General features: G+C 37.4%; 2 protein-coding genes across 3 annotated transcripts; both read left to right on the top strand.

Annotated features, from left to right (window-relative positions):
• Nucleotides 1-3,501: 3,501 nt before the first annotated feature.
• LOC139143829 (eukaryotic translation initiation factor eIF1-like) lies at nt 3,502-6,824 on the top strand. The gene is made up of 4 exons (XM_070714409.1): nt 3,502-3,695; nt 5,211-5,274; nt 5,554-5,647; nt 5,801-6,824. The coding sequence occupies exons 1-4, from the start codon at nt 3,668-3,670 to the stop codon at nt 5,945-5,947; spliced, it is 333 nt and encodes a 110-aa protein (XP_070570510.1). The 5' UTR covers nt 3,502-3,667; the 3' UTR covers nt 5,948-6,824.
• Nucleotides 6,825-13,321: 6,497 nt separating this feature from the next.
• LOC139143828 (la-related protein 4-like) lies at nt 13,322-55,118 on the top strand. Of its 2 annotated transcripts, XM_070714407.1 has the most exons (13): nt 13,322-13,524; nt 14,159-14,295; nt 34,090-34,270; nt 38,911-39,163; nt 40,104-40,240; nt 42,031-42,134; nt 42,541-42,705; nt 43,119-43,370; nt 43,984-44,078; nt 45,784-46,053; nt 47,436-47,670; nt 48,129-48,362; nt 48,896-55,118. In XM_070714407.1, exons 2-13 carry the CDS (start codon nt 14,245-14,247, stop codon nt 49,229-49,231), a joined length of 2,313 nt encoding a protein of 770 aa, XP_070570508.1. In that variant the 5' UTR covers nt 13,322-13,524; nt 14,159-14,244; the 3' UTR covers nt 49,232-55,118. The 2 variants fall into 2 exon arrangements, with proteins under 2 accessions (XP_070570508.1, XP_070570509.1); XM_070714408.1 differs by lacking the exons at nt 13,322-13,524; nt 14,159-14,295 and adding an exon at nt 20,706-20,763 and having other exon boundaries at nt 48,896-51,745.
• The last annotated feature ends 2,148 nt before the right edge of the window (nt 55,119-57,266 follow it).

Here is a 57,266-nt window from a genome sequence, read left to right as displayed (position 1 = left end):
AATGCCACTTTAACTTTATTGTCAGGGTACAAGTTAATATTTTTCGATCTTGCAATTCAAAGTTACCGTTGTAAGTTATTTCAGTTATTGTCAAATCATACCCACCTTAGTGGATCTAAGGATTTCGTATATGTCATCACTTTGCCGTGGCGTATTTTAGGTCGGTGTGACCAGAACGGTACATCGATGGCTAGTGAGCGTGTTAAAGAGTGACGGGCTAAAGGGGAGGAATATCTCTCTTTGGTGCAGAAGGGTTGGGAAACTGCCATGATTTATTAATTGGTTAAATAACTTTTTAAACTAAAGAGACTAGTAAAAGGTGTTTAAATGATGCAACATTGAAGTTCGTATTTATTCTTTACAACAAGGTACTACCGTACAGTTTAGTCATAAGCATGTGTATTGTACATGATAATGCACACGTATACTGTGGTTGAGCCGCAACGTTGAAAATTCATTCGCTTACTTTTCAAAAACCTTTAGAAGACGCAAAACACCGTGACGCACCTCGGGACAGATATTCGGACTCTCAAACTTTTTAAATTCTTTTATGATATGCCACATGTGGGGGGGGGGTTACTTTGAAGCCCTTTGTGTAAGAGAAACTTTCACCGTCTTAGTTTTTTTTGAAAATCGAAAATTTTATTTTTGCTCCAGAGAGTTAACGCAGAGATGGTGGCCATTTCGAATTTCAAATTTAGGTAAATCTTGGGTAATTTGTTTCTGTAGTTCCAAAATTTGCACGGTGACCCCCGAATTTTATTCTGATTTTGAAAGTAAATGGTTGAAAGATTCCCTGAGGAAAGTTTGAGCAAAAGTTTAAGTCTTTTACTTCGAGGCGCATACTACCTTAATTTGGCTTTGCGAAGTGTTAATGTGCAGCAGGTGTTGGTTGAGGGCTCCTTCCATTTGAGAAGAATTCAGATGTTCACGTTGATACGCGCCTGATTTGATTTTCTTAACAGGTGTGAGGGTTATATCACAGCGATGACCGAGTAAACCTTTGTGCTCAGTCACCGCCCCTCGTGGGTGGAGGGACTGTGATTCACAACATAAAAAAATACTTATGAATGCGACTAATATTTGTTCATCGAGGAGAAAAACACCTATCATGTGAGAACAAGCAGCTGTATGCGGGGAGTGCACGCAACTGCTGACATTGCATATCTTCGATAGTACCACATAATTCGGAATGAAGAGCGCATCGTCTTTCACCTTTTCTGCCTTTAAACATGCCTTCAGGATTTTTTTTTCTCTTTTATTGGGATGTGATCCATACAAAATCCGACAAAATTTGGCAATATCATAGGTGATTTTTAAAAGTTTAGGTTCTGAGATTTTATGTACGGTAGGTCGGAACAAATAAAGCTCATTTTTTTTCATTTTGCCTTAATAAAGGTATATATTTATATTGGAAACGTTTTTCTGCATTCCATTATATGCGAGTTAACTCTTGAGCAAGAAGTACGCCCTCTAAAATCGTTCAAGTTGTTTTAAATAAGTTAATTGGAGAAAGCGGGCAGTGATGCTTCGGGTTTATAAAAAGAATCACTATTGTTTGATGTAAAGCGTGTTAAATGATGTTTTACGGAATTTTCACCCTGTTTATTTTAAGAGACGGGCGATTAAAAATTGCTCCGTGTTGTATAAACCGGTATGGAATGATAGGTGTCACTTTTTCTACGAGAAGTTTTAACCCTTTGAGCGCCAAAGTCAATTTTTGTCACCTCTTAAAAATATACTACAGTCAATTTTTTTCTGATTTTCGCCAAAATTTTGATAAAAAACTGTAGCCGATGAAATGTGATATCCATTAGGTCCAAAATTATGAAAAAACTTACAGAAAAGTTCACAAAAATTGGTAAAATACTGCATTAAAATTTTGGTGGGAAAAATTACAGCAGTCAAAGGGTTAATATATTAAAATAAGAAACATAAAATGGCATTGGCCATGACTTGAATTAACGAATTAGACATTTCATTATATGCGTACCATCAAACAAATATATTTTCTTATTACCCTTCTTCCCAAAGCACATTCAAAGACAAAATACAATACATCAAATACACATTGTGTGCAATATGATGTGTTATTGTTGACTTTTTCATTCTATATCGGACTCGCATTCAGCTCTACAATGTCATAGTAATAACTGTCTATTATTTACGTTTGCACTCTATATCGGACTTGCATTCAGGTGTTCCAATATCATAGAAAGTACTGTTACTGTCTATGTCAACATATGCATTGGACATTGACCACATATGTATTAGCAGTATTGACGACTTGCGCTCTGGCAATAAAAGAGTTGAACAGCAACAACTCCAACGTAACTTTTGAAGTAGAAAAAGCAGCTTACAAAACAAAGAGTTCATTTCACAGACAGAACTGACAATGCTGGGAAATGTATCAAACGTGTTTGAAGTAAATATTTTGTCACTACCGATTTTGGAGATTCGCGTGATTCTAAGGCCAATTCAACCCTCCATTGCTGATCACGATAATTCGGGAAAAAAGGTCAGGCCACGGGTTGCGGTGTACACATGATCTTGACAGTTTGACATTGGGCCTTGAGGTCATGGCAACTTTTTGTCTGTATACTTGTAATTAGATTAAGCCAACTTGCCATGTTGCCACAATGTTGGCCGGTAGCCTTGAAACGAAATTTAGAAAAGTGTACCCTCACAAAAAAGTTAATGTGTTGAACTCTTTCGAATCATCCACCAGTTTAATTATTAGAGATAGCTTTTACTGGATAAGACCAGGTCATCTATTCTGTTGTTGTTTTTTGACAGATCAAATTTATGTCAGTCTTTTGGTATATTAAGCATCGAACCCCCCCCCCAAAAAAAAACAAAACAAAAACAAAAACAAAAAAAACCTCGTTATACTAGTTACTTCGAAAGATGTAATCCCCCGGTTCAGAACTTACACCAAAGTTTGGTTTTTTTTCAATGTCCTTTGATTTCCCGATTAAAACTTTCCTGAATGAAAATTTCAACCATTAGCTCATACCAAGTCAACAACAACAAAATAATCAGGGGTCACCGTGCAAAGTTCGGACCTAGCGAAACAAATTTCTCAACATTTTGGGATATTTGAAATTATAAATGGCCGCAATCCCATGATAACTCTATGGGGTAAAATAAAATTTTGAATTTAATAAGACGGTGAAACTTTTACTTTCTCCAAGAGCTTAAAAAATGAGCCCCTTCAAGCGGTAGATCAGAAAAGAATTGTAGAAATTCAGTCTGGGAATATCTGTCCCCAAGCTGCATTCTACCTTAAGAGGCAAAATTTTGCCTAATTATGTCCTCTAAAAGAGATCGTTTCATCCAACAAGTGTGAATCACTTTTCCATGAAGTGTATCATTGTTGCCGTCAGTGTCCATGACTCATAAAATGTGTGACGACAAACTTCAAGGATTTCAATAGAATGCTAGGTCGCGACCTAGAAATCTTTTACGTCATTAACAGCGCCTCTAACGTTCAATTTTTTTCTATTTATCATTGCGCAACTCGCCATTGGACTCATTCATTTCGCCATTTTCTGTAGTCTTGTGTCGCCGACTTACGCTTTCGCAATCCACAGTAATCCTTACCGTATTCGAGCTCTGATACTTTATTTTTTGTTCCTCAAGGAAGCCAGAAGTCACCTCAAATCGCATGTCGATCCAAAATCTCCAAACGTTTGGTAAGTTGAACGATATTTCCGTGTAAATTTTACTAACTTCAAAGGGCGGATGCAAAATGGCGGCCGTTGCGTTCGTGTAGATTGTCGAAAGATACGCCCTTGGATGTGTTCCAAACGAGTGGGTCAAGGCGGTTTTCACGTACTTAGTTTCTCTATTTAAACATTAAAATGTCGGAATCAAGCCTTCTAATAATGTTTATACACGAGTATAGAAGAAATTTTAACTGTGATACAAAGGGTGATTTGCGAGAAGGGTTTTTATCTTGAGGGGAAAGATAAACATACAAAGATCCATTTTTCAAGGGCGATATATTCAACGGTCAGCGTCGAATTTCTTACAATGTCCTTTTTTTCGGAACCCGCTTTATCGTGAATATCTATTTGAAAATTTACTCTTTCCTCCAAGGTCGGTGAGAGTTTTGATAAAAGTAGGACTAGCGTGTTGACGGGCGAAAAGGGAAGTGTAGTCTTTTTCCTGTACAATGCTGCAAAAACAACAGATATGGCGGTTTCAGAAGCCAATCGGGCGGTATTTACAGTCTACGGTGTCAAGTCATGACGCAGTCCCTTTATACAACAGACGGAAGTGGATATTTGGGTCGTCGGCGCATCATTTTCGTAGACAGGAGTACCTGTCATTTAATATTATTGAAACTAAGAAAATACACAACTGTTTTGTTGGTCGTTTATATTGCTTTCCGTTTCGAAAACCTTCATGTCATTGTGTCACGCGACTAACGAACGACAAGAGACGCGCTGCTCGAGATACCGAAATTGTTCTGTATTTTACCCCAACGAGTTGTACTTCTTCTTCGCCCAGGGCTTTTCTATCTACCGGTGAACCATTTCTTAATAGGGCTAGAACCGTCAATATAAAAATAAGCTCAAGGTCGGAAGCTCTGTTGATCTCTTCTGAACTGTGTTCGCGGCCGCCTAAACAAAATGGCGCTCTACAAAATTGACTTCCTTTACGTAAACACTTGCAGTGGCTTCATTTTGTGTGGAACAAATTAAAATTTAACCTCTTCAGTATTGACTTGATGTAATGATAGATATGAATTTTATCAAAATGCGTGGAAAGGAAAGAAGTCACTTTTAAGCCATTAATGAATCAAGGGTTTCCTTGGTGTGCCCGTGAGAAAAGGTTGTCACAAATAGACATGTGAACTGCTGACCTTGTTTAAAATCCACACCTTCTCAATTAGTAACCATTTGAACATGGCAAGTTGAATAAGCTTAATTGGTAGCCAAATGAACTTGAAAATGAAACCACCTCACACAAGTTTTGAAAAATACATTATTACATGTGACATTCCATCAATTTGTAGTCAAATATATGTAAACTACACACAGATGTCAGAGGCTAAAAAGTTAAAGGCAATGTCAATTCACCAAGAGGAAGGGTGTATTAACGTGTCAGTTGATTTTTCCCCTCATCATGAGGTGGTTTTTTTTCAACTGGCTCACATCCCCTCTTCACGTTCATTTTTAACAGTTTACTCTGTTTGTTTGTAGATGCCTTCGCTGATGCATCCAAAGGAGAGGACGAGGGCTTACAGGAAGGGATCATCCACATAAGGCAAGTCAGAGATTGTCTATTATAATACTTCTTACAGCCGAAGAGATATATACTACTTTCCTACACCAAAAACTATATTTGCTGAACACTTTGGTATTTGCTTCAAATGTAAGATGTATGAGAGGTCTCTCCTTGTGCATTCCTTCTATTGACCTGACCCCGGATAAAATATTTTGCTCTGCAGCAGCAATGTATATTGAGAATCCTAGCTAACAGAATGAAGGTACAATGACGTTTGTGCATTGTTAGTTTTAACAACCCTTTACATTGTGATTTCAGAATCCAACAACGTAACGGGAGAAAATCCCTAACTACAGTTCAGGGCATATCAGCTGACTACGACAAGAAAAAACTGGTGCGAGCTTGCAAAAAGGTAAGGCCAACTCCAAATCAAATTATTAGTGTGCCCCCTAAGCTAGTCACGAGTAGTTGTATGACAACCATATGCTTGTGCTTCCAGTTTTGCAAATATCACATGTTGAAATGCCTGTTAGTTTGATTTTGTTTGATTTAACTTTATTTTCAGGAATTTGCCTGCAATGGTACAGTAGTTGACCACCCAGAATACGGTGAAGTTCTTCAGCTGCAGGGAGACCAGAGGCAGAACATAAAAGCCTTCTTGCTGAATGTTGGAATCGCCAAGGCTGACCAGCTGAAACTTCACGGTTTCTAAATCAAATGGTGGCAGCCAGAGCCAATGAGAGTCTGTGAAATTAGAAAAAATTAACACTCATCAACGAGTATCTGAAAGTAGTTCTTCAACTAGGATAGGGGCTTTTTTGTCAACATAGATACACAATCCGGTTTGTTTCAAAGAAGACTGATTTTTTGCCATTTTTAATCCACCACCATCCCTTTGTATTTGTAAAGTTGTAAATGTTGGTGTACATGTAAGTTGTAGTGTAAGGATGGACACAGTACTAGAAATACCTAGGCTTTGGAACATCTCAATGAATGTCCATTATTTCAAATCTGTTTTCAGGCGACAGACATGCACCCTCAGACATGTGCTTGTTCCAAGGTGATTACAAAGTTGCACAGAGGAGTAAATTATTTTAAGTGTGATATTTTGTACCTAACAACAAACCAGATGACAATTCTATTTCAGTATAAATAAGAAAAAAACTTTTTTTTTGAAAAGTTTTCTGTAATTACTTTGATAAAGTGAACATGTTTGCAAATTCAATTACAAGGGAAATACCAAGAGTCTGATGTCCTGATATATGCAAAGAGTGTTCCGATAGGTGTACATGTATACATACAACGATTTAATTGGCGTCTCGTCTTTTAAGAAATGCCTCCATGGACAGAAAGCCACCTACACTTCAAATGCAAGGGTCCGGGCATGGTTTTTGTACAATTCTAACCCTTAAAATTCCTTAAAATTTTAGTTCTGTTTGTAGTAATTCTAATCAGATTAACTGTAGTTCTTGTTAGTGTAATGTTCAAAATCTCTGAATAGTTAGATAAATTTTAGTTTTTCACATCTCTTTGTATCATTTTACATATAGTTATGTTTAATTGCAATAAAGTTTCCTTTGTGTTCTGTATTTGAGGCGTTCTCGTTCTTCTGTTCGTTTCAATTTTGTTCACACATCAGGTTGTTGGCAGAGGTACAGAGAACAATCTCGCTTTGCAGACCTTGCTTGCTTTAGTGCAATTTAACAAGCGAGGCAAAGTGTGCCGCTGGGGCAAGGACCGAAGTGACTCTGGTCAGGTAATCGTGACTTGGTGGAGAAGTCTTGCTCTCCCCACTGTTTACAGTGTATCTTTCTATGATTGTTATGCATGAGCAAAGCAACAAGGTCTGGATGGTGAGACTACAGAGAGCAGTGGATGTACAACCTTGCCAATCCAATGTACACAAAACTTCACTCTGGCCATCAAGCAGTCACTCCTGTATGAGGGCGCAACACCGAGGAGTGCACCACCTTGCCCCCCTCCTTTCAACTTTCTTAGCAAGCCTGAGGCCTCATTAACATGTGTGGTATGCTTTCATTTGCCTTAGTTTTGCAATATTTGAAAGGTACCAAACAAACGGGGTAAATTCTGGATGTTAAGGAAAAAATTCCAAGAGAAAATTTGTTCCAACAGACTGGCTTAATGATGCCATAGACTCAGATGTTTCAAAAACCATTCACTAACAGATGGCCACTTTGTCAAATGTCTTCAGACACTGTTTGAATTTTCTTGTGGTCAGATTTTGAAGTCTTTTCATCATGTTCATGGACTTCGTCAAAATTTATATTTTCTACTTTGCCTCAAAATCATTCACGTGATTGCTTTCATGTTTGGCTGTGTTTCTTGAGCCAAAGTACAGTCAGATTGTTCATTCTCTGGCAATACGTGTCTTCAACTACTTTTATTTAAAGAATATTTTTATCCATTATCAGTATGTTTCAGCACAGTTACGCAGGAACAATGCTTGGTGAGGGCATGCATGTACTGGCTCTGGCAAGAGTGTGTACAGTTAGGTAAACGAACACTTGCCAGGTATGTGACAAAGTAAATGTACAAGGTGCACTGTTGAGGTGACCTTTGACCTTTTTCAACATACAAAAAGCTCTGGCTCATGAGAATGAGTCTGGGGAGCACCCCAGGACCTATTTAACCTTTCAAAACTAAATTGTACCAAATAAATACTGTTTGAAGTACCACAAAAAGTTTGATATTGGACAAAAAATAGTGATAATTTCCACCATATCTAAAAACATTTTTGTCAATTTTGTGGTGCTGATAATTCAAGGTGCCAGTCCATATTTCTATGCAAAGTTGTCAGAAGCTGTTGTTGGACACGTTTTGAGGCTTTAATTGGGATATAGAATTTTAGAACTGCCAAATGCAAGTTAATGCTGGTGCCACCGAAGCCAGCAAGAATACTACTTCCTGCAGTAGCAACTAGACGATGGCTAATACGTGTATCGATCAATGAAAGCCAGGTTCAAAATGGTGGTGCCAGCTGCTCTCTTTGATCACAGTGGGTGTCTGAATTTTGCTTTTCACTAATTTATCTACAACATGGTCATCCAGAAAGAGTACTGCACATTTTTTCCAATATGTGATCCTTTATATTCAAGAAAATCTGATTATTGTGGTTTTAAGCTGTTGACGCGTACCTGTGCCATGTCAGATGCGACTCACCAAAGTTGTACTAAGATGCAGTAATATCCTTGTATGTTGTCGTGCAACATAAATTACAAAATGTCAGGATTTTGATGGCATAAAAACCATATTTTTACAATTTATGATACAGGACGATTTAAAGTCCCATCCTTATATTCGCTACACTGGTTCTCCAGCCACATATGTTGAGCAGACGTGATAAATATATTCATGTTATATTGTTTACTTTTTAGCTGTATTAATTTAATAATAAGTGCATCCACATCGTCACTTCAACTGGCCAGATTGTTTGTTGCCATCATTTTAACAATTTGTAGCCAGCTAGTCTTGTCCCATAAACCAAAGTCTGGCTTCTTGTTGTTGACTACAGTAAAATGTATTTCCAACTGCTCGTGTCAACTGCAGATTGCTAATGATCACAAAAAGTCTCTATACAGTGTGTTGAAAACGCATTCAGCCTCACAGGTATATAACCATGGTAGAATGAATTACGTTGTATAAAGCAATGGATTTTTCTGAGGTTTGTCTGTTGGTCTACAATAATAATTTGTTGAGGAAGAGAAAATAATTTACCTCAATTGCATCCACATGCAGTCGTGTGAAGCACTCATTTTATGCATGGAATTTTAAAGTTTCAGTCGGGTTTACGTACATGTAAATTTTAATCCTGGAATCTCAACGGTTTTATTGAAATTGTTGATCTCTTTATGTGAAATTCCCTGGTGAAAGCCAGAACACAGAATAACTTTTAATACTAATGGAATGAGAACTTCTCAGATTACTGCCGTCACATTATTTTCTAATACCACTACATACTTTGGCAGTTTGCATTTAGAAATGTTCCAGCAAGCCAATTTACAGCATGGGAGTTGGTGAACTTGATTCATCAAAACTGTGTGAAGATTCACGGTTTGATTCTCTTGCTTAGGTTAGCATTTACTACCCCTCTCTCTATAAACCGAAGAAGGAGGGTTTCTGCCAAAATAAAAACCCTTTGCTAACAAAGATCGAAGATTGCAATTTTGCTCTACATTTCTTTGTCATATACTTTCTCGCTGCTTATGCTATATGAACCTGAAAGTTTAAAACTTTCACGCAAACTTTCCTCAAGGAAACAACAATCAATTCTCCTTCGCATTCAAGAATTAAAATCAGGGGTCACTGTGCAAATTTTTTGAAGAATAGAAACAACCTAAGATTTGCTGGTATTTGAAAGTCATCACTATTGAATCACAATTGGATTGAATTTTCATTTTTCACATAAACATTACAGGTAGAGTTTGTTTCACTCCACTAGCCTTAAACGAATTTATTCAAAAGAGCAGACAAAAAAATATTTTATAGAAATGGATGTCAAAAAGACTGCCTATGAGGTGTGTCATTAGAGCTGTACCTTTGTGATGTTCAGCTTGTAACCTAGCCCCAAATAATAATTCTGACCGGGTTCTGAACCGAACATGTTCTACTTCAGGGAGAATTTTATAAGGAGGCACTTCAAAGTAGCATCTTGGCCGAAAAAAATTGAATACAGAATCATTTGACTGAATGTCATAAAAAGGTCAATCAATGCACAGCAGTTGAGTGTGGTCAAAATTCATCAAAAGCCGGTATGTTCTGACAAATTTATGATACCAACACAAATCATATTGAGACGCCACTGCCATCCCAATGGAAGAATTTACCAATACAAGCCACCATTTTGGCCCTTGTTTTGTGTGCCCCATAGGCTCTCTTGTAGACATGTTACCCAAGAAATCAGTGAAATGATTGAAAAGCTGTTTTTGACAGTAGTACCATATTTTTCACCCCAGACCAAAAGCACCTTTGACCCATCAGAGTTTTTACATCAGTACAGCGCTAATTGTTGAACACCTTGTACGCATTTTACAAGCTTGAACTGCCTTTCTAGGGTACACCTGTACTGAATTCAGAGCAAAGGTGCCTGAACCCCCAGGGTTTATTCAAACTCAGTGACTCACCAGACAGTTAATGGTGGTGATTGATTTTCAATACTTTTGAATGTCTTTGAAATCTCAGTCTTTTCAAAGTTATGTAGATACTATACATAGTTCAGTGCAAGTTAATAGTACACTTCTGTTGGTTTGCATATAGACACTCTTTCAAAGTTTATTGGCACTTAGGTGTTTTTCACTGTAATACAGTAACTGCAGGAGTCCCATATCAGATATTCAAGTTTCTTAAAGATGCTTTTTATGCTTGACCTGCAGTGGTCTCACAAGATTGTTTCTGATTGGTTAATTACTTCTTTATATTTCTTTGTGCGACCGCGTTCTGTCAGTGATTTTGTAAAACAGGTTCAAAATTCGATAACCAATGAGATTGACTGATTTGATTTGGTCAACATGTTTCTTACAGTATTCGTGATTTTTTGTACACGCAAACAATATATGTAAATTTCAACAATAAGGTTGGTACAGGTACCAAAACTGACGGTGAGGTTTAATTTCATTAAGGGGGCGATGCACCCAACACAGCGTATTTGCTCAAAAATCACTTTTTTCTGCAAATATTCATTCAATTTTAATGAATTTGTTAACCCAAGATTAAAAAATTGGTTGGGTTCACCTTTAAGCTTGTCAAGCAGTTGTAAGTGATGTGATAAAGAAGTGTTCATTTGTGCAAATATATGCAAATCACCCGATTTCCTGGCTTCTTTCTTCTTTCAATTTAGAGATTTCCAAAGAATTTAACTCCAGTCTGGCTGGGTCAAATTTTCTGAAATTTTCACATTCTTTATTTTCTGTAAATGCTATATAAAAACAACTATTTTGTTTGGTAATAATGTTCTTACATTTTGTATTAGAGGCATTTTAATTTTGCCAATCATGATTTTAATAACTTTTTTGAGAGTCAGTCTTTCAACCCATACCATTTTAGCATTAGGATAGATAATGCAAAATAAAATAGTTGTTTTTTTTATACTTGTACTCTTCTTTCAATTGAAACATTACATTTCAGAAAATAGTGTCAAATTTTTGACTTAAATTAATTTTCATAATTAATACCAAAATTGAGGTTTTTTGCCCCAAGTATAAACCCACTTCATCCTTTGAATAAACTACTGCTACCATACTAAACTTTAGAGTCTCTCCTGTTTTTAAAATATTTAGTATGAGGGGGTTTCCTTGTCATCTTTGATGAGAAATATTGCTTTGAAAAAAAACTGTGTTGGCAACATGCAGCTCCACCTTATGACAGGTGTTGAGAAAATTTACCAAATGTAGTATATATGAATGGTAAAATGAGAATAATGCAAACTGTCCATTATGTATGCAACTGTTTATTTTCATCTTGAGGTATAAAGGTAAAACACCCCACACAGTCGCAAAGGGGAGAACTATTTTATTTAAGGGGTGGGGTTTTGGGAAGGGTATGGCAGCAATGGGTTTTTCTTTTCCATGACTGTGACAGCGGCAATTTTTTTTTATATTTCCTGTCCTGCATCAAGTTATTTTTCCCATAGTATGCAGAAGCAATTAAAATCTACTTGATATTTTTTCTCCTTCACTATCCGACTTTTTCCCAACAATCTTCCACCTCCCTACCAAAAATCATATAGTTCTTCCCTACATATTATTTTTATCATAATAAATATCAGTATTTTCATAATAAGCAACATAATGTGCATCTAGGAAGAAAATTACTATAAGAATTTTGAAGATGCACCTAGCATTTACACACTTTTTCCAGAACAATATACAAAACTTTTTGACAGAAGGCATGTTTTTGATGAATTTTTGGGAAGTATTTTTCTTCTATCATTATAGACAAGAATTAAGTCGTATTGACAAGAAACTTTTGCAAAGAAGGAGTTGAAAAGTTAAAAAAGTTTCCAAGAGTGGTATTAAATAGGACATTTTTGATGAAAGTGGCGTTTCTTTGTAGAGGAGAAAGGATTGTCCCTTGATTTGTGCTGCCTCTCATTAAATTCACACATTTCCCATTCGTGTCACCGTTGCAATGACTACCGTCATGATTTTTTTGGTGAGGTTCCCTGCAACTAACTTTTGTCTTCCCCATCGGAAAGATCTATCATATGTCCTACTTCCTACTTTTTCTCAGTCGGCCTCACTGAGTAAAAAAATGTCCCCGTCCCTCTAGTGATAAAAGATAAGAAAACAGCAGCCTATTCATTTAATAATATTGTAATGGTGAACACAAGCACAAACCCTATCGTATTTATACGTGAGTTATTATTGATATTATGTTTAAATATCATAATAAGAGAATGCTATTTTCCCTTCTCAGAGTTGTAATAATTTCGGCCTTGCGAATTTAGCAGGCAACAATTTTTTTTTCTCGAAAGTTTCCACTTTCCATTCCCCTATCCCTCCATATAATATGGGTTACCCCCTTACTTTTCGGTTTTCCAGATATTTTTGGAAATTTATGTAAAGGCTCAAAAACTGTTGCCCATAGTTCAATAGGTTGACAGTGTTTGCTTTATTTCACGCCAGCAGATTAGGCGCGTGCACACATGTAAGGGAAAAAGTTATTGATTATACAGGAAAGTTTTAATTGCTAGTCTATTATCAAACGGGACGTGGTCGCAAATGTGTATACTAGTAAACTAGATGCCGGGGTCACAGACAGACCGGGATGGGTTTTTCTGCAATAATTATGCTAATAAGCCGGTCGGTCCACGGGGTTTCTCTATCTGTTATACACGGCGTCAATGCCGCAATGCGACAAGCCTGGCCTCTTGCTCCATAGACACACAACAGTGTTCTGTAAATTGTGTCTGCGATAGGAAAAATCTGTACGCAGGCTCAAATTTCTAATATTAAAGATATAGGTCCAAAATTATTTGAATCTACTGTTGACAAGATCGATAAAACAGAGTTTTCTGAGAGAACTATGTTACTGTACCCAGCGGAGGACTACGTGGGACGGATTGCATGCTAATTACCATGTCACCTTTCCAACATACAACACCGACTGGGGTAACCAGGAAGGGATCTGTCACATTTCGGTTGTGAGTTTTCTGCCCCTCTTCGTGTTTTTACTACTAAGGACTACCACTGGTAGTATATTAGATATTGGAGCGTTCGTCCGTGAGATTTCGATAATTTCCGTCGACCGCACACTCTATAAACAACCAGCCAAGTAAGTAATATTGCACGACGTTCTATGCATGTTTTGGGAAAAAATCCGCCATTATGTCACGTGCTGGCTGGATCCAAGTCAGCAACATAAGGGGTGGTTAGTGGCCAGAATTTGAAGAATTTATCATTTTTCTGCCTGAATTTCCTGTCTCCATTATCGGTTACCGCAGATGGAGCTCAGTTTCCTCACAATTTTGTCGAAACAAGACGTCCATATTGAAACTCTTCCACGGTTTCACTCCGTTGAAAACGTAATGTATTTTTAACGTATTTGACTCGCGTATTCCCCGTATATACAGCTTACATCGTCAGCATAACGTTGCAAAACAGCCCACAAACCAATATTTTAGAGAAATTAATAATTAAGATGGAAATTCTGTCAGTATAAAGGGAATGTATGGGTTATTGAGGGTGTTTTGTGACAGAACCGGTGGTTGTGTTTGGTGTCAGTCTGTTGCCATATGACATGTCGGTAACTGCGAGACATTTGTATGTATATGGGCGCACATAAATTTCTCGTCTTACCGTACATGGCTTAACCATGTGCTTCGTCTGGTCACGTTTACAGGCATCCTTACCAATAAAAACCAAGTGTGATTTCTTTAATTTCTGAACACCGTCTCTGACTATTTTAGGTACCTCTGGCACCTAATTGGATTTTAATTGACCTGTTAGTTGTAGCGTCGGGCAGTTCAGTGTGGACCCAGCTAGCTTGCCGCCCATGACTTCCGACCGGAGCAACGGCGGGGCTGAGCTGCATCTCAACCAACCGGTAAGGGTTTTCATATTTCTCGAATCTAGGTAGAAGTTTTTGTTATATCACTCGTTATGTCATTTAAAGTAACGGGAAGTTTTGTGGAAACAACCGATTCGCCACATGGCGAGCGCTGTTTGCATGTTCAATATGTATATCCCGGAAGCAACGTGGTATGGTGGTGGGCCATGTAGAAGTCGAAACTTATGTGTTGAAATCGATGTCATACGTGACAACGTGGTTGCTGCTGTAGACCCTAGGTAAATTTGTTCGATCGGTTGTTGCAGTTACCTCCAACACTGAAAACAGTTCGTGTTTGCATAGCTGTGTCACATTTATAGGTCATCATCACTAAATTCCATAACTGACTTGCTCTATGAAGCCCTAAAAATGAACAAGGTCTAATTGTTCCTTCGTTGATCCGTCCTTCACTTAAAATCACTGCAAGTTTTAGGTATACGTTTAAGACTTTGCAATGACTGTAAGCATGTCTAAAAAGAGAACCTGCTATAAAATATATGGGTTGAGTTATTTTTGTCGTCAAAATCATTAGTTATACAATAACTGGATGTTTCTCTGATTGTGGTAAATTCTTATGATATTACTGTGTTAAACTTGCGTCTGCTCTCTGCCTGCCTGTAGGCAAGAGACTTAATGGCAGACCTTCACCATATGGAAGATATTCGAGTGTGTGTCTAAATTTTGGCTAACAGTTTGTGAAATTAAATTTGATCATTCTTGGTTTCAGTGGCCTTCCTCAATGAATTCAAGATTGTAAGTTTAATTTTCAGTTTGAATAAATTACCTCTGACAGACTTTTTAACCTTTGAAAGACACCCAGTCATTCTCAATGGGAGGATGACAGATGTTCAGCCTTTTGTGTAGTGAGAAGAAATATTCAACAGACCCTGCTAAATTAAAATATGCATAGATTTTTTTTTGCTGACAATGACAAAGTAGTTTTGACATAGGAACTATTTTGCATATATTATCACCTCTGACAAAGATTTATCTAGTATTATGTGTGAAGAGTAAAACAGACAGACTTGCACAAAATGCCTGACAAGACCTGACAAACCATAATTTGCAATAATACCTGTGGAATGGAGTGTTCTTCATATGTCGCTTTCCAAAAAGTGTGTTAGTAATGACTATGAACATTGGTGTCCAGTGCAGGCGTAAATTTTAGTGTTACAATTTGTATATCACAAGCACTAGATATATCACAGTGGTCAGAAAGCTTTTAGATAGTGGTAGGATTGTAGTAACGTGTTTACTGCACATAAAAATGAAAGTGCCTTTTGTTGAAAATGTTTGTTACATCCTTCTAACATCTTACTTGTTGAGTGATGTGTTGGTCTGGTGATAACACTGATTCTTTCTGCTGATCATGAATTCACTGAATTCTGAAGTAAAGGACATGTGGATCATATATGCAGAGCTCTAGAACGACTGCTTTTGAAGCATGGGGAATAGTTTCCAGTGCAAGCTTGTAGACTTTTCCACAACTTGGACAGTACAGGTGTACTCTACCTCTGCTGGGTCATTACATAGTAGTTATAGACACCTCCCGACGAACTAGGGGTTACAGATATTTACATTGTAACGCTAAAAACCAAGCTTGTCAAGAAATGTGCTATGGTGTTTCAAAGTTGTCATAGGTCTAGACATCAGAGGTGTGTTGCAGATAATTTGCAGCAGGTGTTGGTACATGTACATACGCGATTGTTCCTATTACCAATGATATTTACCAAAGAATAGGTCAGTACTGTGTTTGACCTTTGGCTGCATGACCTTTCTTGTGTAAATGCCTTTAACTTGTTGAACTGAATTGTAGTTTCAGCGTGTAAAGAGGCTTTTTATGGTTGAATTTTAATGAGAAGATAACCCTGTTGGTTGGAGGTTGTGTGGAACTCCCTGCCATACAGAGGAGACTGCAATTTGGAATAGATTGGACACATTTGAGCTGATCGTAGTACAGTGACTATGTGTGAGGCCCAAGAAGGGGTGTTGGGGGTGTGGCATGTAGAGGGGTGTGCCCTTGAATGTTTTGCCAGTATCAGGCCTGAATGAGAGAAAATATTGAAGATTGTTGTATAGTCTGCTGTAGTACATGCTTCAAAATGGACAGACAAAAGAGTGTAATTACCCAGCTTATTTACTTCACATAAACATTGGTAATTCCAATTCAGTCAGATTTATCACAAACAATAGATTGTCAGTTGAATAGAATACCAATTTCATGTGTAGCATTTTCAAATAATACTCTACCTTCTTTCAATTATTTTTTTATAACAAAAGTTATGGTAATGTTGAAGTTTTAATACAATCACTGCACATCGTTTGTTGTAACATGTTCAGCATACGCACATAGGTAAATTGATTGTTCTGAAACACATGACCTCTTATGCCAGGTATATTCAATGTATATACTTCACTCATTCAAGAACCCAAAAGGAACTGGAGATTTTCAATTATTTTGAATTTTTGAATTCCAAAATGCTTTTTTTTGTTGCTTTTAAAGCTTCCATGGTATTCGTGTGCATGCAAGCTGTTTTGAGAATTGAAATGCAGGTTTCAACTATTTCAAGTTGAATTTCCCATGTAGGGGTACTTTTCTGCCTTCTATGCGCTGCACATATTTCTTATCTGAAACATTAAATGTCTTTGTAGGTGAACTGCAGAAGACTTTCCAGATGGAATCAATGTTTCTCCCTTTAAATTTAGTTTTACAGTTGAGATGATGAAGTGATTGTACATAATTTTAGCACAGAGCATTAATTAATCTTAAAAATAAAAATTTATTGTTTGTTCCCTTGGCACGATGTCATGATTTTACAACACACACTCTTTATCTTTTTCATATCAAGTAAAAATTACATTCATGTGACCTTTACAAGGTGTGACCAAGTGACCTTTAACCTGTGAGTAGTGTTGGCCAAACAGAGATAGCAATGACCACCGAGTTTTATGGATCAGAAACATGAAATGTAGCGACCGATAGTGGATGTGAAATTATAACTGAGGACAAGAGAGGTTGTTTGAATTAAAATAAGCTCATTTCTAAGTAAACCTGAATCAAACTGTAATCGTACAAAAAGCATAAGAAAGATGTTGATTGTCTCATTGGAAGTGGTCAGTATGATTTTCCAGTATCGGTTATCTAACATGTAACATGTCATTTTGCAACCATTTGTGTCAGTCTGTTAACTGGATCTCATATATTATGACTACAAGTATGTTTAATTAGCAGAGTATTCCTTACTACCAAACTTCAACATCATGATATAACTGTTGCACTCATCTTTTAATGTTGGTTTTTCACTGTGCAAGACCTGTTATGTGTTAAGCTTAAAGATTGTTCATTTCATTATTTTATGGGCGTCAGTGAACTTCTAGAGTTTATACGCAAGTACCTGCACATTATAATATTTGGTTTACAATTACCATGGTGTTTGTATATGATAATGAGTAATAGCAATGACAAGGTCATAATTTGTTGTCTGGCCATGGGATGGTCATCATTGGTAAATTGATGATGATGATGCCCTAGCTGAATGTGAAAGGAGCTGAAGGCGAAGGTATCATCAATTTTACTATCCCAAGCACAAGCCTGAGGGACAGGTGACATTGGTGGTGTTGCCCTTGCTTTCAATTATTACCGTATGGATTTTATAACACCAAACAATTTTGTTACACCAAACAAAAACTTGCACAGAAAGTAGTCACAGGATACGCTGCATGCTTACATATAGGTGCTGCCGTGAAGGATTGAATATTTTGATGGGTGTACCTAATTTTGCTGGTCAAATTATATTAGAGACAACATTGTAGCTTGTCTCATGCACTTCTGTCCGAATGTATGGGATTATCATCTGAGTCAACAGGAGTTGACTTGGCCTTTGCTGACTTCAGGGTGTGCATAAAGATTGCTTTTCTGGCAACCATAGTGAATTTGTTTTCATGCTGATAAAGATACACTCTGGACACAAAATTAAGGTGTCTATAGCAGGCAACATTACTTCACTGGGTGGGTTGGCAAGTCTTTTACCATGTTCTGTCACTTTTTTCTGCTGTGCCATGTGACCAATCATATTAACTGAATGTGCACAGTGTAATATATAATTATGACAGATTTCTATGGTTCATTCCATTCACTGAAAGAAAAGCCAAGGAGGTTGGTAAAACTGAAAGTCAGATATTCTAGTCATCACTAAATACTGAAGAACACAGCTGACGAGTACTGATTATTAAAAAGTCATGAACTGATGATCCTAGAATTCCGTCAGTGGGTGTCCAACAAGATAATACAGGGAAAGACACTAAGGGTTGTCCGATTGCCCGGGGCAAGTGAAAGTCGCGTTCGGGCAAGTGAACCTCCGATGCCACTTGCCCGACGGGACAAGTGAAAAAAATAATTACCTAGAAATCTAATTCACGAGAGCGATTTTCTGGTGAGGGAACACGGACTTAAACAACAAAAATAATCATATTATGTCATTGTGAACATTTCCATAAGATTTTTCATAAAATTGCACGAAGAGTTGACGAAAAGAATCATATATATAATAATCGCTGTCAATAAAATCAAGTTCAAACAATACACCGGTACCCGTAAATTACCGTACGCTGATTTTGCATATGAAAAAGCTGTTCAGCTGCTGGAACGTACGTTCACCAGAGTTCATTGCATTGACTGTGAAGTTACGGTGTCTCACAATATGTCGATACGGTAAAAAAAGAAACACACAGCGGTTTTTGTGCTTTGTATGAACTTTTATAATAATGTAAAAATAAAGTCCAGTGGTTAAAAATCACCACATAAAATTGGACTTTTACTAAAACGTACTCTTCAATGTTAACTTGTTGAGGGACAGTGAGAGGCAAGACCGCATGCAATGAAGTCATGAGCAATATTTGGTGTCAACGGGTCAAGTCTTTGAATTTTCAACAAACACTGACTTAATTTTCAGGTCAATAAGCCAAAAGTTACTTGTCCGTGGCGACCAACCTCTCTGTTTGTGAATTTTCCCATTCTAAAATGACTGTCAAGAAGCAATTGGAGCGAGTTTAACATCGAGAAATTCAGCTTTTACACACATTGAAAAACACCGACGCCTTAGGTTGTTGGTTTTAATTCTATTTAGTCTGCGCATGAGCAATAATAAGACCACCTAGGTTATTAGAAAAACATAGGATACTGGTATAGTGCAATGGCAATTCAAACTTTATAGGGCTGGTGTATGATATAAGCGCAGTAAAAACATGACAAAGAAGTACATTATTTTTCAGAAGCTTCAAAACATTCCTTTATAGCTACAGATTTTTTCTTTCTGTATAGATAAGTTAAAACTTTTAACTGCAAAAATACCTTGAAGGTACAATTGAAATGGCTGTTATTATTTGTATATTAAGCCCCAAGAAAGTAAACATACAAACATATGAACTGTTAGAATTTTTTCTATGAATATGAAAGCCCCACTAGCTGTAAATCTTGAAATTTGTTGACCTAAAAAGGCTTCCTATTTTCTCTGGTTTTCTTTAAATTCTACCCATTTACAGGATAAGCTTATAGTCTTTTACTGCTTTACAAAACATTCTTTAGTGAAAAATTGGACAAGTAAATTTACATTTTAACCGTTATTATGATTTCCCACCATACTAAAAAGAAAACAAAGCATGTCCCAGTTGAAAACATTCAACACTATGCATTACATTGGACTACTCTGTTGTTTCCGTGAATATTCAAATGCATATATGCACGGTGTACACTGGTTTTGCTATATTTGCATGGGGTGCCATTTTACATTTGGGCACATATTTATTATTTTTCTTGTTCAAAATTGCACATGCAGTCTCACTGGGCAGTTAACAATACTTGTATTCCAACCCCTGAAAGAGCAAATTCCAAAAAACTTGTTTAGTTCAGAAGTAAATCACATAAAGAATGCTAAAAGATACAGGTAATGGGGCTTTAGTAATTAATGGAATATAAATGAGCCATCCAGCACGCTTAGAAGTGTGAAGAGAACCCTATGAGAATGTCTGACATTTTCTCATGATAACATAATTTTCAAAATAGAGTGAGTGAAATAAAAAACCCAATGTTTTAGCTTTTTTCAAACACGTAAATTATACTGGGCAAGTGGTTTTCCAATTCGGGCAAGTGAACTGAACCCCCCACTTGCCCGAAGGGCAAGTGGATAAAAAAATAAGTGTCTTTCCCTGCCATAGAGTTAATAATGTGGACAAAGTGACTGAAATTTGGTGGACAGGTGAGGTACAACTGTATTTGAAAATAACGTGCTCAACACAATCCATTCCCTGCTTCAGAGCTTTTTGAGTGTAGCAGTACAATCTCCAGGATGCTTTCCAGGTAATGATTGAAAATGAGGTGAGATGATATCTTACTATTGCTGACCATGAGCACTTGTTGGCCAAGGTTCAAGGAAAAGAATTTACAAGATTCAAAATCAAGACACTCCAGTGAGTACAATAAAACTGTTCTCCTCTTAGCATCAAAAATGAGAAGAAATTACAACATTCTACGACATTCTGTAAATTGCACTGTGAATGACATGTTAAGCATTCCAATGTTCAGGAATTCAGAAATGAATATCTTGTGTGCACATTCACATAACAGGAAAGGTGGCAATGGTACAGTGGAACACTAAAAATTATGTGTTGGTAACTGAATACATAGTGTTACATAGTGTTTCTTAATTCACATTCAAAGTCAAGCAACGTCTAACTTGGCAAAATGGGCATTTATTCCATTGGCATTCCCAATTTAAAATTATATCTGTGGAGATCTGATGTTAAAACCCAATGAACTCAAAACTGCAGTTTTTTTTAATGACCACAGCGCAGAGTCAACAGCAATTTGAGAGAAATCGCTCTTCAAAGAAGAGTAGGTGTTTTTCAACGAAAGAGAAACTGGCTGCTTAAAATGTACACCATACATGTGCTTCAGGAGAGTTCATATGATATGCCGAGTATGTCAGGGGTCACCACGCAGACGTTCATTTCCATATATGGCAATGACAGGAGGCCCTCGAATGGTAAATCATGCTGTGAACCTATTTCACATCGTCCTAAGTGGTCCTGTGTATTTTTAGTTCAGTCAACAACAATCTGTACACATTGTTACCTGTTGTCAAGATCATACCTGGAAAACTGGAATGGAATTACCCTTCATATATTTCCATTGCGCTTCTATTTTATGAGTCTCAAATCAAATATTTCTGCTTCTGACATGCCTGTGTGTGAACTAATTATAAAAATGTGTATCATAATTTTGCCACCATAATTACGTAGTTTTATACTGGTACTAATGAAATGGCTTCTCAATGAGTAAACAAGCAATTTTATCGAGATACGGTAAACAAAACTGTACTGTTCAGTACGCTTATCTAGTTGGGCACAATCAATCAGTCAAGCATAGCATTATTTCACATTGTATACAATACTGGTCTCGTACCTGTCCCTGATATACCCTACCATCTAATACAAAATTGCTGATAACTAGAGTGCCACAACTCTTCTCATTAAATTGCTGCTGGGTTGGCAATCTGTCCACCTTTGTACAGGTAGCCTTTGCACACAAGTTCACCTAGCTTTGGGATGAAACAAACTCAGTTTACATTATCCTACAAAATTTCCAACCCTTCAGTACAGGGCAACACAACTGTTTGAAGAACTGAATTGATAAATAAACAATGGCAGCTGTAAATTTATGGATAACTCATTCAGTGGTAATGATTATTTTCACTTTCATACCAGATGGGAAAGTTCATCAAATATCCAGGAGAGATTGTGTAGCAGCAGGCTTTTGTAAATGTGCATGTACACTTTGTTTATTGATGTTGGCAAAATAGATGATACTGGAGCACACTAAATTATCTGTGTGAAAAAATGTTAGTTTTTTCCATACTCAAAATCAGATTGGAAAAATTGTTCAAGTTTTGATTCAGGTTATATCTATGACAGATTCTGGGATCACCAACTTCAGCAATGACCACTGTCACAGAGATCAGTAAACTGTATGTAGGCCAAAAGCACTACTGTAACAGTTGTCTCCAGTAGGGGTTTTAGCCCCCATAAACACCTATTTACTTTAAAATATCCTGGTCACAAACTATGGTAATAGCAGATGAAAATCTTTGTGGGTTTTTAAAGACAAAATATATGAGGGATAAAGGCTTTATCCTCCAGTGAACTATTGAACCCTCTCTGTCTGTTCATGCTTGTAGCTGTTCTTGGCAGGCTCTTTCACTCATCCAGGTCATAATTTTTGATGGTAATCATGACTTGTTATTGAAAATGTAACAATTGTATTCTCTACACATAACACAGGAAGCTTGAACATGTGTCAACATAAGTGTCCCTCACTGACTGACACGTTCTCGACATTTTTCGGTTAAATTTAATTCCAACATCTGTACACATCAAGATAATAGTTGAAAAGTAGGCAATCACATAGTGGAATTGATTGCGTTACTGGATACATGTAGCATTTTACATATTTACTCAGTGGGAAGAAGAAATGGCAGGGTAAGAAGAAATGGTTTTGTTGGCTGGTCTCACTCCCTGAAATAGCATAGGAATCAATCATTTGAATCCATAGGTATACCTTCCATGCATCCTTTTATCATATTTCAGTATTTTCGTACCAAATCAGAACTTGAAGATTGCTTGGGATTCATGATGTAAGAATACTATTAATTTCAGAACAAAATTTTGCATACATTGTCTGTGCACATATTGTGCTATTTACATGTGAGGTGAGGTGTATCTGTTGTATACAAAGATTCTCATAGCTCATAGCATGGTATGACCCTACCAGTATTTTTGAATTACTTGAAGGTAATTAAATTCTAGGCAACAGTATTGACTCAGCAGAAATATTAAACAGGTGTATCCTTTGAAATAATGAAGTCTGGAGTAAGTTGGGGGAAAAACCCGCCTGCCTAAACTTGCACTTCATTAGTACTTCAATGTTTCATCGGCTACTGAACCCCTTCTCCCTGAATGCCAATTTTGTTCATCACCCATGAAATAATAATGTTGAATATCAGGATAGAAAAATTTTCCATGGCCAATCAACTCCCAACTTGAGTTTCAGGTGCTGATCTGGAATGATCACTTATTTGTTCAACTTGTGTTAAAATTAGTTAAAACGTGTTGGCCATTTTGAGTCGCAAATAATCCTCCGACACATTGTGTCCAAATCCCGTAACTTAAATATGATGCAGATTCTCAAAAGTGATTCTCGTGAGATTTGGTAGTCTACTTCCAGAATTAGAAATTACTATTTCTATGTCAGTTATAGGATTATTCCTTTCTCCAGGGTTAATAGACTCATTATTTTTTCCACCATTAACTTCATGGTTCTTGTACTACATTGAAAACAACTTTTGGCATGTTTTGTAAGATAACACACCATAAATTTTTCATGTCTGTGAAAGAACTTTTGTTTACTATTATCAACTGTTAAATGGCCATGTTGCAATATTCTGTTGCGTAGGAAAGTAAACCATCGTTGAAACGCACTTAGTACTATCCAAGGGTAAGCAAACTTGGGCTATTATCATTGCTGTTTAATTTATCTTGTTCTTAATCAAACATGAATAAAATAATGAAGTCATGTTTCACTTTTGTTTCTTCACGGAAGAATTACTGTAGCTTGTGGATTGATTTACAGAGTTCTAGTGCACTGTTTTGTTTCAACAAAATCAGATGCAAAAATAGCACATGCCCTTGTCAAAAGCCATCAGCATCGTTTAGTTTTTCTTTCCATTCACATATCCTTCATAGGCGGTGTGTTTCTGAGTTTTCGTTTTGAGATAGTGGAACTACAACATTATCAGAAACATTATAAAATATATTCTTAAGTAAATTGTACATGTTGTGAAAGTTTGTCAACTTTTAATTTCACAAGATGGAGATTTCCTACAATACAAGTGCAAGTCTGAATGAATGAATGCTCAAGATGCCTTGTCAAGCTAGTCTCTCTGCCCAGTGTGACAGTGACGTGCAATACTGCTAAGTCTATATATTCTCATCAGTTGTCCTTTGTTGCAAAGTTAGTAGTTTTGCAAGGGCTGGATGTTGACACATCAGAAACTAAAGCATCTCAGCCGGGTAATGTGGGATTTCTTTCATTCCCTTCACAACTACATGACACTGACTTTATGAAGGGGGTGTCTTCCATTTCTGTTTCATGATGCGGGCACCTCTCCTATCAGTAACCTGCCACACAAACTCCACCATTGTGTACCTATTGGTTGTGCACACACCACTTTCAATGTGCTGCATTCAATAGATTTTGGTTTGTAAATGTGGCATACATCATGAGAGGTGAAAGCCTCACCTGTTCATGCCAATGCCCCGTGAACATTGATAACAAGGAGATTTGGACAAACTATAGCTTGGAAAGAACAGAAGGTCGTGAAACCATTCAAACACACGTAGATATCTGGCTGATGATTTTTTGTTTTAAATTAAGGGATGAAACACAAGACTAATTGAAAAGGAAGAAGAGGGTAATCCCCCAGCCACTGGGAAAGGTACATTAAGACTTGTTTCCACACTAAATCTGAGTATTTTTCAAAGTAGAAATAATGCTTCCTCAGTGTAGGTAAACCATCTTCCCAATCACCAGCAGGCCGTTTTACTTCAAGCATTTTCACATGGCAGCCAAGATTAAGTGTCCTCAAAACCTTACCCAATCTATCATTATCTGCTAAGTCCTGCATCTTTGTTAAGAAATATTCCAGTGAGAGTTGCTCTTATATCATGGATATATGCCTTTCACAATCTTGAACAAAATTTGACTCAAGGTAATTTGCTTTTTAGCATTACCTAGATTACGACAAATTGCAATATTAACCAACAGATACATACTGAAATGTTGTGTTAGATACCCTAATGCAATTGACAGTGATGTAAAACTATTCTGCCTAAATTCTTAGTGAAAAGAGATCAGCTTTCAAACAATAGGATCTGAACAACATATCCGCTTGTCAGGAACACTGTAGCAAAAGCAATGAGTCAATAGCACATCATTGCCAATGAAAGCAGAAGGAAGCAAGCAATGTAATGTGTTCATAGATACTTGAAATTTCGGCTAACTGGTCCTGATAATTATCCAAACTTGCCACAGTTGAGGAAATATGTACTTCTATCTGTATCTTGTATATACAGTATCCTGACAATTTGTATGCTGCTGGATTGTAGCACACTTGTCAGTGTTTTGATGTGTTGACTAACAGGTGCTCTAACTTGATTTTGCTTATATCCATACCAAATAAGCTTGGATAAATGTTCTTTTTGGCATACTTTACAAACACTACATACTACTGCTGTAAATTGTGTAAAATTAAGTGCATTATCTATTCTACTCAAGAACTCGTGAGTTTGCAAGACAAGCGTAAGCTACTTCAAAATGAATAGCAGCAGTCTTGCCCATTAGTGCTTGCTATGGCATTCGTGTGTTCATTTAAAGGGCAAGTTACATGTGATGACTCGTTGAGAAACCGGACAAGCAACGTCACAGACAACCAACTTACCCCAAGGCAACTGGTTCCATAACTTATGATTGTGTACCAAGTTTAAAGTTTATGCAGTGCAGCCAACCATATTTATGGGTCAAAGGTCATATACTTTCTGATCACTTGATCAGCCATGTTTGAAGTGCAATACATAAATTTTTAGTCCCCGCGGACGAAGTCCGGCGGGGACTTATAGATTGGGTCCCGTCTGTGCGTCCGTCCGTCCGTCCGTCCGTCCGTCATCAACAGTTTCTCAGACACTGCTGAACCAATTTCGTTCAAACTTTGCACAAAGGCATAGCACTATGACCTACAGATGCACGTCGATTTATTTTGTGATACGATCGAATTTGGCCGCGAGGCGGCCATTTTGTTGCGATTTTTCATGTCTTTTGACCATAACTCAGACATCCTTGAGCAGATTCTGTTCAAACTTGGCACAAAGGCATAACACTACGGCTTTCATATCCATGTCAAATAATTTTGCGATATGATTCAATATGGGCGCGAGGCGGCCATTTTGTTGCGATTTTTCATGTGTTTGGACCATAACTCAGACATCCTTGAACAGATTCTGTTCAAACTTCGCACAAAGGCATAACACTATTGCCTACATGTGCATGTCAAATAAGTTCACGATACGATCCAATATGGCCGCGAGGCGGCCATTTTGTTTGCGATTTTTCGTGTCTTTGAACCATAACTCAAACATCCTCGAACCGATTCTGTTCAAACTAGGCACAAAGGCAAAACACTATGGCCTACATATGCATATTGCGATATGATCCGATATGGGCGTGAGGCGGCCATTTTGTTGCGATTTTTCATGTCTTTAGACCATAACTCAGACATCCTTGAACCGATTCTGTTCAAATTTGGCACAAAGCAAAACAGTATGCCCTTCATATGAACACCGATTTATTTTGTGAAATGATCCAATATGGCTGACAGGCGGCCATTTTTTTGCGATTATTTCATGTCGTTGAACCGTAACTCAAACATCCTTGAACCGATTTTGTTCAAACTTGGCACAAATTCAAAGCACGTACTATGGCATGCATATGCATGTATCAATTAACCTTGTGATAGGATCCAATATGGCTGCAGAACTGCCATTTTGTTGGAATTTTGCATGTCTTTGAAGCGTAATTCAAAGGTCATTACACCCATTTTGTCCAAACTTGGCACAAAGATCAAGCACTATGGCATACAATATGTCAATTTACTTCGTGACATGTTCCAATATGGCTGCCAGATTGTCATTTTTTTCGAATATCGCTGCCTGATGGTCATTTTTGGATTTTTTCATGTCTTTGAGGCTTAATCATATGCAAATATTCCTTAACCAATGTTGTTGAGACATGGTACAAAGATAAAGTACTATGGCATACATATGCATGTCTACTAATTTTGTGCTATGATCCATATGGTCAATAGACAGCCATTTGATTTCAATTTGGTTGATTTTTTTATGTCTTTGAAACATAAACATAGGTCACTGTCTCTCGATAGACTGATTTTGTTCAAACGTGATACGAAGATAAAATACTATGGCTGCATTCTTGTGCACATTAATTTGTTTCATTATATGATTCGAAATGGCTGATGGCTGATTACAACAACATACCCGATCCCATAGCATTTCGAAAATTCCACCAAACCATGTGTATAGTATGTGCCGTCATGACACTAGAGGCAGTGAGGGCATCGTTATGTGTGATGTAATCAAAAGTTCCTTCAGTGGTCATTACCGGCAGAGATGAGTCATTTATTGAACGTTCCTTAGATTACTTTATTATGCCAGTCACAGGCCTGATGCACCCCTTGCATCAATGTCATTCCACAGCGACCTAGACCACAGCTACCTAGACACCAAAGATTATAACAAAATGGACAAGCGGGGACTGTGTCATCAACGATGACTTGTTTTCACAATTTTGGCACTGTTTGTGTAATTTACTGGATTTACCTTTCCTATTACACATTTTGTAAACAGCTGCACAAGTAAAAGTACTCTACAAAGGTGACTACGATCAATAATATGGGCCTGGAGTCAGTCATGTCATGGGGGAGTGTCATATGTCAAAGGTTGTGATGTCACAGTATGTACATGAGGTGCACAGTACAATAAATTACCCACAATACTCTTTGATTTGTATCCTTGAAGGTTACTTTTCTAAAAACTTTTTCAGTTCTGCATGTAAGCACTAGTGTGCAGCATCAGAATAATTTTTAAATAATATCTAGTAAAAGTACGTTTAGATATTTCAGTTAAAGTGTGAAAATAACCACTAAATAACCATAAAAGTCACATTCTACAGGTACTACAAACGCCATACTTTTTAGGCAGCAAGTTATGACGAACTGAAGGGGTCATTCTCTGAGAAAACTTAGCATGCAAATTTCTTTTGTCACTTCCATTGCAAAAAATCAATATCCTTTTGTTTCATAAAACAGGTGCAACTAGTCTCCCTACTTTCCATCACATTATTCTGTATGGCTGAGGACACAATCTCTGGCAAATTTCACAAAAATGCTATCTCCTCTCTCAATTATGCATAATTTTCCAAATTATTTAAAATGAGAATTGAGAAGAATGGTGTGCATAAAAGTACGCTTTCAAAATTTTGATAAATAGTCTGTGAATTTGTCTACACATGGGAGACATAGCAGACTTCACTCAGGTATCTTCGAGGATACAAATCGCAATGAATTATGGGAAATCTACAGTACTGTGAGGTGACTCAGCATCCCAGTGACAGGCTACTTGTAGCCTGATAAACCAACAAATCTTGACCTTGAACTCTTCATCTTTAGATAAGTTTGGTAACCAGGCCATACCTCAGTCTCACTCAAAATTGTAAACATTGGTTGGAAGTCTTTTACCCTTGCCATTGTTCCATGCTGCCTTCCCTGATATGCATGATGATGGGACAGGCTTGGACACAATTACCTTACACATCTGCATTGTTATTTTGAATCCATCCTGAAGTTGGTGTCTGTGACATAGCATGACCTGTTCATAGCCAGTTTCAGTTGTTCACGTATCCCCTACAGAAAATGCCGTACAGAAGAAGCTTTATGACTATTATCACAGACACTTGTGAAAATTACCTGGTTTTACATCACATGTTATATCAGACCCAAAGTCTCAATATGTTGAAAAGTCTTTTCTGCATGAAGGTGTCCAAGCATGAAGATGAATTCTGTCATGACCATACAACAAATTGCTATCCTGAAAGATTTGTAGGCCTTTACGATTTGAAATTCTACTACTAGTCTAGTCCATTCACCCATGTTCAATGGGATTTTTATGAATTCACTCTTTGTAAATGATGATTTTCAATCCTTTTCAGTATCTGTCTGGCAGTGCAACATCTGTCATGAATGTGTAAGCATACTAGTAAGGTTTTGGTTAATACCACCACTATATAGCAGTGTACAGTGACAAGCATGGATGGAGTATCACCAAGTCCCATCTGAATATTTGTTTCTTGATTTTTCAATATGCAAGGATATACTTCATTAATTAACAATGAAATTATACATCTACATTTCATTACTTTTCTTCTGATTCAAGTCTTAGAGAGCTTGACAAATGTTGTCATACGTACTGTATGAGGAATAAATTAATCAGGAGTTATATATGCATTGGTTGACATTCAGTAACATGCATTACACTGAAAGAAAAACTAAATAGGGAAATAACAGTATGGTTGTCTTACAGTTGACATACAGTGAGAATACCCTTGTAATTTTCATTTTGATGTCATAAAAAAGCAACAATTTCTATGAAAAAAGCCTTTTTCCATTTACTGATCTGGTAATAACTGTATATCCTTAGGTAAGTTCAGTGGAGGGTCTTTGTGCAATGTGACAAGATATGTAATACAAGATTTGATCTGGATGTGTGGGCAGTACACTAATGGTTGTTTGAACAATTGTAGCCTTATTTGTTAAAGCTATAATTGTTGATGGACCAACATTGATTCACCACAAATGTGCTCCTACAACAGCTTGTGGTTTCGCATTACAAATATGGTAATTGTGTGAACATCACCTGATCAAGTTAGGGTGGCAAGGGTTAAAGGTCATGTGTGAATCCATGATATGCTGTCACTATCAAGTCTTGTATCATAAGGATTCAGACCAAATTGTAGATGTGGCTCAGTATAAGTGGGAAGGGCTAATAGTCTAGTGACAACAAGTACACACATTCTGTTTGGTATGTGTGTCATGAAGCAGAAAAATATTTAATTTTTTTACACAAAATTTGCTCATTTGAATATGTGACACTGTCATGGCATGCAGTCACCACCCTGAAACTTGTCATTGAAACCAGTAACTTGTATTTATTCACCAAAAGTCTGTGTTCACATTGATATTGATGTTGTAAACAAACCAGTATCATATGTGGCATGCTTGCATTACTGTGGCTTTTGCACACCTGCCATTGTTGTCCTGGGTAACTATTGTCCTCTTGCTTTGGTATTGTTGTGTGCATGTTTCTCATTGAAATACAGTGACATCACCTCTTATTATGTCCTGACCACCCATTTAATAGCCATCTAGAGTGGTGGAGGAATACAGAGGTCACCGGCGAAAGTAGTCCCGGTAGTTAACATGAGCTTAGCTGTGGCGGGAAATTACCACACAAAGGCATTGAGGTCCATAGTCAATCGTGTTGGATTGTGGTCTCTTTCAGTGGTAAACAATGTTTTGTTGTGTTTTTTTTTGTCCAGCCTAACTAACTTCTGAGTTTACTCCTAAAGCTTGTATTCCATAGCAGTTCTATATGCCCAGGAGCTAATTTTTGCCTGTTGACAGAGCATGGTATTAAATAAATGTTGATACCACTAAATTAATCATTTGAAAGAGAGTGACCCCTCTTATCATCGTCAAATGTAATTTGTCAGACCCAAAGATATTTTTTCATTTACATCAAGCAATCTGTCGTCTTGACCTAGAGGTTTGTAAGGGCTCTAATTCTTTCAGATGGTCAAACCTGGACCACCTCTATGGCCATTTCTCAAGATGGTTGGTTCATCCATCAGTGGGATGTCTGACATGGCATATGAAGAAGCCAATACAGCTAAAATCGCTCATGCAAAATATTGTGATGCTTTGTATTTTCCTTCTGAACCAACATTGTGTACAATTTATACATCCTTTGTGAGAATACGATGTTTAACTACAAGTATGTGTTGATGTAGGCTTTGCAAGTAAGGATTCACACCGTAATCTTATCTCTCTTATTCATCATCACTTCCCATTAATTTTGGTTCTAACCAAGTTGGATACTACTGTTTTCCAATGTCAGATATTGTTGCAATACACCATGAGTTTGTGAGATTGCAAGTCCTTGTTTTTGCCAACCATTCATATTGTATGAATTGTATTCATACAAAATGAAATTATTAAAACCACATCTGTTAATTTACTCTGAATACCTCCATATGGAATCCTCTCTTCACACTTGTAAGCTTTTAACTCACCTACATGTATGACCTTGTCTTCATACCTCTGTGAATTATTGTGGACAGTAATTGCACAAGTGCCCCCTCAATCATCTAATTCTATAAGAAATTAATTTCAAATAGGAAAAATGTGAAGCCCTTTATGTTCTAAGATCTCACAGGCTGAAATTTTGAGAGTGTGGTGTGAAAAACTGGCATTTCTAAAAGATAAATCATTGACAGAGGAACTTGCAGACAGACATAGAAGGCAGTCTCTGGAATTTCCGTTCTCTGTCATTGCATAATACATGCAACTGTCAGTGTTTTGGTTAAAATTTATCATGCTTTATCCAGGAATACTGTACTGGATACAGAAGATATCATAAATTGTGCCCACATCAGAAATTAATAATGCCCACATCAGAAACTGCGCCCACAGATGTAGAGAGTAATATCACATTGCTCAGGGGGTACCTGTACCAGTGAAATTTTTATCAAATAAACAGTGAAAGGTAAAAATAATGAATTTCATCTTCTGATCCTGTAAACTACTCTATCCCACACACTTACGAAATTAGGAAGTCAATGAAGATACCTTATGTCATATTATTTTTCCTAAGGCCTATAATTCCCATGGAAATAAGAAAATTAATTTTCTATACATGGTCTCCAGTTGTGGAGTTTCAATTAGCTGAAGCTTGTGAACTGTGGGTAGGGTTCTCCTGTAACTAAATGTAATTGATATTGTGAACATATGGATGTGTGACAGCATTACGTGACACATGTAACATGACACCATAAATACAAAACAAATTAAACTGATGCTAAGTTAGGAAATCAAAACACAACATTTACATGTACTGCAGAATTTTCAAACTTTATTCCGTACATCATAGAGTGTCTGCCGCATCCAGGCTGGTGCAATCTTCCTCAATGAAATTCTATGAAAAGTCAGAAATATTTCTAAATGTTAACCATGCTCCTTTACACTCACAAATCTTTGCACATAATAATAACTTATCAAACCAAATTTTTCTATCATTTTACCAAATTCTTAGCGTGGACAAAGAACATTTTCAAATTTCCTTCCCACAAAATTGACATCATTACTTGACAAAATTGGCATCATAATGGTATGTTATCAAGAATGGTGGTTGAAATTTTAAAAATATGGTCCCAAGGAAATTTATGAAAACTAGAGATTTTATCATCATTAGGCAAATAACTAATATCTTGCAAATGATAGGGAATTTGATTGTCAATGTGATCAGGGGAAACTGCAAATAGTTCATTGGGCATTATGGCTGTAGACTTCATCATTTATTCACAATTTTTCATCCACTCTCCTACCAAACCTGTGGAAATTGAATAGATACACAAGTTGCCTAGAAGTTTGCATTCAGGAACCATATCTTGCAAAGTTAGTGAAATTCGGTAATGCCTGTACATGTAGTTTTAGGCTGTTTGGCCCTGGCAAAATTTGTCCTTTTGACTGAAGTACAATTTCCATCCTGAATTTTCTTCAATTTCATGCTGTGAGACATCAGACAAGTTGTCTCATAACATCAGGAAATATTATCCAACCATATCTTGCAGTTCTGTCAATGGCACCGGTTCCAGTAGTGCTAAATGTCAAGTAGGTGAAGATGTACATTCCTGAACTTGTTTGGTAAAAGTGAGAAGAAACATACTGTCCTGCAAGGGTTGTTAATTTCAAAATAAAATTTGTAGTCATGAATATCTACCAATAAAATCTATGATGGAATCTGCAAGAACTGTAAGAATACTACACTAATTAGTAAATGCAATGTAAATGAATATAATTATGGCATCAGTGTTTGTAATGTGAGAGGATGATACTGTATCATTGAAAAGATGTTCAGCCCTTTTATCAAAGAAATTGACACAGCTGTGGAGTTTTTTTCTGTAGAACTGAAGCAGACAGATCTCATGATGTCTCTGTAGTTTTCTAACATGTGCCATTTTCAACTGTCATTAGTTGTTTTAAAATGGGATTTCCCAGAAGTAAATCCACAGGAAGTGTAAGTGCAATATATATATAGTGTAGTGAGAGAAGCAAGAGGGAGCTACAAAGTCACATTTTGAATATAAATGTTTATGACATGCAAATAATATTACCTGCAGGTTACAAAGGATGTGTGTCCACTGTTAAATTGCTTACAATTACGAAGTCCACTACTCATTTTTTCAGTTCAATTTTCAAAACATAGAATATTACATGAATTTTGCAAGGTCTACAAAATAGAGGGTAGCTATAAATGTTGGGGCATAGAAACAAACAATTGTGACCTAGTTGTTTTATGACCTATAAGAATATTGTGAAAGGTCAAAAGTCGAAGGTTTTATGGGTGGCACAATAAAAATTCAAGTCTGCTAAACTGTGACACAAATCACAGCATCAGCAATTTTTTCACATGAAAATGTTTTTGTTTGGTTGTATTTATGTGAAATCTGTTTGACTTTTGGATGACTAAATTTTGTCTGAATTTTGGCATTTTACTGAAATGTCAAATATGACTTGTAGCAGTGTCAGCGTGTTGTATGGAGGTGTGCTACAAAATATTGTGATGTTTTATGAGTAATTAAATATTCATGAAAATGTTATGCAGTAAATAAGTATGTGCACGTTTACATTTCAACAAAACCACCTTTGCCATAAATGGCTATGCTTGATCCCAGTGATTCCTCTGCAGTTGGATGTACAATATAGCCTTTTACTTCGACAGGAAAAGAGGTGTGGTGCTCATGTGCTAACGGAGTCCACTCTGTGTCTTCGTCTGCAGGTCACTCCAAAGACACCAACTCTCAATCCGAATGCCAAGGTATTTCAGGGTCCCAAGACAACGCTTCCAACGACAACTGCTTCAGCAACAACAACACAAACTCTTGATAATGGTGACGTCTCCTGGCAGGAGCAGGGCAGCAGCAACTCCTCCTCACCAGCGCAGGTAGCAGCAATACAGGGTACGTTCACAGAATGTTGAGAAATCATGGGGATGTTATATGCAGACTTTAATCCTCTTTCTACCAGGTTCCTTAGACAAACTGTAGAAATATGTACAACTTCGGACAACGAGGATTATGTTGCATTTCAGGTTGTGATAGGCAGTTTTCTCACATGAACTGAGCCATATTTCTAGCTTGCACTTGCAGTCATTCTCACAACAAATTATGCATGCCCTAGACTTAGAGTATAATTACATTGTGCATAATTAGTGAGTAAGAATATTCAAAGGAATAACAAGTCATCAACATTCGATTTTCACATTCAAGCAATCATTTATTCTGTTAGCTTAAATGAATACTATATTATGCTGTGTTCCATGCATTAGATACAAACCCAGATCATATATCTAAATCTCATTATTGTGGCAAGACTTTAGTACATTAATCATCACTCTTCACTTTCCTTGAAGAAATTGTGTATGTATAGCTTTGAGAATTGTAATGATTCAGTGAAAAACTGCATTTATACGCAGCATATTAGAAATTTTGAATAGCCAAAATCAGGTCGGTCTGACCTACTTGAAATTTGAATAATAGTTGTATTGAAAGGGAGGCTGAAAAGTGGTGTGACAAAGTATCACTCTAATAATTATACAGTTACAATGAGTTGAAATATGAGGGCTCCATCTCTGTACATCTCTATTTCCGAAGTGCATCTCATGTTGGATCATGACGTACATCAAATTGGAGTCATTGAAAATGCCAGACACTGGTTATTCTGGTTCAGACAAGTGCCGTCATGCCTCTGCGAAGGATTAATGAATAATGTCACAAGTAAGAGATATTAAAATGAATGACCCATCAAATTTATCTGTCAGCAAATGTAATGCAGCATAAATTTCATTTGAAAAGACAGCAATACCTACGGAGTCCTCTAATTACCTAAAGCAAACATGATCCCCTGGGGAAGGCAAAATACTATTATGATGACCTTATTGCGCAGGACCAACCGGTCACATTGATTGTTTCAAGAGTACCATCATTGGCTGTATGTTGGATATTGCTTGCAAGCTACAATTGTACTAGCTTCAAGAATAGCAGAATTCATTGATGCTTGTGTACCTATGGAATTTACAGTACTGACGTGTAATCTCAGTAGCCATAAATTATCACATATGGGCAAACAAATCATTGAATTTATTGCCAAAAAATGACATCAAATATTTATTGTACTTCAGCATTGGGTGCCTTTTGAACTGTTTAATCAATATATACAGCATAAGAAAGCTTGAGTTACCCCCTCATTGACCTACAATAGCCAACTATATCACATGGGCCAGAGGAAGATTTTTCAAGGTTTTGTCTATAATTCTGGATTTTGTGTGACAGTCATAATTTTTGTCTGAAATTGCTCTGTTGTATTGTCATCTGTCCCTTGAAGGGTCATATGTTTTCCTGTGTTGAACAAAAGATGCCCTTTGTTATAGTTCATATCTATTACATTAATCACAATGATATTTGTCACTTATATTGCTTGGATAATATCAGCTTTAGTAAATTAACAGTCATGACTTTTGTCATATAGATTTGTGCCTAATTTGATGTAGCATTATGGTTGCACGGCACCCTAATGCATTTTGCTTGGTCAGCAGGCAATGCGAGTGACTGATAATGTCACAGCAACAGTCCCTCTGCGTATGTAGCGGGACTGTCATGACATATACGTTAGGAGGCAATCCAAAGTTAATATACCTGCATAATATTAGTATAAACTATCCCTGCTTTGTACCTCTTTTGGTCTACACGATTGCAAAGGTCATATACAGGTATTAGACTGAAAGATTCAGTCGCGTGCGGGCGCTCCGGCGCACTGCGACCTACGACCCTTTACCACGACTGAAGGCACACTGTTGAAATCCTGTTCTCCAACAAAATTTTGTTGGAACCAATCGTATTACAGAAACGAGTTAATTGACAGTATGTAGCGTAAAAAGACCGCCCACATCGCTCACTCAGTGCGTGATCGTGATTAGCATATTCAAAACTGTCGCCAGGCTTTTGTCCCGCCTATTAGCTTATATCATGTCTCGTTTGTCAACAAACACAACGTGTTTTCTCAAACTCGAAGTATTGAAAATCGAACGGCCGAAGCTATACTCACGTTGACGTCTGTGGCTAACGTTCCAATTTGATCATTATGGCCGATCCGAACAATCGCCGACTCGCATTGCCGAGGCAGTCAGTAAATGTTCTGATGTAGACCTATATAATATTATGTTGAAAAGAGAGCAAAGAGACGCACTCAAAGAGTTTTAGCGGCGGCAGAGATGTATCCGCTATTTTACCAACAGGGCCCCACGGTATGGGAAATCTATGATTTACACGCTGGCACCCAAAGTTATGGATCTATTGCTCTGGGGATTTCGCCCCTGATTTCACTCATGAAAGATCAAGTTCAGAAGTGCAGTGAAACGTGTGTGAAGGCGGCTTTGATCGGTTCAGATCTCCGAAACGACGTACGTACCAAGGAACAAATTGTGCGTGGTAAATTCCAGGTTGTGTTCAGTTCACTAGAGAGGCTATCATGACGAGAGAGTGGCGGAGATTACTCAGTTGCGATGTCTATCAAGAGAATCTTGTTGGAATTGCCATCGACGAAGCACACTGTGTTTATTTTTTACAAAGGCAGGCTCCGCTGTGATGTCCAGACGTCAGTTCCACTGTAGAGTTGCTTCAGTTTCTCGGCGATATCGGTCATTTTCGAAAAGATCGACCTTTTCTTCCGAGAGTCTACAGTCTCTCCGCAGACTACACATTCTGCTGCGCTCAGCGCGAAAGTAAAAATGTGAAAGAGGCTCCCCACGTAACTATCCAAAATGTTTTTGTGTCGAGTTTGTGTTTGATTCGTTTCAAAAATGTGTTCCTACATTCTTATCCGATTGTTTGTGTTAATAAAAATGTTAGTTTCGCGTCGGATTTTTGTAGGGAAGTTTGGATTAGTGTGTACGGTAATGTTTTGTTTGTGTAGAGTTGCTTCAGTTTCTCGATATCGGTCGTTTTCGAAAAGATCGACCTTTTCTTCCGAGCTCCCCGCAGACTGCACATTCTGCTGCGCTCAGCGCGAAAGACGCTATGGAGTTTTTTTTTTTATAGGCGTCAATTGAGCCAGACAATATTGTATCTATATGTAAGTTTATAGGCTAGCCGCTTGTCGTTGTTTTCATCTGCCGAGTAGAGCGATTATGCAATGTCGGCGCTGCCGATGCAGTTGATCGACATTGTTGTCTTGACTACCGCGTGTCATTATGCCCGTAAACAGCCCACGTGAGCAATATTCAAATTACACTACCATGATTTACATATTTGAAAAGTCTGTGAAGTCAGTTGTGGGCGGTACTTTTTTTCTTTGAGTTTGCCGCGGCCAAGTACAGTGTGCCTTCAGTCGTGGTAAAGGGTCGTAGGTCGCAGTGCGCCGGAGCGCCCGCACGCGACTGAATCTTTCAGTCTAATACAGGTATCAGACTTGATTAACACACTGACGTGACAAACCCAACCAGTGTTCTCCCCAGGAATTCTTGCAGCATAGATGGTGATTTGCATAACGATTATCTTGTTATGTTAATGGTTTCTATTGTTTTACCAAAACTAAAGAATAGTGGCCATTTTGCTTTAGGCCAGGGAGAACACTGATTATTATTTATCTTTCATTGATTTAAAAATCCTTGCCACTCCCAAACTTGCACAATTTATTTCTCTGCCTAAAAATATGTTCTGTACTTTCTTTGAAAAGCTGTCAAGCAAGATATTGACTTGTGTGCTGTTGCCTTATATAGTTTCCTTTTGCCAGCATCATACAGATGCCTTGAATACTTTACAACTGCCGGTTTTTTTTAGCATGCTCATGAACTGTTTGTCTGTAGTATGATACCAGTGTTTTTGTGAAGGCCAGTATGGTGGTAAATTTCACCACACTTCCCCATTCACATTACTGGGATTCCCCGTAGAGAACATGTATCAATACAATCATGTTAGAGAATAACTTACACTTGGGTTCCCACTCCATTCACCTATCTCACTAAATCCTAGCAAAAAAATACACTGGATGCCCTCAGTTATTGCCTAAAACAGCTGTTCCTATGGCAACCTGAAGATGATATTACCACTGAATGGTATCTTGCTGAATTTACAGAAAAATTCCTTATGATGTAACTTTTCAGTGAAATGTCATTTTAGAAAACCTTTCTACCACTGGGTTATGCTTTCAGTCACCTTAGCATTCAAGTATTTGTTCTGTGAACTCTCTAGCTTGTGTTTTTCACAATGCATGGTACAACACAAGATTACAACATAAAGACTAACCTGGCCTTATTTAGAGTTCAGCGTTTCACACAATATTCAAGTAGCTCTGTGTTCATCTACGCAGCTGTTACTGCTATGACATATTTGTCAAGAAATCAATTAACAAATTTTGCAAAGGAGTGCAGGCAGTGTCAGCTTAGTCATAATTTGACAGCTGCATATCTTTAGTTCTATGGACGCCTGTTCATGACTTTACAGTGACAAATAAACTTAGAAATTTACATGTATTCTGTTGATCTTTAGCTTTGTGAAATTCATCATTTTGGTATTCATTACGATCATAATGAATTCTGTAACAGGTCCTTACCAGATCAATGGGGATGTGAGCAGCAAGTACACCACAGGGGCCGCCGTTTTCCCATCCCCAGCCGAGTCACCGATACCCATCACTCATTTGACAGTCAATGGTTACACCACAACCGAGATGACATACACCCCCAGTACAGAGGGACAATTAGTCTCAGGGGACGAGCTGGCTCCGGACAATTCTCACAGTAAAGGGGATGGCCTCCGAGACATGCTCAGATATCAATTAGAGTACTATTTTTCAAGGTAAGGCAGCTTTATTCTGAGAAAAAATGCTGCAAGGATTTATTGTACCATTTAACCAGATTTGCCTGCTAGTCTGTGAAAGCTGTCATAGTAGGGGACAAGAGAGTCGATATTACGCTTCCTAAATCATGTCCCTGTGATCTCCAACATCAGCAAAATTGTGTGTATTTGTAACAGTTTTGAGATTTGCAGGTCGAGAAGATTATAGGAAAGTCAATTAGATATTGAATAAAACAAATGGAGTATCCACAGCTTTACCCTTAAGAAGTTTTCTATCAGAAGAAACTTAAGGCATTGAATTTGTTTTCAGAGTACACTGCACTTGTTTTGTGGGCAGTTCATACAATAATTTTTAATGTTGAACACAGAGCAATATCACGTTTTAGTCATGTATAGTTTGATCAGTACCTAGATCACCAGTGCCATGTGTCATATGGCATTACAAACTGTACTTGATAAGCAAGCCATAACTAGTACATTACAAAAGCAGACCAGCAAATAATGAAAAATATTTTGTAATCAAGCGATATCCAAAAGACCAGAATAGCTGCATTCTAATTATGCAACAGAATTGAATGCCCACCCATATGTCAGGTGATCAGTCATGTGCCAGACATGTAGCGATCACAAGTCTTATAGTTGTGAAAGACAAAAAAATATTTCCATTACAACAGGCGTGTTGTATTTATTACCCTTTTCCTCTGTATAGTTCAATTTATTAAATTTTTGTTCATTTCTTTAAAATAACTGTTTTTTCAGTGTGAATGTTCGAGCTTGTATTGTATACAGCCAGCATATTTATCTTCAACCATTTGAAATATCTGCTTAGCCTTGCATACCTTTGAATGGCCTGACCTGAACTGTTGAACTCTGATACCAAGCTGGTAGAGTTGACTTCAACTTTTGATAATAATGAGTATTGTGCTTTTTACCCTTGCAGAGAAAACTTAGCCAGTGATACATATCTCCGGTCACAAATGGACTCTGACCAGTATGTACCAATATGGACCATAGCCAATTTCAATGCTGTCAAGAGACTAACCACTGACATTAACCTGATAATTGACGTTCTCAGAGGTATGGACAATTACTCTTAATACTACCTCTTGTTGATTTCAGATATACTCTAAATATTACCTCTTGTCGATTTCAGAGGTACTCTTTACCCTTTGCACCCTGACCCCCGGTTGACCTATGATGTCATACAAAAAAAATTTTCCGAGCCGATTTCAAATTATTAATAGAATCTCTTGTCGATTTCAGAGGTACCAATCTGTATTGCTCAGGGTTATTTTGTACCGTGACATTGTGACTAAGCAACCACTTTAGATGCAGGGCACTGAACAAGAACTAAATCCCACTCCAACAACCAGTTTTATGATTTGTGTTAAGGTACAAGTCTGACAAAAGAGTAAGGTGAAAAAAGTTTCAGACGATAATTATGGAAAGTGTGAACAGTTCACATGGCACTTGAAGAGGTCATGGTTGAGATCAATAGTCTTGTTACTGTTTGTAAATTTCATCAAAAATTGTAAAAATTGTACTCATTTTGTGCAAGTAATTCATGCAATTGCACAGATCTTGCTAAGAGAAGAAATGAAATTAAAAGGGGAAGCATTCCTTGCCATGGTGTCGGGTTTTCTTACAGTCTATCATTGACTTCATAGATTAGACTTTATTTCCTGCTTCCAGTGAAGAGACAAACAAATCCGGAGGATTTTCTGAGAAAACTTCCTGTTTCTTGCTTCTTATTTGGAATCACTGTCTGTACTTTTCCCCCTCAACATTGGTAAACAGGCTCCGTTATCTTAAGGAATTGAAAAAGTATGTGTGTTTGTCATGTTGCAAGACTTCAAAGCTCAGGCACAGGAAATGTTTTATGTTCATAGCCAAAGCACACCCTGTGTAGCATTTAGAAAGTTTTTAGATTTTGAAAAAAATGAAGACAGTATTGCTGAGAGTATTTACAGAAACAACAAGAATTCATGGTTTGAAATCGCATATTCTACTTGCATAAGGGCATTTATATCCACATCACACAGTTTTTGAGCTTGGCAAAACCAGGCTCTTCCTTTGTTGAGAACTGTCCTCGTTGTGAAACTATTCACCTGGTTTCTGATTTAACCTTCTGTTAAATCCAATCGATGTACTGAAGATTTAAGAGTGAAAGGGTTCAAAGGCCATGAAAAGCAGTTTTGCCTGTCAAACTGATATTTGTGAATCTGTAACAGTTCTAATTGATAAGAACAACACTTGTTAAAACTAAACATACTGTCTCAGGGTGTAGTTATGAACAGATAAACTGTTCCTGTTTGTTAACGGTTTTATGGGTATCTCATTGTTTACGTCACAATATCATTGCAAAAGTATTACCAAATATGAATCTTTTTCTCTCTGTGTCAGTCCACTTACCCAATTGACAGCAGTAGGGATGCAGCAAAATCTGATTATGAGAAGGGTTTGACATTTATTGACATTGCCAATTTTGGTGATAGAATGATGAATAAACTTCTAATACATCACTAAATTAAGTTTCTCCCATGTGCAACGAACACCAAATACTACAAGTTTACTGTCATAGTTGTTACCTTTTGCACACTATGTAGGGAAATTTTCCAGTTTTTTTCTTCATTTGTATAGATCTTTATAGCATCTAATGAATGTTAGAGTCCTGATCCAGAAGAAAGTCTTTCCGAGGATACTGTGGATAACTGAATGAAGAGTCTCATTTATGTTTTTCCCTTTTGAGTTCCTTTTTTTGGCTCTGGAGACAAAAGTTTGCCCCAGCCAACCAGTTCAAAAATGTTCATAATTAGCTAACTGTGAATGTTTGAAAGTGACATTCTGTTTGTTTGTTTTCTCCTCAGAGTCTCCTTATTTACAAGTAGATGATCAAGCGGAGAGGGTTCGGCCAATTACAAAAAGGTGTATAGTGATGTTACGAGAAATTCCTGACGCAACTCCTCTTGAGGTAAGCGTACTTGTAATACTACACTATAAATGAAACCCCAGAATGTCATTCTAATTTTTCAAAAGGTATTATGTAAGCAATATTTATGAAAGAGAAATTTTGCCATCTGCATTTCCGATTTAGATATCAATCGTGTTATATGTTGATGTGTTACCCTATTATGTTTGTAAAGAATGCTTGCATACAGGCCAGCAGCAGCACACTGAAATATTTTCTGAAAACCCACCACAAGAAATTGCTTTGGTGTTCCCAGTCTGCAAAAGAGTAATGTGACAAAATAACATTGCATACCTGTAGCTTACCAATGAACTCTTGCATTGAATCCAGCTGCCCTGTATTTAAAAACAATAATAAAATTTTTAACTTCTTGAATCACCATGTTTTGTTCTGTGTTTTGCCTACTCAGGAAGTGAAAGCATTATTCTCAGGTGAAAACTGTCCAAAGTTCGCAAGCTGTGAGTTTGCTCACAACTGTAACTGGTACGTGACGTTTGATTCAGAGGCTGATGCTCAGAACGCCTACAAGTATCTACGTGAAGAAGTCAAAACCTTCAGAGGAAAACCAATCATGGTAGATATTTCTCTCTCTCTCTTTCTCTCTCTCCCTTGTCTTTTAGTTGTACATGTGTTTTTGTAGTGCATCCAAATGGCATATCTTTCAAGAAGAAAAGTTTGAAAAAACTCAGAAAATGTATACAATGTAGCATATTTATCATAGTTTGGAAAATGACCAAAATGCAAATTCTTCAAATGTTCCACAAAATATTTCCATGCAAAATCTGTATTGACTATTTTGCCACTGTACCCTGGCCTGGTATAAACAAGTGAATTAAGTAAACTTTTATGTGGTTGCAGCGTGCAGTAGAAAACAGAATTATAGCCAATGTTCTGTTGGAAAACTTACAGATACCAACATGCCATTCATTGTATTTGTTTATACCCCAGGTTTATAAAAACCTAATGTTGATCAATGTATATTTTCAGGCCAGGATAAAAGCAAAACCACTGCAAAGTTTCTCTGCAAAGATGAATGGATTACGGACACCGACAACGCCAACGCCACCCCAGACGACAGCCACGACGCCTACCAGCATATACCCACAGCAACAGTTCCAGTACAGTCCAGTTTCACCAATCATGAATGGTGCTCAACAACCGTTTGCCTTCTACCCGAACCCCAATGTGATACCGCAGCAGTGGGCTACCAGCCCACCTCCATTCTTTGACCCTCCAATGGTGAGTCATACAGTCAATTATCACCTTTATGCACGTACCATGTACAGTAAACCCTTGACGATGGCAAATTTTCTGTGATAAAGAGACATCCTCAGTAGACATTCTATTCAACATATAAATGTTGTCTTAAAAAATATCCTCAATAGAGAATTAGGACCGGTTTCGTGATATGCAAGTGCAGCTTAACAGATGAAACAAACATCTGGAGATCCAAGAATCTGAAATAATAAAGCTGTCTCATTATTAAGTGTACATTTGCTTGGAAATTGTCTGATAGTTTAAACCCAATCATCAAAAGCAATTTTGATCTGCCAAAGCTGAACACATAGGTGTAGATGTCAATGAAAACCCTGATTATAAGAGACACAAGTTCAGTATACAGTTTAATACAATTCCAAGGGTCACATACTGTAGATTGTCCTGTTTTACATACCACATATATTGGTACTGTAGAGACATTGCAAAATGATTCAGTTGACCCAGAGAGTTCAGAAAATTGCATTGAAAGAGGGCATCCTGCAAGGTTTGTCGTTCACTCGTGTATATGAAAAAGATGAACAACTTTCTAAATCTGTTCAGAAAGTATTACTTTATTGGAATGTTTGCGTTTCAGGCACCGTTTCCTGGCAATGGAATGGCACCTCAGAATAAGTATCATCAGCATCCAATGACAGTGGGAAGATATGGCTATCAAGGTAACAGGAACAGGTATGTACCAATCTCTGTGAAACTGTGAACAAACAGATAGTGCTGTCTGACATAGTGGAGTATGGTGAAGCTCCTGAATAGACAATATCATCCGTTATGGTGAAGCAACTGACTGTAGAATAAAGAGTATTGTAGAAAGACAAAATGAAATGTTAGTGTTGCTAGGCAAACTTAGTATTGGTGATTTTGTTGCCGTCAACATGTATAGATTATTGACAGAGTGAAGCATTGGAAATAGTTTTTGTAAACACTCATATGACAAATGTCAGCATTGTACCTGAAAAAAGAAGACATTCTTCAAATTTAAAAAGTAGAACTGGCAGTATTTGGTATTGTGCAAAGTGCATGTAATTGTAACATCTTGATTAGTTCCCCACTGTATAAATACTTGATGGTGTGGATATAAATGCATGTGCTCTGTCATTACAAATATCAATCATTGTTCTGAACAGATGTTTTCACAGTGTTATTTACCTAGTCATTATGTACTAGTGTGGCAATTACAATAATAATAATGAGTGTTTTTCAATAAGAAAGCTATTCTAGCCCCGATTAACAAATTGTTCGCAATCTACATACACATAGAGCAGAGAGTTCATCATAATTGTTTTTCACAAATTTTTATTGATCAGATAATTTTTAAATCCTACCCAGATCCATTTTTCTGAAGTTTTACATCAAAAATATTATCCTGTACATAGAGCTGTCAGGTTATTGAGCATCTGTGATCTCTTTGTGCCTTAAACAAATACTTTTTTTCGAACCAACTCCAACATAGGTGCCTATCCCTGATTGATATACTTAGCATTGTGTGCAGGTTTGAAACAATGGAAGTTTTCAATACAATAAGTGGCGTCAACAATCCAACAGTGTACTCATGTTCACAACGGCCAGACTGCTTGTAAATAACCAACCTTAGATTGTATTTGCTTTGAATCGAGATTCCAGCCATGTTATGATATCCCCTTAGTTTTATATTCTTTGCATTCTTGCATTAAACCGCATCTACAAACCTGACTACAATCTTATTAGCATACACCATATGTTACCTAATTTGATCATTCCTTTATAAACATGAGTTGTGTTTTGTGTTGGTATGTGCATATCTCTTTATATGAATGTATTATGTACCTTCAGGTTCATTGATCTAAGTACAGTTGCACATATGTGTATATATGTTTAAAGGGGCAGTCCTCTCAATCCCTGGTTTTTTGCATAAGTGGTTGTTTTACATTGCCTGTTTATTTGATTTTAGTCCTCTGTTTTCCTTTGAAAGTTGTACACAGTTAGCCAAGGAGAGATGTGCAAATGTGATATGGGCATGTCAAAAACTGCTGGGTTCTTAATGCAATTGCCACAGAAATTTCAGTACATATACAGTGTGTTTATGTAGGTAGTCACCCTTTTAATCCTTTGAACAGTTATGTGGGCGTTTTCACATGATTGATTGTAATTGTATACCATATGTGTATTGTTCAAGAGTTGTATGTCACTAATTGAAAAAAGTAATGCAATATTATGCTGTCAGAACTTCAATAAGTAGTCAAAGTAAAGAGAGAGCGACTCAAATATGAATTGGATGCAGTGCTGTTAGTGCCAAAGAGTTGTACACATAGTTTGTGTGCCATACATTCAGAACACTTTTTCCATTTATTTGCCACACATTCGGAACGCTTTTCCATGTTCTTTTTTTCTGAATGAACAGAAACCAAACTAAGACTCACCAAAGGACATCAAGTACTCCAGACGAGAGAACCCTTGAGCGCAATAACAACCATGAGATTCCGCGGTCACCTCATGACAGGAGTAGTACTGCCAATGGCACACATAATGTCAGTCCCAGGTCGTCGCGGGACAATGGTGATAGACGTGACATGGAGAGGGAGAACGGTGGTTACAGAGTGAGACGTGACAATACATCTCCTAAACTAGGCCAGCAAGACTCCATCAGTCATTCTGGTGCTCTTCCACCAAGGTAAACTGACTTAACCCTTTGATCAACATGGTTTGGCCTAAACCCATTGTATCAGTGATGAGCATGTTTATAGGGAATGTTGGGGTCAAACAGGTCAAATGTGCACAACATGAGCTGTTCAAGTTGGGTTGCAGTTGCATTCACCCGTATGATACGTTTCCTGTATTTCTGCATTATTGACCCAGTGAGCTTCATCTGCATTGTATCTACTTTATGCAATGATGATATGGGTTTTTCAAAGGTGATCACGTTAGCTGACTCAAGGACATCTGTAAATATGAAAAAACAATGCTTAGAAATATCTGATATCAATATGTACCATTGGTTAATATTATCATGTTCTAGATTTTATTTTAGCATTTTGCTCCTAAAATTTCTACATCAAAGTCACGTCTCCATGCACAGTCATGCATATCCAGGATACAAAAGGGGGATGTGATTTCGAAGCTTGTCAGATGACATTAGAGTATTGTTAACAACAAACCATGAGTAAAAAGCTTCCTAGTGACACAATCAATACAGGTTAATGGAGTCCTTACCAGAAAGGTCAAATTTTGTCCCGTTCTTCATGTCCGTTTTGACCCGGGCAGTCAAACTGGGGAAGCTATCAATTTCAGGAAGTGGACTTTTGAAGTCTTGTGCTGTCACATTTTGGTCTAGCCTAGCCCCTGAGTGTTTTTATTGGCATGGGTGGAGCAATAGCAATATATGCAGAATTTTATGATTTGTTTTGGGTGGGGGTGGTTGTTGGGGTATTTGAAGGAGGTATCATTTCACATCAGATAAATAGCATTTGTATTCCACTGCTGTTGTTGCTAACAATTACATAGAGAGAATGGGAGAAGCAGGTGAAATGTTAGTAGCCACAAATGCATTCTGCATGTGGCATCAGTGTCTTGTTGGATTTGCAGGAATATGACAATGTGACAAGCGAAACACTTGCTACAAAGGTATACAGTCACCTGTTCCAATTTTGCCACAGTTACCATGGAAACAGTAAATCTAAGCTATCACAGATGTTAAGCGGATGGCCGCTTTTTAAAAACAGCACCCTCACATGGGCATTTTGAATACGAAGGAATGCCCCTTTGACTATATATGGACATATTTAGATTACAGGCGACCGTATACCTTTAATGGTACTTCCAAATGCACATGTCTTTGTGAAGACCGGAAAGTACATGTTATTGTTCAGTTATGGTTCCCACTTAAATCTTTTGTTAGCGAGAATATGTTACCCATTCAGAATGGTGACAGAAATCAAGACCCATCATTGCAGATGATGTAGTAGCATTATTAGGAAGAATGTGTATTTGCAGGCAAGGTGGTTTAAGATGAAGTATTTTTGTTGATAAGCCTTTACCAAATTCAATTTGCAACAGGCGAGGTGGATTTAGCCGACGTGGCAGAAGGAGAGAAGACGAAGGTTCCAGGAGGAGGAATTCAAGCGACAAACGTGAAGACCAGCCCAAACCACCTTCACCCAAACTTGATTTAGCTCCATCTTCGTTTCCGCCACTCCCTGGAAGAGAGAATGTGGTGAAAACTGAGGAGACCGAAAATAAAAAACCCATGATGCCCATGGCAGATATTCTGAAGGGTGTCAAAGACCCCAAGGTAAGTCTTAGGGGAGTACCTTCATAACTGAAACGCCATAACACAGAAATGCAAACCTACCTGTGATAAAGGCACGATAGTTCATGTACTGTTTACATTGGTAGAAGACCGAACAACATTATACTGGTTTAAAAACTAGAGAGAGAAAATGTCTTCTTTGAATGATAGAAGTATTTTAAACCAAGTGTAAAGTGGACATTATGACCATACCTTCTTTCATTAGGTAAAATTCTGAAGAAGGCATCCAGTTCATCAAGTCGTGCTAAACCAAATGAAACCTGACTAATATCCACGCATTGATAACAATCGTTGTCATTTTGTTTACTGGAAGGTGAAAACTCCTCATTGTCAATCTTGACTGCCATGATTACACTGTAACAACTAAAATTGTGTAATGGTGACACCACTTTCCTACTGAAAGTGTTCTACATCATTTGTTTTGTTTTTACTTCTACCAGCGTGCAGTCAGACCTTTGGAAAACAATACCGCCATTCAACAAAGAGAGGGCGCGTCCAGCGAGGCGCTTCAGAAACACAGCGCGACTCCTCCATCTTCACCTACTACTCCTAAAGTCAATCAAACCAATCCAGAGGAAGGCATGGTAAAAGATGCCGCTACCACCACCACTACAGCAGCTGTTGGTAAAACCAACCAACAAAACAGCACTGCCAACCCTACAGCTCAAAAACAGGTATGCTTCTTTGATTAATAGAACCATGCAAATCTTACAGTCGTTAGGCGTGTGCAATTCAGTGCTATGTGTTTATGCGTTTTAATACTGATAAGTGTCTCACACGTGTAGGCTGCCACTCTGTGCAAAATTGGCACCTCTCACTGGACGTGTATCTTACAACTGTCAATGACCATTTGCTGTGAATGTGGATTGATGGAGCGCCAGGGGAGATACCACAAAAACCCAATTGCTGGTACAGGTTATTGATTTGACACCTTGTGAAAGTCTTTCATGCAACAGGTAGAACGTCAGATCTTGGCATCCGCAGAATTTTACTAACTTGTGGTTCTTTTGCATTGTGGCAAGGAGTGTGTGAATGGTCTAGTGTTGCATATTTGTATAATTTCCACCGGTCAATGGGGAATCTTAACACTTTGGAAAAATGATTTCTTATGTCTGAAACTGTAAAGATTTTCTGTGCAATAGCTCTGTGGATTTGTTACCATAAAAAATAACAGTGCATTTGTTTTGTCTGGTTTATTAATCTTCAGGAGGAAGGGCAGCGCAGCAGTATGCCCAAACTCAGTTATGCTCAGATGGCAGCACAGACACCTAGCAAGAAGACTCCTCCACCCCCAGCACAGCAACAACAACAACAACCACCACAGCAGCAACAGCAACAGCAACAGTCGCAGCAAAAAGCCAGTGCTAAACAGCCACAACAGCAGCCACAACCTCAAAGACAGTTATCACAAAGACATGGCGCTGCAGCCCAACAGCAGCCGCCTACAAAACCAGACAGTTCTACCGAGCAGTCACGACAGCAGAACGGCGAGAATTCCAAGGACCAGTCTGCAAATGGCCGAAGGTCACCTGTAATGAAATAAACGAGATGAGAGGAAAACAACTGAAATCAAGATAATTTGTGCTTCAAGATTTATTCAGTGGAATTTAAACACCGCTGACTCAACAGACATGGTGCTATTGGTTCTTAGGGTATGCTTCTACCCAGAAGACTAACACCTGACCACCCCTACCAATGGAATTTGGTATCTTCCACAACATAGTTCTGATATTGTTTGATTTCATGGAAGGGGATGTCAGGACATTATGAAGCAGTGAACTTAACCACAGAATACTGTACAGAGAAAGGACGACGGTCATGGAATAAGGATGAGTTGTAAATTTTAGAGGTAGACACACAATATGACACTTAACTGTGAAACTTGCTCTATTAATTAGGCAACTGTATAAATGAGAATATCTTGATTTATGTGCTGTAAGATGCTAAGTTTTACTCTGGACTAAATATCTCTGCATTATCTTGATCTCTTATCAGCACATGAAACAATTTACTTGAAATGTTTTGGGTTGCAAAATTACAAAAGAGGTTTTATGGGGGGCTTTTCAGAGTCAGCACGCTGATTTCTTCGCCACATTTGCCACAGTTGTTGAATGCATTTTTTGTGGAAAACCAGATTCAGAAAACGTTCTAAAAAGGACAGAAAAATTTATTACATGTTCGTGTAAGACTTTTCGAAATGTGTGATACCAAACAGAAGTGCACAGTTGTAAACTGGTAATATTTACTTGGTTTCATGACATTTGACATTGAACTTTCCAAACCAACCATGCTAAGTCATATTTACCACAACAGGTACCCAGTGTCTAAGGTTTCGTTAAGCAGTACTTTACAATTATAAATCATTCATGAAAATTCCCGTAAACATGAAATTTAAAAAGGCAACCTGAAATGGCACATTGATTACACAGAGCAAGGGGTGCTGTACTAATGATAATTGACTGTTTAAAACTTTAAATAAGCCATTTGACTCGCTTGATGTTAATGGGGCGTGATGTGATGAGTGCCAAAGCGTAAAATAATTATTAGAAATTGTCAACCCAGTTCTGTAAGGTAGAATGCGCCTCATGGACGGATATTCTGACTTTCAAATTTTTACAACACTTTTCTGATCTACTGCTGGTTTGGGCTCATTTTGAAACTCCTGGAGAAAATAGTTTTCACAGGCTTATTGTTTTGAAATCGAAGGTTTGATTTTTGCCCCAAGAAGTTAACACAGGAATTGTGGCCATTTTGCATTCAAGTCTAGGGGAATATAGGGTTATTTGTTTGTCTATGATCAAACAGGTTAAAGCCGGAAATCGAATGGACCACAGTACAAGCAAAACCACTTGCCTAAAAGCGCACAGAAATACATGTATTTCCCTATGCGTCTGTACACTAGGGTTGGTTTGTACTTGTATCAAGTGATCTCGTAGGTGTTACGGAGTCTGTGTCCTTTTTATTCCGGAGTAGAACCATTTTACACGCTGACCCCTGATCTTTATTCTTCATTTCGAAAGAAAATGGTTTAAAGTTGCCTTAGGGAAAGTTTGAGCAAAAGCGTTTAATCGTTCAAGTTCAAGGCGCATTCTACATTAACAGACACTTTAAAGTCAGTCAAATGAATCAAGTTTTACTCACACGTGGTGGACAAGTTGATTTTAAAAAAAACAGGGATAAACTTCGCAGGGAAAAGTAATCAAAATTGGGATTTTTGATCAGCCTTTTTTGTTGTTTTCCTTCTCAGTAGTTAACACGGTTTGTGGACTTTCCTTGTGCATGCACTGATTTGTCAGAAAGAAACGAAAGTCCAGAGAGCAATTGATATGGTATTTCACAGCACAATATCTCTGCAGCAGTCATATCATATCGCAATTTTTCGTAAAGATGTTGCATTTTAGTGCAATAGGTAGGAATTGTAGCGTTCTTTTTGAGTCAACTCGAATAAGTTGTCAGAATTTGACAAGTTACAGGGGAAATAACTGCAATCAATATCATAGCATTTGTAATCAGTCTCTTTCAGAGTTCAATACAGGACATTTGTGCAGCAGGCACAAGCATGTTGTTAAATTTGGTGAACTGTAGTCATAAAAGGAAAACTAACCAAAAAGTGCATTTTGTATATCTTGAGAGTGAAATTTTTTGTGTGTAATATTTTCATCCTTCTGTCTCTTGTGTTTCTGTAGTTAGGTTTTTTTGGGTGACATGGATTAACTCTTGTCAGTGGTTGCATCCGTGCTGTTGGGTTGATTAATGATCATGTGTGAAATGACAACACTGAAAGATGTCTTATGAGGTGAAAGTGGCAAATGATTAACAAAATAGAATAATCCGTGGCATAAGAGAACAGCTGAGTTGCTCAATCTTGTTCTGTCTTCAGGCAGATTGTCATTGCATGTCGGTTCTGGAGAACTTACAGCAATGTTCACTTTCTGAAATAAACAAACGGATTACAACTTGAAAGGTATACACTCACACCATGCAAGGAATCATGGAGATTTACTTCAATTGAATGAGACAGTAAACATCAGTTGCTCCATGGTATTTTTGCCATGAATGTATAGAATGCAGTCCACTCATTTCCAAACAGTGGGTACAGTCACAGTAAATACTGTGTGACCAAAATTGTGAGAGAAGTATTCAGTTACTCTACTTGAAAGCTAGTCTAACAGTGAAAGGGACAGAGTTGCTGTCTTTGAACATGACTTTCAAATTGGCTCATTATTTAGCATCTTATTATAACAGCATGGTTTGCCTAAATAAACACCAAATGCTGTGTACAGATACAACAGATGAAGAAATTGCCCTGTTATCTGCCAGAAAGATAGGCCAATGGCTTAACAAACTATAAACCTTGATATAAACTACAGTGTGGATATGAGACACTGATCATGTCACCTATTAACTTTTGGTACATGCTTTCCATTAGAAGATGTGGAAAATGACCAAAAACACCACAAAGTTACTCTGTCCCCTTAGCTAGTTCCGTCAGACAAGCTTTTATTAGACCCAATGGCAGGATTGTTGCATATACTTGCATGATCCAGAAAGCTATGTTACAGTATTGTTTCAAACAAAACTGCAATTAACTTCAACCAGCAGGATGTATTGAAATTGAAGTTTGGCTTGGCGTATTCCTGACCATAAGGAATAGCAATAAACATTGCTCAGTAAAACAACACTGTGCACAGCACTCCATGAAAAGAGCCAATAAAGATTGGCAATTCTCGGTAAACTGCCAGCCAAGTGTTTATGTCCTTCGTTTGAAATGGATGCTGATGAAGTGATGGGAAATGAACATTCACGGTCATTGTCACTCGGCCTGTAACAGCAAGGTGCATGACACATGGACAGTATGACTTGAGCCTTGATAGAAGAGATTTGTAGAGTATCTGAACAAGATAGATACCCACTGGAGACTTATGATATCAAGGTATATTTATGGTGCAATGTATGATAGGGTGTGATGTAGCACATACCCTGCAGCACAAAATTTGCCTTATATCATTTAGGTTAGGATCATTGTCCATGTCCAGTCATTGAACTAAGCTTTCAGCCAAGTACAAAGGTAATAGGTGTATTGCAGAATAAAATATTACACTGTGACTACTGCAGTGTTGCATAGAAAACTGATGCCCAAGAAGTCTTAATTCAGCAGTTCAAGAAAACATAGGTGGATAAATACATGCACAGGAGTACAAAATTTCTATGTACATTTCTGCACAGGAGTTTTCTATGTACGTTTCTGAACATTGTTGTTTGTAGCATGGTCCACTGAAATATCCAGTTTTGTATCCATTTCTGAGAGTAATGGTCATTATAAAGCCCAACAGCACATCAGTCAACACTGGACAAAGAGTCACAGGGTTGCATTTTTTTTGTCTCTCTTGTGTTGACATTCTTTTTATATCAATCTCAACATATAATCTCTTCCACAATGTGTCCATGTTTCTTTTAAAACGGGTGTTTACTTTTTTTATGTCTTATTTTTTTTGCTGGTTTTCAATATTGGCTTGTTGGGGTATTTCCAGAATACGCATGTGTTGAGTCTGTCGTCATGGTTACTCACCAGTCATTTTAATGTGCCTACTTATCCAAGTCCTTTAAAAAAAAATAATGACTGTTTCCAATGACATTAAGAAAAGTTTACAAATTTATTTTAATGCAAAATATCACTAGTATTAAAAAAGTATTTAAAGAGGATCGTCATAACCCAGTAGCACAGTAGCAAAGAGACGTGCAGTTTGTTTCCGTAGAATATCTCTATTTGATGGCAGACTGAGGGATATCATAAGCCTTGACCTTGTAATTTTCAATGTATGTATCTATGACCAAAAAAAAATTATATATTTTATCAATTCAATGTGTTTTTGTTACAATTCAGTATGTTGCAAACTTGACAATTCTAAAAAATGCAGTATACTAAAGTAGTACTTGTATATGAAAATTATACCAGGACTGGTAAATGTGTAGACACACATGTATGTAGTATAGACAACACACGCACCTGTATCACTCTTATCATCGGGGAAATTTGGGGCGAAATTTCAAGCGAAGGTGTTAATATTTTTGTGAGAATTTTTTGCAGACTCGTATTTTTTCATTTCACAGTAACTCTTTCAAAGTTTCAAACAGTTTATGCCAAACCTGTAGCTTGGCCGAAGTAGCAGTCAGTATAGAGCAAAGTATAGACGAAAAAATTGAAAAAAAAACTATTAAAAAATTAGAGGAAAACGTGGATAGGTACAAATGTATGTTTCATTCAAGTATAGTATTACAAGAATTTGATCTGCAACTGTTACATAATGTTAATCAGACCGATTATTAAAAATTAATAATTATATTGCTGGTTTTGTATTTTCAATTTTGAAATTGAAGCATGTGAAGATAACTTGTTTGAACTTATTGCCATGTCTTTGTCTAAACCAGAAATGTGTGTGTTTTCCTGTGTATAAAACAATTGGGGCTAAATAGCACTAACAAAAGAGTGTATTGTTAGTAGAGTATGGGTATTTGAAAATATTTTTCTTTACTTTTCTCTTTGCAGTGATAAATTTGTGTGATAGGGAGAGAATTAGAGATAATATAGTCATTGTATAAAGAAACATTATCACTTTGGCATTCTGTGAGAAGTACCTATGATTTAATTAGATTGTATATTTCACGCAATTAAATTGGTTCTGAAATCTGTAGCTATTGACATAGTGCACCGTCCATTATGTTCCTGACATTTATTTCAGTGTAAATGCAAGAAAGCATGGTAAGTGTGTAATGGCTGCACACTTTCTCTTGGAGTTCAGTTTTTTAATACCAACATCAACCAAAACCCTTTAATGGAATAGATATTTTAAATACTGAAAGAGAAATGAGAATTAAGACATACCAGGCATCGTTAGGATTTGTTAAATGTCTTTCAGGAAGACAACCGTCTACTTCTAAGAAACCGCTTCACTGAACTTTCGCTAAAGTTTTTCAATAATTTAAAGCAGTTAACAAATACCACACCAAAAATCCTTTACCAGATATTGTGTTTTATAGGACTAAGCACACGTGTACATTACATGTATCCTTATTGGTGCACAAAAACAAGAATAAAATTTGCAATAACAACAGCATGCCACAGTGATAATTTAAAAATTACACCAAGGTAAATAATTTTTTTGAAGAGAGACTTACAATCTGTAATACTGTATAGCAAAAAAAAAAAACATGTATCCAGCTTTGCAACAGAGTTTTCACTCACCAATCCGCATAAAGGAGCTTTGTTGCCAAGGAAACCCACTGTTTAATACTATTTTTGCTTGAAATATGTTAAAAAATTATGATGTATCCCCACATGAAATCCTTATTGTTTATTAGTGGACTTTTTGAAAGTGACAATTATTAATTGTACCTGTAAAATAGATATGTCAGTTGGCTGCCTTAGAAAATGGTTGGTGCGTATATATGTTTTGTCATTTTGATGTTGGAATTTGCCAGATTGTGGTGTAGAACTTTATATAATAGCTCACATTACATCAAAAAATGTTTCCTTGTGAAGGAAATCCCTAGTCACATGACAAGTGTTCTGTTCGTTTTATTTTAAGAGCAAACAAAATTGAAACTTGGTAGAAAACTTAGGTGAGTTGTTACCTAAGAACCGAACTCCAAGTGGCAACAGTAATGCTCGCTGGGGTGTTTTTAATGCCAAATTGAAGACAGACTGTGATCTTGTCTCCTACAAGCTCAGCAAGGGGGTACCGTTTCAGCCGGAACGACATTCGCAGTTTCCCAAATAGCAAGTGTAAATACTAGCCTTTACCTACATGCGGGGACCTGCATGTATGAGAGTTGTAGACAGCAACTAGGTTTATGATTGTCAAGTACATGGGCATTACTGTAGCCACTTGATGTGTGTTTCCAGTAAACTTTAGAACACTCAGATTTAATGCTGTAGGTATACAGTAGGTCCTTGATATCTGGTCTGATAGTCCTCAGGTGATCCACCTGTGTCGAAATCCTCAGAGCTTGAAGGGTTTGGCAAAGTTTCTGACATACCAGAGTCCGCCATCCAATACAGCTTGCAGCTGCCTGTCGCACGTGTGCTTTTCAAAAAAACCATGTATATTATCAAAGTTCACATCAACCTATCATCGCAAAGAAATCCAAGTGTGTAGACTATCCAATGAAATCAACGATTGATGACAGATCTTTACACACTGCATAAAGAATTACAATAACAACTCTGTGTAGACTAGATAATATGGGGAAGGAGCTGTGAGAGTTAAAGAAAATTCAAAGTGGGTATAAAAATTCACACAAAAAACCTTTACAACAAAATGCAAGCTGGTACAAACTGCTCATGAATTCAGAAACTTGAAAATGGAAACTGGCTTTGTGTCACATGGTACAAGCAACGCTAACTTTGAGAATGTGTGTCTGTGTGTGCCATAGAGCACAGGCAATATCCTGTTGTGTAATTTGACGCAAACATTGAAGCTCTGAGTGTACCACACAATTGTGTTATCTTGTATCATGGGAAGTATTTGACCAGTACTTGTGTTTCCCTCACTCACTGAAATATCCAAATTATTGGCATCGTCTGTGCCGTTCACAGGGTCAGACCAGATCATGGGGCATAGATAGGGCAAGGAAGGACCAGTGAAAACAACATCAGTTGTTCCTTATACCCTTTCACCCATGTCCTTAAATATGTAGGTCCATATTGTTTTACACCGGAAGTTAGTGATGGAAAGGGTAAAAGCACTCTCTGGCATCAGTTCTGTAATAGAAGATTGTAATGATAAGGATCTTTGCGAAGTCCCTCTCACAGTCTTTTTACCTTGTTTGCAATATTGTCCAGTACATTGACTTCTGCCCGTGTACATTAAGAATAACGATGAAAAATGTATAAATTAAACACCATAGTTGATATGCAGAAGTAACTACCTGTACGTTTCTTCATTTGAGTTGTACTATTTGTCAAGTTTATTTCCTGTTTGTGTAAATATTAAATGTCCTTTTGATTTTTGAACTGAAGACTGGAGGGTTCTTGATGCGAGCAAAAAACCATCACTGATTAGACTGCAGTTCTTGTCATGATACTACACAAATTCCATGTGTAATGAGGCGTTGATAAACAAATGACTTGTTCTTTTGGAAGTCTCGCCCGTTTGCTCTGACTTTCACAAAGAAAACATGTATATAGCTGCTCTGAAATGTACAATTGTGTTATTCAGACACATTTCAGAACCACTCAGCAGGGTTGCATTGGGTAATGGAACAAGCCAGAGTTTGCTGATTAACATTTCTTGTCGAACACCCAAATTGACCAGGTGGTTCTCAGGTACCTAGTGCCCGCAGCTGTAGGCCAACTGCTTGTACGTTGCAGTATATGGTATGACAAACCACACCTTCACTGACTATGCCTAGGCAGTATATGTTGGAAGACCAGTGAAGTGAAAGCCTGCAAAAATGGCTTAGCCAAATTACACACAAATAAATCCTCAAACTTGTTGCCAGTTGATATGTTTGAAGACAAAAAAAATTCCATTTATAGATGAAAATGTAAAATATGGCTAGTGAAACATTTGAAAGCA

This window comes from Ptychodera flava, chromosome 11 (assembly GCF_041260155.1).
Source record: "Ptychodera flava strain L36383 chromosome 11, AS_Pfla_20210202, whole genome shotgun sequence".
In the NCBI taxonomy this organism is placed as follows: domain Eukaryota; kingdom Metazoa; phylum Hemichordata; class Enteropneusta; family Ptychoderidae; genus Ptychodera; species Ptychodera flava.
Note: the sequence above shows the minus strand (reverse complement) of the source record. Positions and strands in the feature narration are given on the sequence as shown.

Bases quoted from the DNA above. Each gene is read 5' to 3' on its own strand.
- LOC139143829 (XM_070714409.1), top strand. From the start codon at position 3,668: ATGTCGATCCAAAATCTCCAAACGTTTG. The intron at 5,275-5,553 runs GCAAGTCAGAGA...TTGTGATTTCAG, and splicing joins GAAGGGATCATCCACATAAG to AATCCAACAACGTAACGGGA. The intron at 5,648-5,800 runs GTAAGGCCAACT...CTTTATTTTCAG, and splicing joins TGGTGCGAGCTTGCAAAAAG to GAATTTGCCTGCAATGGTAC.
- LOC139143828 (XM_070714407.1), top strand. From the start codon at position 14,245: ATGACTTCCGACCGGAGCAACGGCGGGGCTGAGCTGCATCTCAACCAA. The intron at 14,296-34,089 runs GTAAGGGTTTTC...CTTCGTCTGCAG, and splicing joins AGCTGCATCTCAACCAACCG to GTCACTCCAAAGACACCAAC. The intron at 40,241-42,030 runs GTATGGACAATT...TTTTCTCCTCAG, and splicing joins GATAATTGACGTTCTCAGAG to AGTCTCCTTATTTACAAGTA.